Genomic DNA, 72,089 nt, shown 5'->3' with positions numbered 1-72,089 from the left:
AGTAAAATAGTACAGTCACTGTGGACAACAGTTTGGTGGTTCCTCAAAAAGTTAAGTGTAGAATTGCCATGTAATTGAGCAGTAGTTTCACTCCAAAGGGAACTGAAAACGTGTTCAAACAGAAACTTGTACATAAATATTTATAGCTGCTTTTTTCAAAATAGTCAAAGACTAGAAACAATCCAAATGTTCATTAAGTGATGAATGAATAAATAAAATGTAGTGTAGCCATATGAAGGAATATTATTCAAACATGAAAGTAAATGAAGTACTGATACTTGCTACATCATAGAGAAACATGAAAATGTTATGCTACATAAAAAAACCAAGACACAAAACTGGCACATGATGTATGATGATTTCACTCATACGAAATGTCCAAAATAGGCAAATCCATAGGGACAGAACACAGATTGGTGGTTTCCACAGACTGGAAGAGAAGAAGATGGGGAGGATTGCTCAAGGGTACAGGGTTTATCTTGGCAGTGATGAAAACGTTCTGAAATTAGGTAGTGGTGATGGTTATACAACACTGGAAATGTGCCAAAAGCACTGAATTGTAGAATTCAAAATGGTTAACATGGTAAAATTTATGTGAATTTTACCTTAATTTAAAAATTAATACATTGATTGAAATGTACTCACTAGAAGAAATGAAAATTTGGAATTTACAAATAAGACTACTTGACTTAGCAAATATAAAGGTTTGTTTATATGCCATATTAAATTTGTTAACTATATAAAGTATATTAATTAAGACAATATGAAAATGTTGTAGAAATAGACAAATATATCAATAGGACAGAAATAGACCCATGAAAGAATGAGTCCTTGGTACACGAAAGGCATTACAAATCATGTAAACAGAGGAATTTATTTATTAAATAGTATTTGGAATAATTGGCTTTTCATAAAAGAAACAATAAAATTACAGCAATGACACCATACTTCAAAATCAGTTCCAGGTGTGTTATAAAAAATTAAATTTCTTTCTTTTTATTTGAAAATATTAGTGGGGTACAAATGTTTTTGGTTACATGAGTCACTTTTGTAATGCTTGAGTCATGGCTATAAGTGTATCCATCACTCAAAAAGTGTTCATTGTGCCTGTTAGGTAGATTTTCACCCATCGTCTCCACCCCACCACCCTCTGCTTGATTTCCCCTCTGTGTACATGGGTGCTCATCGGTTAGTTCCAATGTAATAGGGAGTACATGTGGTGTTTGTTTTTCCATTCTTTAGATACTTCACTTAGGATAATGGTCTCCAGTTCCATCCAAATTGTTGCAAAAGGCATTCATTTATCCTTTTTTATGACTGAGTAGAATTCCATGGTATACATATAGCACATTTCATTAATCCACTCATGAATTGATGGGCACTTGGGTTGATTCCACATCTTTGCAATGGTGAATTGTGCTGCAATAAGCATTTGAGTGCAGGTGTCGTTTCGATAAAATGATTTCTTTTCCTTTGAGTAGATACCCAGTAGTGGGATTGCTGAATCAAATGATAGGTTTATATTTCATTCTTTGAGGAACTCTATACTGTTTTTCATAGAGTTGTACTAATTTGCAGTCCCACCAGCAGTGTACAAGCATTCCTTTCTCTCTGCATCCATGCCAGCATCTACTGTTTTTGGACTTTTTAATAAAAGCCATTCTAACAGGGGTAAGGTGATATCTCATTGTGGTTTTGATTTACATTTCCCTGATGGTTAGTGACAGTGAGCATTTTTTTTCATGTTTATTGGCCATTTGTCTATCTAACTAAATTTCAAAAGAAAAATCTTTTAAATATTTAGAAGAATATCTTTATAAATTAAAGTAAGAATGACATTTCTTAAGTGAGACACAAAAGCAATAAAAAGGAAAAAACTCATTAAAATATTAAATAGCACAACAAATTATACCATAAATAGTTTAAAACAAAGCTATAGACTTGTAGACTTAAAAAAGAACTTTACAACCCATGTAACAGAAAACTATTAGAGTCATTCCTTAGTATAGTTGGGGGATTGGTTCCAGGACCCCTGTGTATACCAAAATCCTTGCATACTCAAGCCCTGCAGTTGGCTCTGCAGAACCCACCTATTTGAAAAGTCAGCCCTCAATATATGTGGGTTTCCTATCCTGTGAATACTATATTTTCCATCCAAGTTTGGTTAAAAAATATATGCATATAAGTGAACCCATGTAGTTCAAACCCATGTTATTCAAGGGTCAACTGAATAAGCCAGGATACATATGTATATATGTACACACACATCAATAAGAATCCATAACATAGATACACTCTCAAATAGGAAAACTGTCAGCATAAAACAAAAACAACAAAAAATTCACCAAAGACAGAACAAAAATGAGCAATTGACAAATGTGAAGATTCCAGTCTTACTAATTTAGCAGAGAAATATTGACTAAATTATAGGAAGTTTAATTTCATAACTGTGAAGTTGAAAATATTAACAAGTTTGATTATGAAGTCAGAATTCTTTCAACTATAATTAAGAGAAAATTCGAATAAAACTGATTTAACAATTGGAAGGAAATGTATTAGTTTATAGAACTGGAAATTTCAAGTTAGTCCAAACTTCAGCTTGTTAATCTGTTGGTTATGGCCCTTTTTCTCTCTAATTTCCTCCTTTCTAGGTTGCTTTCATCTTAAGGCTGCCTCACCTTCATTACCCTAAAATATGCACTGACTTTGTTTTCTTTAAATCATTTTTTCTACTAATGTATTCATCTGGCAACACCACAAGATAATTCCCATTACTGTACTTATTTTGCAGATGAGGCGTCCAGTGCCCAAAGAAGTTAACCTTGTCTAAGAGTGCTCAGCTAGCAAGAGGCAGTTGTCTTGCAGATTTCACAGCCTTAAACCTCAGGGTGCGTTGCATTTACAATTGATTAAAATATAATAGAGCATGTTCCACGTGACAAACACTGCCAGGCATTTGAGAGTCAAGGCTTACTTAACCACAAGCCCTGCCCTTGTGGAACTTATAAAATGGGGAGGATGCCAAGAAGTGAATTTGTAATTACAATACACTGTGATGTGTACTACAGTCATAGAAGAACAGAACATATAGCAGCTTCCTGGAAGGGAAACTAACCCAATCTTAGGTGACTGGTAGTGCTTCCTGAATGAAAGAATATCTGGTTGACCTCCTCATGGTCCCCCTTTCTATAGGGCAAGCTTGAGCAGATACCTTTGACAATGGGTGTATTAAGGCTTTCCTTGGTGCCATGCAGTCTGCATTTGGGGTGTCATCCAGCCACAGGACTTGTCTGGAAAAAAACTCCCCACATCTAGGAACTTTGAGACTCATGATAAATGCCATTTCTCCCATAATAAGAGGAAAAAAGTCCTGGTTCCAGGTAAGCTGAGCTTTATTGCAGCCCCCCAAGTAAGACACACAACCCTGCTCAAACAGCTTCTCCTCCTAGCTGCCTAATTATCCAGGAAACTAAAAGTGAGTCTACTCAATCACTTTTTTTTTATTTCAGTTTATTATGGGGGTACAAAAGTTCAGGTTATATATATATATGTTGCCCATGCCCCCCCATCCCCCCAAGTCTGAACTTCAAGTGTGTCCATTCCCCAGACAGTGCACATCGCACTCATCAAGTAGGTATACACCCATCCCCTCCCCCCACCTCCCACCTCTGTCCAATACCCAATTGGTGTTATTCCTAAATGTGCACTTAGATGATGATCAGGGAAACCAATTTGCTGGTGAGTACATGTGGTGCTTATTTTTCCATTCTTGGGATACTTCACTTAATAGAATGGGTTCCAACTCTCTCCAGGAGAACAAAAGAGATGCCATATCACCATTATTTCTTATAGCTGAGTAATACTCCATGGTATACATATACCACATTTTACTAATCCATTCATGAACTGATGGGCATTTGGGTTGTTTCCACATCTTTGCAATTGTGAGTTGTGCTGCTATAAACATTCGGGTGCAGGTGTCTTTTTTATAGAATGACTTTTGTTCTTCTGGGTAGATGGCAATAATGGTATTGCTGGATCGAATGGTAGGTCTACTTGAATCTGTTTAAGGTATTTCCACATTGCTTTCCACAGGGGTTGCACTAGTTTACAGTCCCACTAGCAGTGTATGAGTGTTCCTGTCTCTCTGCATCCACGCCAACATGTATTGTTTTGGGACTTTTTGATAAAGGCCATTCTCACTGGAGTTAAGTGCTATCTCATTGTGGTTTTGATTTGCATTTCCCTGATGATTAGAGATGTTGAACATTTTTTCATATGTTTGTTAGCCATTCTTATATCTTCTTTTGAAAAATTTCTATTCATGTCCTTTGCCCACTTTTTGATAGGGTTGTTTGATTTTTTTCTTACTTATTTTCCTGAGTTCTAAATAGATTCTTGTTGTCAGTCCTTTATCTGATGCGTAGTATGCAAAAATTTTTTCCCATTCTGTAGACTGTCTATTTATTCTCGTGACTATTTCTGGATTCAACCAAGAGACTCCTGGAATTGATCAATGAATTCAGTAAAGTCTCAGGATACAAAATCCATACACACAAATCAGAGGCATTCATATATGCCAATAACAGAGAAATATGTCAAATGGAGAAACAAATTAAGGACTCAATACCCTTCAAAATAGCAACAAAGAAAATAAAATACCTAGGAATACATTTAACTAAGGAGGTAAAGGACCTCTATAGGGAGAACTACGAAACACTGAGGAAGGAAATTGCAGAGCATGTAAATAGGTGGAAAACCATACCATGCCCGTGGATCGGAAGAATCAACATTGTTAAAATGTCTGTACTGCCCAAAGTGATCTACAGATTCAATGCAATCCCTATTAAATTACTCAATCACTTTTAAGCAATTCTGCTTGATGTATCACAGTGGATGGCTGGTATTTTGTGAGGCCTCACTTCAAACTTCACTTATTGTTTATAAGAACTAAATCAAGAGAGTAACAAATTTTAATCTACAAAACTGGGAAGATAGTCTTTAATATGGCAAGTCTACTACATCTATCCAATAGCACTCATAAGAAATTGCTCTTCTGGATGGTTCCCGAGGTCCTGCTGGGGAATGCCCTGTGTTCTGCCTACTTTCTGGTCCCCCTGATATTTATTATTTGCTCATTGTTTTCCAGGATGTGCTGAGGGAGTTTAACTCCCATGAATATTCAGATAGAAATCACTGCATATTTATTCAACCAGCAAGCTGAGAAATCAAGATTTTCAGTAAGGAAAAAAGAGGACATCCTAACAAGTTCCAGAAAATTACCAGAAATCATCCATCAGAAGCAGTACAATCTTTACAAGGATGGGGTATAAAATTTCTCAAAGAGAAGCGATGGCTGTTTTTCATCTTTGTGATCTCAGAAGTTGACCAGGTGCCTGCAGTAAAATGGGTTTCTAATAAGTCTGGGATGAATTAATTAATCAAAAAATTTCTTTATTTCAGCTGCCAATTCAGAATTGGTGACCTTTGCATGATATTTTAGATCATGTAAACTAGGAATCACTGTCTTCATTAATCTTATAAACTAATATCATAAACATGATTGCTGAAATATTACACTTTAGGGGCAAGAGAAGTGAGCAGAAGGGCACAGATGTGAAACTGTGTGGCACCTGGGTCCACTCCTTATTCTTACATTCAAACCCAGGAGAGGGAGGACCAGCCGCTGATGAAGGACGGTAACCTACAGAGCCACCCAAACCAGGTTCTCCAGGCGGCCAGTCCAGGCGGCCAGTCCAGATAAGGTCATAGCTTGTGACTCAAAGCCAAAAGCAATGCTAGGCCACAAAGCTGGAGCCAGGAAAACTCTAGGTGAGTTTGAAGTGAAGAAAAAATATTTTATATTTTAGAGCAACGGTCCTATGATAGGATCAAATGAACATGATTTTAGTATTAAGTTGAACTGAAAAAGGCTCACACTGCTTATTATCATGTCATGCTGTGTCTATTTTGGAATCACAGAAATAATGGGCAATGTTTGAGTATACGTGACCTTGGTGGAGTTGTCCTATCTCCTCAGTTTGTAGCATGTGCAAAGTTGGGCTATTAACAGCCGTTCTTATATAAGTGGTTGGAAAGATTAAGTACATTGAGATGCTTGACATATATGAAAAATCCTTGGCTGACCATAAATTATTGTAAAATATAATTCATTAATTCAGGCCTGTGGCATTTCAGAACACTTTCTGCTACTATCTGCAGGTATGATTTACCTCTTTGTCAGAGAGGTTTTAAGTATGAGTTCACTTTCATTTCCAAATCCCACATACTATAATTACGAGATATTTATGTTTTTACTAGTGTGGATACCTGTTGCCATTTGTTGTAATGAAATTTTGCTGGTCTAGTTATGCAATGACATCTGTTTGATATTTTCCATTCCCCAATCTTGTTATAAGTAAGTTTGGGAAAATTTTATACCCTGAGGTTTACACCATGTTACATTAGGAAGCTTGAAGTTATATTAATATCACCTACAATCATTTATGATTAGTAAGGAAAGGAAGGAGATTTGGCAGTTGCGGGGAGAGTGTTGAGGGCATTGATGATGAAGATTTTCCACTCTGCCCAGACGAAGAGGCTGACTCAGTGTCCCTGGCCCTTTCCCACCGTAGATTTTTCTCTGTTTGTTTGACAAAGTAGGTCATCTTAGTACAGTCTTCATCAAGACCTACAGGTGCAGCAGGCACTGCTATTAACTACCATTTCTACTTCTTTACCAATAGGACCAGAATTTCACTCCTCAGTCGGCCTACAATAAGGAGGAAAAAAACTCCTATATTCTTAACCTGGGAATGTCTGAGCACAGCATGTGAGAGAGAGCCAGCCTCTGAGATCTAGTCATTCCACAACTATTTCTGAGCTTTTGCCATGTGCTAGGTACTCTTCTACATGCTAAATCAGACGTTAGCAAAAGTAAACCTGATAGGAATAATTGGAAAATGACTGCTTTCTTCCTACAGTCTCCCCTCCTCCTCTGTTGCTCCTTGCCTGCATTGGGAGGGTGGGCATGAATGGCTGGAGGTGTGGCCACCGCCACCGTGAAGGAAACGGTAAGGGACCCACAGAGACTCTGCCTTCTGATTCAGCTCTGGGCGAGCTGGCTCCACATTGTTTATCACACAAGAGAAAAACAACCGGCACCTTGGTTGCAAGCCACAACTGCATAGGTGATTTTTAATACGCAGCACAACAAATTCTGAAACTGATTTCTGTTTCTTTCACGTTATTTTAGGAGTCTTTCATTTATATTTAATAAACATTGTCCATTGTCTTAGGATATTTATTGGGATGCAGGAAAATTTGAGAAGTCCCATGTCTTTGAAAAGCAGGCTAGAACATACATTATAGAATAGCAAAACATCAGAGATTTAAAAAAAAAAAAATCCCAGAGTCTTTATTTTATAATTTGCTTGTTTTATAAATGAGTAAATTAGAGACTTAAAGAAATTAAATAACTTACTTAACATCAAACTACTTCTTAGCAGCAGAATATAATTATAATTTAGTGTTGGTGACGTCTACTTCAATGTTATTTTCAAAAAAGCCACACAAACAACCTGAATCACAAAAAAAAAGGCAAAAAATTTAAATTTCTAAGCCCATGCACTTTAGAATAAGTTTCAAGAATACTATTTCTGCAGGATATTATAATAATTACTACGATATTATTAGGTGTTCCATTATCCAAAGAGTTTGGAAAACACTATAATAAAGTTAAACAAGTTTATTTCTCTAAGAGTCCTCAGAGCCGTTAATACTCGAAGGTACACAATGAATCCTGAAAAGATATAATAGAAATAATGTAGAGAATTTTCTCACCATATTGAAGCTGTGAAAACTGGTTTTCTTCAAGCAGTTTAGGGGACTGGTGCTTTTTTATTCTTTAGAATAAACTTTAAAAAATATAATTCATTAATTTAACTCAAACTCTTTGTGAAATAATTTAAGATATAAGTAGAATATAAAACTACAAGTTATCACCATAGTTAAGCATTCTGAAAATTGTTAACAGAGCTCTTTCTGATATTTGCGAAAAGGACTAAAAATTTTTTTAAATCTAGATATTCTAGATACTCGAACAAAGAAAAGTTACAATCATGCTAACTTGACATTCTCAGTAGAGGAAGTAAGAATATTTCCTTTTATGTATTTTACTTTACTACTTATCATATACTATGGCCAAATATATGAAAATATTTAACCCACAGTTAATGTAAAATGTATCAGTTTATATTACATTAACTACTAAAATAAAAAACTCACTGAGTTAAAAATAAATCAAATTGTTACTAATACATTAATAATTTGATTTAAGAACAAAGCAAAGTACTCCCAAAAGCAAAATTGAATTACACTGATTTTTGTTTTACACTGTACAACAAATTTTAATTTACTATGCAGTGGCCAGTCTTTGCTGGTATTAGTTCTCCACTTCTCAGTGATATTGGAAGAATGAGTCTTGCTTTAAGAACATGTAACATGGTGGCAAGGTACTTTATGACTTTGCCGCCATCATGTGGATTTTAGGTTTATTAAATGTCAGAGAAGCAAGAGGCTTTTAAAAAGGTGTGTTGAGTGTCCAGGTTTAAGGGCTTCTTATCCTGGGGTCCATGAACTCCCTGACAGGTCTCCACATGACCCAGGAGGCTTCTGAAAGTGCGTTTAAGGTTTTCTGTGGGTACAGACACGTTCCTAGGGAGCCTTTGTCATAGCCTAAAGGGGCAGAGAGCATGCCAGTGTGAGGAACTATTTGCATGCGTTACGGAATCAAAAATGTAAAGTCTAAACACATAAATGAAATTTCTTTTTGGTGCTTTATTCTCAACAGAGAATATCACAAAATAAGAAAAATCTACAGGTGTGTGTATATATATTTATATGTATTTAATAAAAGTAACTTCCTTGATATGGTCTAGCATTGATATTGAGGCCAACACACTTATCCATATTGTTGCTTCCACAATCTTCACCAATATTTTTCTCTTTTAGTCACTGGTGTTTTGTCTTTTAAGAGTTGTAAAGTTTTCCCAAGATGTTGTGTATGAGAAAGAGACCTGCAGACTTTAAGTTGCAAAGCGAATGCCCAGCTGGCAGTAAGACTTCGTCTTCGAAAGACAGACCTCTGGGCATTAGAGAAAAAAGAAAAACCATCATGGCTAATATTCACTAAAATCAAAGCGAACACTTTTTCAGTGTTCTGCAACAGCTGAAATCAACATGCTTTCTTTCACTTAAAAATGCAAAGAACTAGTGAACTACTTTCTTTCAATAAAATTCTAACACATTATGCCAGATAGGAAAGATTGTCTACAAACTAACAGGAAGGTTTTGGAATTTTCCCAACAGCTGGCATAGTTTTCCACTTACTGTCTTTAAGCTGAAATCCAGATATTGGATCTGCAAGATACATTTAATCCAACCGTGGTGATTATTTGAGAAGGCCCGGCTGTCGTCCCCAAGTGACTGCTCATGCCACTGTGTGACAAAATGCGCACAGCATCTGGTGTGCCGATGACCATCACAGACACGACACTCGGGAGGAACACTGGACGCAGATCGTGTCTCCTGAAGAACAAAGGAAACTCTAGAATGCCCTGCCCTTCAGCAGTGTTCCCGGGGTTGTTGCCGTTTGTCAGGTTTCCACTGACGATACACTGTCAGAAGCAGATTCAGAAAATATTATTCACGCAACTCTCTATTCGTGAGATTCTAAGGAACTCAGTTGAGAAAGTATATCAAGTTTTAAGTAAAAAATGTTAGAATAAGTCTGCAAATAAAACATATATTTTTAATTATCAATGACAAAATTCTTCTTCCTATATCTACACAACTCTAGAGAGCATGGTCCGAGAGAACTTTCTAGAATAACCAAAAGGCTCCACCTCTGTCCTGTCCAATCCTGGCCACATGGAGCTACTGACCACTTGAATTGTCATTAGAGTGACTGAGGAACTGAATTTTTAGTTTGATTTACTTTGAATTGAAATAGCAGTGTGTGGCCAGTGGTTACTGTATTGAACACCTGAGACCCATGTAAGATATTAATAAATTTTATATCTAACCATCAATCTTATTCTATTTTTTCCAAAACGTTGATAAATATTCAGTTCCTGAAAATGCTCATTAAACCAGCTTCTCAATTAGTGGTTTCTTTATTGATTAGCGAATGAAGTTTTGTTACCTTTTTACTCTTTATGACAACCATATTTTTTAAATTCTGAAAATTATAGTTTGATGCAATGTTTGATCGTACTTTAATATATAAATCATATGTGAACTAAATGAGAATAAGGAACTAAAATCTTACTAGACTAAAGACAATCTTCTTGAATGTAAACCACTATGTATTCTCTCCTTTCCCCCAGAGACCTAGTAGGTACCAGGATTTCTATATTAAGATCTTATAAAAATGCCACCCAGTACCTTCCTCAGTTTTGAGTTTAAAAGACTGTGTTTTCTTATCACTAAGAACTTAATGATTCAAGAATTTAGTTCACTGCTGAAAGTACTTCCAAGCAGTAAAGTTGCTAGGATTTGCATACGGTTTTTGTAGAGTTATAAGTCCGTTGCTGCATCTTGCAGTCAATCCTCACCAGAGGCCACTTCCACCTGCACCAACTAATCCATCTTCCAACTACAGCACAAATATAAGCTCCTTCACTAAGTTACCCACACACCTTTAAAGTCAGAATCAGTCTCTGTTTTCTGTATCCCAGTACCGTGTCCCATTTACACTATAACATTCTCAAGTAAAAACACCATATCTTCAAACACTTTCATTAGTTCCTGGTGCTACCACAGTGCCTTACTGGCTATCTGAAAACAGTCCATGTGGTGGAGCCGAAAGAGTCAAGAGTTAGAAATCTAACTCGAAGCCAGACTCCTAACTCTGTTACTGAATGTGTTAGACCACACACTCAATCTATCATCTGCAAAGTACGGACGATTCATGAGCCTTGTCATCAAGGTCTCAGTGAGACGGGATGTAAAGAAAATGAGGTTTGGAGTTAGACCTAAACTGCAATCCTGGCACTTCCACTTAAAAACTGTTTCCTGTTTATAAAACAGAAATAAAAACAATCAACCTTTTATATTATGAGAATTAAATTAGACTACTCAATTAAAGCAACTGTTTTTAGTGGCTGGTCCCAACTAGCAGGGGGATAATCATTATATGCTCACAAAACATCTTCCAGGCCCTCTGGCCATGGTCAAAAAGACCAGAGCAAATCCAAAATCAAAGAGAGCAAGTGAGTCCTGAAAACCGTACCTCACAGATTGTATGCAGTAAGATTGGAAATGGAAATCAACATAGAGTCGTCTGTGTTCACTGATCCCAGGACTTCATCTCCAGTTTGCATCTCCCAGGCTGGTTTCTGCTCCTGTTCCTCTCGCGAGCCTGCAGCCACTGAGGCCACAGATAACCCTCCGACCCCCTCGCTGACAGGCACGATGAGCAGTCACCCAACCACATCTCACGGCTCTCTGCTTTGCAGCTCCTCTTCTGGCAGCACCTTCCTTGTTGCAGCTATTAACCGCAGCTCTTGATTCTGTATGGTACTTTTCTTCCTTCCTCTGCCGTTTAAATATTGCTGCCTCTTGGCCGATTGCTTTTCCTGTTCTTTACATTTTCTTAGATGGTTTTGTCAACCAATGACTTCGTACGACAGGGATCTTCCTCTCTATGAATAATAAATCCCTAATGCACAACCTTTTATGGACTTCTCTTCTGACTTTTAGAGCCCTGTGAACAAAGTGCTGCTGCTTAACTACAATTAAGTTTCCTGAAGTTCCCTGAAATTCAACATGTTGAAAGAGAAACTTTTCATTTAATCTTCAACCTAAATTTTCCTCAGATATTCTCTGTCTCAGTTGCTGCAACCAACATTCCTCTACTCTCCAAAGACAGAAACCCCGTTGCCAAAGATTCAAATGAGGAGAGTTTACTAAAGGAGCTGCTCGTGGAGATGTGGGCAAGGGTAAGATCTGATGAAACTCTCGGAGACTAGCAGAAGTGGAAAGTCCCTTTACCAGGGCTGGGGCTGAGGAGAGGAAACAGGTATCACCGGGGGCCCAGTGAGAACTACACCTGGACACGTCCCACAAGGAATGCGGATCAAAGGCTTTAACGATGTGGCAGTTAATTTTCTGAGCAAATGTATGGTACATGACTTCATACTACAGGGATCTTCCTCTGGAATTTGATCTACTATTCGGAAGGAATTGTTCCATTATGAGAAGAATTCCTCCTGCATCTGCCTGGCATCAATCATGCTCTCCAGATGACACGTCGTCTCTCATCTTCACAGCTGTGCACGCCCAGCCCAAAACGTCAGGCAGTGAAAGCTCGTTCCCTCACCCTGACAGACTCAGAAGGAGCCACGGTTTTCTCACCCTGTAGGTCCACGCAGGGGAACACGGTTCTGAGGCTTTTCGTGTTGTCTGAACTGAGTCCATAGTGCACTGATAGAATTGGACATCCACTTTCTGCAGGCTGTTCCAAAGGCAGGGCTACTGGACGACCACCTCTTCACAGGCAGTGTTGGGTTTGCTTGTTTTCGTAATGTCAGAAAATATGTCCTTAAAATGAAACCTGTTGAAGTTTGGCAATATGTCCTTAAAAATAGTTCTGACTGGAGTCACCAAAACAAATGGTTCTGTCAAAAGTTTTTAATTTGTCTTGTGTGAAGGAGGAAATGTCATTGAATTTCCTCCTAAAACTTAAAGAGATTTTGGAAATAGAAACAGTAACATGCTGAAGGTGGCATTTCAGCGGCAGCACCACCCTTGTCCTCGGTAGATGTTTGTCTTGGATGCTGAGAGCGGAAACTCGAGGTTGTTAGGCACACATAAACCCCCGGATCATTCTCAAAGGGCCCTTAAGAACACAATAAAGTCTCTTTATGAATGATCCTCGATCTCTAAATGAGTGCATTTGGGTGAGTGACCGTGTCCCAAAGCTAAGGTGGGGCCATGGGCCAGAATATGGCGCGTGGAATAGGCAGCTCCTCTCAAGGTCTGAGAAGAGAGCACAGGAGGGCAGAAAGTGTGTTCTGTTCCCCTTTCCTTTGGAAACTCAGGGAAGGGCGAATACTGTCTGCTGCTACGTAAATGTAACCTGTTGAATGCAATATTTCTCACATAATCTGTCTGCTACATTATTAATTTTGATTTGTAAGCCTTCTAACTCCAGCTTTGAAATTATTTGTCTTTCTTTTTTATAACTTTAGTCTTCTTGTCTTTCACACATAATAAAGTTTGAAGAGCTCTCAGTATTATGTGCAACTCCTGCTAGATTTTTAACTACTTACCTGATGAACAATATTATAGTATTAAGCATGAGATTGCTTTATCTCTGATATACGATCTCTACAATTACTTCCAAAGTTCTAACTTATAGTAAACTGAATTTGAGATTATAGCAGGATTCTTTATAAAATTGTTTGTATATTTTTCTATCAAGTTCTAGACTAAATTTTTAAGGAACAAAAAGTGTTGAATGTGAAATTCATCCAGCTATTTCTGGATTCATTTATATTTATAGAAGCCATTGGTAACTTTAAAAGGACATGAAAAAGTATGAATTGTTTCAAAAGCTTGAAAGGCAAATTAATAGCATTCCTGTACTGTTATTCAATAATTGAACTTTAAAATTGTTTATTTAGGATTAAAATGTCACTTCAATACCACACAGAAATTAGGTTGTTCATTTTGGAGTCTTTTAATAGTGAGCTGAGTGCTCCTCAGGAAGCAGCCACGCACCAGGAGTGTAACAGGGAGCAGCTAAGTGGGACCACGACAAGGACTAGGGCTGCGGGCTGGGGCTTCAGCAGCTCAGCATGGGGCCAAGACAGAACTCCCAGCGAGGCTCCACCTCAGGTCTGGCCGCGAAGCCAACATTTCTCTGCATCTGTATTTTCACGTTTACTTTTCCAGAGTGGCAATATGGGAATGTTTTCCTAAAAGAAGAGAAAGCAATGCTTTCATCGAAAGAAAAAGTGAAATATTGCTTGTGCCCAACCAATCGTAGGAAGAGGAAAAGGACTAATTATCTTGAAAACATAATTTGATCTTGCTCAGGCCATGGAGGGGTCAGAAGGATGGAAAATAGTTGTTTACTAAAAGTGGGCTCTGCTCTTGCAGTTCAATGTGAGCCACAGCCCAGGTGTGGGACTTTGGACACCATCTGACCCAGACCAAGGAACTGCTTAGAAAGCTTTTTATAAAGTCTCTGGTAACAGCAACCTAGGAGTGGAATGTACCAAGGAAGAGGAAATGTTCAACTCAGCCTAATCAAACATTTTTCTAATCCAAAATTGAATATAATTTGGTTTTACAGGACCCAAGAGAACCATTGAGTGGATAGATTACTTACCATATCCACAGTCAACTAAGCAGAGTATTTGTAAGTCATAAGATGAAAAATTAGGTACTGTCAAGGATCATTAATGCCACTTATTTCATACAAAACAGCTTAAGAAATCAGTTTACATAATCCACTTCTAATGTGCACAGTTATATTTATAACTGTGGTGCAGGGGAGAGAGCTCTTACAGCCCATGGCCCGGGTTCACATCCTTCCTTTCCACCTGCTACTGTGCATCCTTGGACAAACTGCGTCTCTAGGACTCTTCCTTATCACATGGACAAAGAAGGGGTAATAACAATAAAGATAGTCATAAACACAGGATTTTTTTGGTGATTACAGATATACTTGGAAGTACCTAGAAATCTGTGCTCAGAACATAGATTCTCCATCTAATAGTCCTTTAAACTAGTTTTTTTGGCTGTAAACAATGGAATGGTGATGCACAGATTCTATATGGGCTTTTGGGAGCATTGTATGGGGTCACCTATGTGAAGTGCCTGATCCACAGTAAGCTCTCAACACACGCTAGTCACACAGTGAAGACAGTAATCAGGAAGACGAAGAGAAAAATTAGAAAGAGAAAAGACTCTCTCCCCAATAAAGTTTTATAGAATTTCCACCAAAATTTTACTTTGATTCATGACACATCATATTGTAGTTTTGAAGTGTATCTAAACTCACTAAACATCAAAAGAGAATTATGCTTACTTAAAAATATTGGCGCACAGAACATACAAAACCACTTATGTAAAATATTTTTCTTGCTACATTACACAAGAATAGCCCATAATAACTAGTAGCTGGTATTATTATTTTCATGACTATTAATAGTGTTACCTTATTAAAGCATATCAATGAAGAAATTTTAAAATGCAAATAAGCAAAAATGATAATCAGATAGAATCCATCCCATAAATAATCATGCTAACAATTTCCTGCATGTCCCTTCAGACTTGTGAGAAAAAGAGGGAAGATGTGCCTGTTGCTAATCCAGTGGTGAAGGAGCAAAGACATTACAGTCACGCAGAAGAAAAGAAAATCTCCAAATTAAAGGGGACTCTCCACCCATCCCGCCATCAGAACAAAGAAAACTCCCTAAAGTACCTGTATTTTTCTACATCCGCAATATGCTACATGCACTAGTTACAGCAAAATATACAATATTCTAAAAAAGAACAAAAGGAAAGTAAAGTCCATAGAGAGAGTTGTACAGAAAATCAGAAAATAAAATTTCACATAAATCAACTAAGGTAAGTTTCCCCTGGAGACACAACCATGAAGCAAGGGAAGAATGTCCGTCTGCGTTTGTATTAGATTTCCACTGTGCGTAGCGGACTACCACAAACTTCATGGCTTCAAGCTGTATCTGGAGGTCGGTGGTCTGTGTAAGGGTTATCTGGGTTCCATTACAGCATCAGCTCAAAGCCAAAATCAACTAATCTATAGCCCATCATCCCAGCTCAAAGTCCAAATTCGTATCATCTTTATCATGTAAATCAAATTTGAATGAGACTCCTGGTGTGATCCATTAAGCACAGCTCCTGTGCCTTCCATCTGTGGACCTATAAAGCCAAAGAGGCTGGTAATGTGCCCTGAAAAATTCCCAAAATACACTGGCATAGAATAAAAACTGAAGACATTCTGTTTAATAAAATGAATGATAAAAAGGAGTCCCTTGTCCATGGGAGTTCTAAAATCCAGCTGGAAAAGCGGGAGTTCTTGACTAAGTTCCAGAGCCTGAGGATAGTGCCCTCTGAACCCTCAGCTCTGCCCTCTGGGCTCTTGGTCCCCGTCTCTGAGCCGTCCTTCCTTTCTCATGAGGGGTAGCATCTGCTCTCTGCTGGCCAGTGTGGTCACCCTACTTCCTGCCAGTAGAATTTTAGAGGCCCAACAGCATCCCTGCCTTTTGTTCTCCTTCTGTCCTTCTCCTGTCTGGATGTATTTCTGATGAAACAACTTTCTAAAGAACTTTGTGATTCTTCCATGGATTGTGCTCCATTACATAAAGGCCACATCCACAAATCTTTTCTAGATGATCCTGACTCTACCTGTGGGGCCAGCGGAGGTAATTGAGAGACAAGGCCCTCAAACTTCCTGAGAGGATCACACCCTGAATCTCTTAAAAGGGTCCCCTGTGTGAGTGAACACAATCATTTCTTGATCCTTCTAATGTTTTAGCAAAAGGCTATGCACTCACATACACTCAGACTTCAGCAGCTTTCTCAGTTTTAGGATCCTTTGCCATCTGCAGAAGCTAAGAATTATCAATATCATCTGGTTTGGGGTCCTTTTTGTTTAACAGTGCTTTCTTAAATTTATTTCTCTCCTCTTGCCTCTTACCATAAGTAGCAAGAAGAAATCAGGTGCACCTTTCACACTTCACTTAGAAATCTCCTTAGATATATGTCTAAATTCATTGCTCATGTGTCCTGCTTTCCACATAGCTTCAGAAGGCAATTTTGCTAAGCTTTCTACTTCTGCAAAACAAGGATACTCCTTCTTCCAGTTTCCAATGGCGTGTACCCAACTTCCTTAGGAGCCATCTCTGCCAGTGCTTCAGACTCCTACTGATAGTCTGTGCACAGCACTCTGGGCTTTCTCTACCATGCTGTGCAAAATCCAGCCACCCTCTGCCCACTGTCCAGTTCCAAAACTGCTCAAATAATTTTAGTACTCCATTTCCAGGTACCAAAATATGTATTAGTTTTCTATTGCTGCATGACAAATCACCATAAACTTACTGTCTTAAAACAGCACCCATTTATTGTGTCTCAGTTTCTGTAAGTCAGACGTTCAGACATGGCGTCATGGGGCTTTTGGCTCAGCATCTCAAATAATTGTGATTGAGGTGTTGGATAGGGCTGTGTTCTCATCCAGAGTGTGGGGTCTTCCTACAAACCCTTTCACACTGCTGGCAGAATTCAGTTTCTTATAGTTGTAGGCCTGATGCCCCTGCTTTCCTGTTGGCTGTTTTCTAGGAGTCACCCTGAGTTCCTGGAGACCTCTCTCTTCTCCTAGCTCCTTGGTTTTTCCATGGACAGATCATGACATAGCTCCTCGTTTTCTTCTGGGCCAGCGGCGGAGCGTTTGCTGATCGTCTTGTCTACTTTAAGGGCTCGTTAGCTCTGGCTCACCCAGGATAAGCTCAAGTTTGATCAACTTACAGTCAACTAATTGGGGACCTTAATTACATCTCTACAATCCTTTTTATCAAGGAACATAACACAGAGTAGAGCAGAATGAGAGAAGAATGCCATCATAGTCACAGGTTCTGCCAGCCGTAAGGGAGGCATATACCTCAGGAGCTGGGAATCTTGGGTGCTGTCTTGGAGGAATGCCTCGCACAGCACTCCAGACATAATCACACACACTACAGCACTCAAGGTATGAAAAACCACCCTGAATCAGAAATTCAAGTTTTTTTTTTTAAATGGACAAAAACAGATAATTAAAAAAAAAAAAAGTTGATTGAAGTCAGAAATTTAAAAGAAACACAACTGACCTCAGAAATAAACAATAAATTACAGGCTGCCTAAAAGAAAATAGATTCAGATGACTTTTAATAAAGGGCATTGAAGAAAGGCAGGAAAAAAAAACGAGAGAATGAAAATGGCACAAGGAAAAAAGTACAAAGTGTCAGAGAAAAAGCAGTACCAATGGAAGGAAGGCAAAGAAAAAATACCGTTCATATTGTTAGAATCCCTAAAGAAGAAAAATAAAACAAGGAACAGAAATAATATTTAAAATTATAGTCCACAAAATGTTTATAGGTATCTGGGAAAATTAATCCAGAATGATAAAAAAGACCTATCCAATAAAACTGATGGGCTTCAAAGATAAACATAAAACCCTCAAGTCATCCATGCAAAAAGAACCAACAATTTACATAAGAAAAAACTATAAACTAGCACCAGAATTTTCAAAACCACATACAAAGCAAGGCATCAATTAAGCAGCATTTTAAAAATAATTTTAAAAATAATTTAAAAAAACGTAAAAAACTTGTGTGAACCAATAATTTTATAGCCAGCCCATCTGACCTTCAAAAGTCAAGAGTATATAAAATAGCTTTCAACATACAAGATCTTAGGGGTTTCTGCACCATCAGCTCACCTTGCGGAATGTACGAGAGGGTACACTTCACCCAACCAAATGAGAACCAGAAGCCTCGGTGAAACGTAAGCCGATGGTGAGGCTTCAAAATATTCAAATGTGCATGTATGACTGAAACAAAGATGGGTGTGAGGGTGGGAGATCAACATACAAATACTGTGTATTGTAACAAAGTAGAAATTATGCACCTAAAACAGGAAGAAAAAGTAGAGTAAAACAGAAAAAGCTCACTGTTGTATAGTCAATAGGTAGGTGTTAAGAGTATAATGACAAAAAACTTTATAAACCAGTTAATAAAATGTAAAAAACAAAAACAAAACCGTGATAAACCAGTTAATAAAATGTAAAAGGAAAACAGAGAACTGAGAATATTAAAAAGTACAAAGGTAACAACTAGAACAAAAATATAAACCTTCTATATATTCCAAAAAAATTAAAGAGCCAGAAATATGAATTTACCAAAGAAAGAAACAAAGCAAATAACAAAATATACATAATTATAAAGTGTAGTAAACTTGAGAACAAACAAATAAGTCAAACAAGTCACAAAAATAAATGTGAAGGGGCTTAACTTACCTATTAAAATAAAAACAAGTACTACTTAATTCATGAACAAACCTAACTACCTATTGTATGTAAGAGACACCCCCACCGCAAAGTGACTGAGAGAGGTTAAACAACGGGATGGGCGAGCGGATGGACAAAGTATACCAAGAAAATGGAAAAAAGAGCAGGACAACAATCCTGACATCAGACAAAGATTTTAAAATTCAAAGCCCCAAATGTGACCAGGAAGGGCACTTTATAATGCTCATTGTCACAATCCATAAAGGACACAAAGCATTTAACCACTCACAGAAATTGATTATATATTACAGTGACAAAGAAAACATCAATAACTTTCATAAAAGAGAAATTTTACAAACATATTCTGTGATCACAAAGTCATAGAACTAGAATTTACTAACAAAAAAACAAAAACATAAAGACCCTTTCACCTGAAACTTAAGAAACTTCCTATTAAACAACTCTTGGGTAAAGAGGGAAATACAAAATTTAAGAAAAATGAAAATACAAGTTATCAGAATACACAGGATGCATTTAAAGCATGACCAGAGGAAATAAAAAACACTTTTATCAATAAAAATGACAGAATAAAAATAAATGAATTAAAATCCACTTAAAAAAAACAGAAAAAGAATAACCAAGTAAGCCAAAAGAAAGCTTACAAAAAGCAGAAATTAATTAGGAAGAGTACCAAAAAAAAAAAACAGAATTAATAGATCAAAATCATTTTTTTTAATTAACAAAATAGACACACAACTAACTAACTTAAGGGAAAAAACGGAAAATCACAAACTCAAATAAAGATGAAATGTGGAAAATAACCTCTGAAAGAAAAGAACTTATATAATAACAGCAACAGCCAGCAACCAAGAGACTGCTTTGCAAATCCTCACACAAATAAATTTGAAAATCCAAATGAAATAGGAGATTCCTTAGGAAAATATAAATTACCAAAATGATCTCATTAGAGTTAGGAAGCTTAAACAGAATGATTTCCATAGAGAAAATTGAGAAAGATATTCACAAACTCCCAGTGAAAAAGCACAGGGCCCAGATGGCTCCATGTGGGAATTCTGATAACCTTCAAAGGCCAGATAGTCCCAGTGCTCTTTAAGCTATAGCACTGAAAGAAAGGAAGACTTCCTAAATCCTTTTATGAAGGAAGTATAACACTGACAGCTAACCAGAAAAAGACAATGAAAAGAAGGAAAGATATAGACAAACTTGGAGAAAACATTTGTAACATATATGACTGATAAAACGCTAATATCCCTTTAAAGAACTTTTTAAAAATTGCAGACAAAGTACAAAAACTCTTCTAAAAAAACTAAAAAGAGATATAAACAGACAATTCACAATTAAGATACAAAAGTGGCTCTTAATATATAAAAAAAAAAGTTCAAACTCATGATTAGATAAATTCAGATTAAAACAACACTGAGATAAAATTTCTCACCTGTTAGACTGGTAAAGGTTAACAAAGAGAGTATGATAATACACTCTGTTGGTGAGGCCGGGGGCAAACACCAACTCTCCTGCATTACTAGTAGGAATAACAATTGGCACAACCCTTCTAAGGTAAACTGGGCAATATCTAACAAAAACAACGTAGGCATTTACTTTTCAACTTTACTATTTCCCTTTTAGGACTTTACCCCCCAAAAATGTCTTCAATGATATAAAAATACATACACAGAAGTTTATTTATTCAGTATCATTTGTAATTGCAAGATTATAAAACAACCCAAATGCTCATACATGGAAGAAGAGTTGAATAAACTCTGGTATATCCACACAAGGGAGTATTATGCAGCTGTAAAAATGAATGGAAAAAGTCATTGTGAACTAATATGGAGTGACTTCTAGGAGATACTGTTTAATGAGGACAGTAAAGCCCAAAAGTTCATCTCCAGTATGCCACCCTTCATGTAAGAAAGAAGAGGATATAAGAAAATGTACCTGCATCTGTTTCTTTCTACAAACAAACAAACAAACAACAACAACAACAACAAAACCCCACAGAACTAATAATTCAGGAACTAAAGAGATTAGTTACCTATAGGGGGTGAAAGAGATGAGAAGGGAAAGAAAGGGGGAGTTGAAATGGGGTAGCAGGATGAGGAATGACTGAGTCTTTTTTGAATGTACCTTTTGGTATCTCTGACTCTTTACAATTATAGGAATGTCTCATATGTCCTTCACATACCCAAAAAGTAAAAACCAAAGAAAACCAACCAGGATGTGGGGTAACCCCCAGTGGAATACCAACAGTAACAAATGAACCTACCTTACATAAATAAATAACTTCATAACACTCATGGGAGTGGAGAAGGAGAGAACTAACCTAAATAACTTTGAAAAACAGTATGTTGACTGGATATAGTAAGGGTAAAGACAAAATAAAACAAAAATGCTGTAATCTTAGTTAATGTCTTCCCACAGGGACACAGGGTTACTTATGGATTAGCAATTCTGAAACCCCTTTATATATGTACTAAAATTGAAGAAATATGTCAATATGGTATAGATGTTTCTCACATTTGGAGGAATTATCAAAAAGGAAAAAGTTAAAATATACTTTTCAGAATTAAATTACAATCTAAGGATTTAATATTAATATTTATACATATACAGAAAGATGAATACCAAAATATAGATGTGTATGTATTATGGGGTTAATACATATACATGTATTTCCCAGCTTTGTCTGCTGACAGAGACACTAGAAGCAATGACACCTCAGAACCATGGCATCTAATGCCTAAGTTGCAGTTTCTAAATATTAATAGTATGTACCAGTAAAAGGAAACAGAGATCTTTATAGAAGTTTTTTGTTCTAGAGCTAGGGCTGAATAAAATACAATATGAGTCTAGAACACATTGTAGTACCAGAAAGTAAAGAAGTACCCCAAAATAATGGGGCTTGTTTAAAGAATACAGCCGCAAGTATGAAAGAACTTCTAATGATCAAAACTAGAACAATTGAAAAAACAAAATAATAACAGAATAGAGTTTTAATCCATAGAATAAAATAGATATCCACAAATTCATACTTAAGTAAATAATAAAATGAAAAAATAAGAGGGAAGGACAGCTCTTTCTTCTACTAGATTTCCAGTTGAAAGAAGTGAAAGGAAAGAGGGAAATGATAAATCACCATTAAGCACACAGCATAGTGATAAATAGCATAGGCGGATGGATGTTAAAATTAGTAGGTAAAAATTTGAAGAGAAACAAGATTTGCCTAGTCTCAACATATCCACTCTGCAAGATGTGTATTAACGACAGAAAGTCAGATAGTAACTTCACTGGAAAAACCACCTAACACCACCTGAACCACATGGTCAAAGTGAACTTCACCAGTTTTGGGCATACCAGCATCAGGTACCTACCGATACGATGCACTGGGCAGGGCACAGAAATCCTGTGGTATTCCTGCCAAAAATGCATAACCTCACATCATGTGTGTAAACCCTGAATTAAGGTACACCATACAAAATAACTGATGGGACATATGAAAGCGTCGCTCTGTCTGCTGTGCGGAGGACAGGCTGCAGGAGAACCAGTGGGGAAACAGAGGCACAAAAGTGGACGCTTTTGCAACAGCCTGGATGAGAGGTAGCCATAGCTTGCAAGACGGTAGTGGGGGAAGGGTGGGATGTGGCCAAATTGAGAAAGTTATTGGTAGAGGGACACACAGGATTTTCTATTGGATAATATGTGGGTTTCAGAGAATGGGAGGAGTCATAAGAATGCTTTCAAATTTGGGTGTAAGAAACTGCAAGAAATGAAGCTTCTGTTTATAGACACAGAAATGACAAAATAAGAACACCATGTGTTGGGAGAAAAATAAAGATTTGTCTTTAGGCATATTAAGTTTACTTTGTCAAACAAGTAGCCAAGTAGAGACACCAAAAAAGAGAAATCATTCCAGACATATGGTCTGGAATTCAAAGGAGATTGTAAGGCTGGAGAGACTTATTTGGGTATTTGAAGCCATGGAAGCGGAAGCCATCACCTGGGAAGTGAGTGTGGAGACAGGGGAAAGGTATAAGAACTGGGCCTGAGAAATTAAAGATTTGAAGGTCAGTATGATAAATAGAACCAGAATAAAGGACTGTAGAGAGGGAGAGTGGATCCAGGTTAACACACAGCGTTTCAAGAATGAGTCTGTCCTTCACTTAGCACAGTGACCGGTGAGCTTCCCTTAGCATAACATCACTTAGCGTGGATACATGCAGGGCTCATCCATGTTGTCACATAGGGCAGGGCTTCTTCCTTGCCCTATGTGACACTACACTAGAATGATATTCTAGTGTGTATATGCCACATTTCTTTATCCATTCGTTTGCTGATGGACATTTCAGGTTGTTTCTACTCTTGGCTATTGGGGATAATGCTACAATGAGCATGAGTGTGCAGATATCTTTTAGAGACCTTGATGTCAATACTTCTGGATAAATACTCAGGGGTGGGATTGCCTGTGCTGTGGTTTGAATGTGCCTCTCCAAAATTCAGGTGTGGGCAATGTGACAGTATTAAGAGGTGGGGTCTTTCAGAGGTGACTAGGCAATAAGGGCCCCTCCTTCGTGGATGGGATTGGGTGGCCGTATAAAGGTGCCCTTGACAGAGGGAGTTGGTTTTCTCTTGCCCTTCTTCCTTCCTCCATGTGAAGAACATCAAAAGACCTTCACCAGATGCCAGTACCTTGGGCTTGGACTTGTCAGCCTCCAGAACTCTGAGAAATAAATTTCTGTGCTTTATAAATCACCCAGGCTCAAGTATTCTGTTATAGCTGCACAAAATGGACAAAGCCAGTTACATGAAGAATCTAAAATCACCAAACTCATAGAAGCAGAGAATAGAACAGAGGTTATCGGGTTATCAGGGAGGGGAAAGAGGGGTCGATGTTTGGTAGGGATAAAGTTTCAGTTACGCAAGACGAATGTATCAGCTGCACAACACTGTGCCTGTGGTTAACAATACCATGTTGTACTCATAACAATTTGGTAGGCAGGTAGATCTCATGCAAGTGTTCTCAACACAATAAAATATTATAATAATAAAAGAATAAGGCAGATCAAGCATGACAAATGCAGCTTGCAGGGCTGAGCTAAGAGGATGAAGAATGCACGTGGGATCCATGGCACAGGGATCACAGCTGACATCAAGAGCTGCAGCTCCAGTGGAAAGTGAAGCATGATGGGATGGGGCTTTGAGAAGGATGGAGGAGAGAATGATGGGAGGCAAGCAGGGGACATCCCTTTGAGAAGTTGGGCTCTAGAGGATAAACAGGTAAGTGGGATGGCTGATGGAAGTGTTGTAGGATAAATAAAGGCTTTCCTTCCTTTTCCTTTATGAGAAAAAGAAAATTATGGCATGCTTGTAGCTTGATGTCAATGATCCAGGGAAGGAAGTGTACAGAAGAGCAACGTCTGTGAGTGGGACGCAAGAGAGGAGGTGACAGCTCTAAAGGGACTTTGGCATTGGAAGGATTTAAAAAATTAAAACCATCAAAAGATGTCGCTGGAATCATGTTGGAGAACAAAGACTTCTTACACAAAAGCAGTTACCATAGAAAATACAGATGGAACATATCCCGTTGCTAATTGCAAAACAGAGAGGCACACACACACACACACACACACACAGAGACAGAGACAAAAAATAGAGGCAGACAGAGACAGAGGGAGAGACAAGAGGCAGAGAGGAGAAATTGTATACATGTAGATGTATATAGCAGTATATGAATACTTGAATAAGTATGCACATTTGTATGTAGATATACAGATATAACCAGGTATATGTATATACTTGTGTATGTATACTTGCATAATTACATATATATGCATATATAGATATGCAAGTATAACCATAAGAAATTTGTGAAGAATCTATATAAAGGAAAACATAAAATATTTTGAGAGATACAAAAGTCTTGAGTTCCGGCTGAGAGAGGGGTGAGACAGGGAGCTGCTAGTTCCCGCGGGATCCGCTGGGCCCTCTGGGCCTGTCAGGCCCTCCAGCTCCGGGTGAGCTGGGGGGGCCCCCGGGATGGGCCGCGGCCTCCGCCCTGCAGACACCCGGAGCCCTCGCTGTGGATGCCCCCGCCCAGGCCCAGGCCTAGAAGCAGCGGCGAACGTCTCTACCAACCCCACCTTGGTGACCTGATGATGGCGGCGGCTTCTCCGAGGCCGGAGTCCGCCGGCCGCCTGGTCTCCTGGCCCAGCCCTGCCCGGCCTAAGTGAAGCCCCCTCCAAGCCTCCAGAACGCGGCGCCTTTGGGCGGCGGCGGGTGTGGCGGGGCGAGAACAATGGCGGCCGCCCAAACGCCGCGGAGGGCCGTTAGGGTTTGGAGGGCCCGGGCAGGCCGGTCTGTGGACGCAAGCTTGGTCACCATTGTGGGCCGTGGAGCGGCGCAGATCCTGGTCTTGCTGTGGCCGCGCTGCCCCAACTGGGCGAGCCCTACTTGGTCCTGACAACGACAGACAAAGGCCTTAAGGGGCCTGGAAGGTGAGCGGAGCCCGGGATGACGACGGGTGGAACGGTTAGCCGGCCATCGGGCGGTTGGTCTTCGTTCTGCCACCAGACAGAAGAAAAAAACAATACCACATTTGGAAATGCCCACCACCCTTTGGCAAGATTTACTGGCCGATTATAGAAGAAGGCCTGTGTATATAATATGAAAAAGCTGCTCTCAACTTTTCCCCCAACCTTTTAAAAGAAAACATTTACTACATCTAATCCTTCTAGATGTAAAGAGGTTGCCGACGTATGATAAAGTAGAGTTAGAAGATAACACATCTTGTAAATGCCCATTTGTTAAAAAAAAAAAAAAAATCATAGGAAAAAAATGTCTTCTGGAAATGACTTTTTGAAATGGAATTGTTAGACCACTTCTGGAAGCGACACATGGAGCGGAAGACCTTGAGAAGGAAGAGAAGATTCTGTGCCAGACTGGTCATATTTAGAAGACATTTTCATATTATAAGCATTGTTTTGTGTGTGCATTTTATTCCTCATTACTGTATATATAGTTGACAAAATTAAGTACTTTTTTGAAATATCTAGTCTTTCTAGATGTTCTGAAGTGCCTGATATATGTTAAAAGTAGAAGTAGTAATACCGTTTGTGAATACCTTTTTGTTAAAGTTCATATGAGATTTTTTGGGGGAATGGCCAAACCACCTCTTGAGTAGTACACATTGTGTTTGTGCAGGCCTTCAGGGGAGGAGGGAGGAGAAGGAAGAGCTCTAGGCCAGTGTGCTTATAGTGAGGCAAGATGGCAAGGTTAACTATAGTTCCTATGTCTGTGTATTTTGTCTTACCTGTGTATATGGTGTATATAAAGGACAAACAAGTCCTAATTTACATCTAGTCTTTCTAGATGTTAAAAGAGGTTGACAGTGTATGACAAAAGTAGAATTAGTAAACTAATATATTTTGTACATTTTTGTTTTTAAATTCGTAGGAAAGATCATCTTCTGAAAATTTGAGCATTATAGCCCACTGTGTTGGTGGAGGAGGGAAGGGTTCTAGGCCAGAATGTTCATATTTCTAAGACACTTTCAAATTATAACTGTTACATGTGTGCAGTTTATTCAAAATTGCTGTGTATGTAGTGGACAAATTAAATCCTTACCTGAAACATCTAGTCTGCCTAGATGTTTAGAAGTGCCTGACGTATGTTAAATGTAGAGGTAGTAAAATATCACTTTGTAAATATCTTTTTGCTAAAATCACAGGAAATGCTGTCTTTTGGAAATAGAATTGTTAAACCATCTCTGTGAGCAGTATAGTACCATCTATACTCTTTCAATGGTTTGGAGGAGGTAGGAGGGAAGGAATTGGCAAAAGGTAATATGCTAGTGTGCTCATACTTGGACATTATCAGATATCAGTTTTCTTATGTTTTGTGCATTTTGTTTTGGTGTATATAATGTATATAATGGACAAATGAGTTCTAATTTTGCAATATCTAGATGTTAAGAGGTGGCCAGTGTATGACAAAGTACTTAGTAGAATTAGCATGTTTTGTACACTTTGTGTTGAAATTCATAGGAAAGCTTGTCCTCTGTAAATTACTTTTGGACATGAATTTGTTCAACCATTTCTAAGCATTACACATGCCTGTACTTGTCCACTGGATATAAGGCAGAGAGAAGGAAATGAGGACGGAATAGTTCAAGACCAAAATGGTCATATTTAGACGATACTTCCGATTATAACCATTGCTATGTGTGTGCAATTTTATTTAACAGTGCTGTGTACATAGTGGACAAGTTCTTATATGAAATATCTAGTCTTTCTAGATATTTAGAAGTGCTTGATGTATTTAAAAATAGAAGTAGTAGAATAACACTTTGTACATAGCTTTTAAAAACTGATGGGAAATACTGTGTTTGGAAGTGGAATTGTTAAACCACCTTTGTGAACAGTACACTCGCTGCACTTGTTCACTAGGTTGAGGGAGGTTGGGGGGGGAAGAAATTGCAAAAAGTGTTTTGCTTGTGCATACTAGAGAATTTTAGCTTATCCATTGCCCTATATGTTATGTGCATTTCGTTTAACTTTGCTGTATTGTATATATTGTATATATGTCGGACAAATGAGTCCCAATTTTATAATATCTAGTCACTAGATATTAAAGAGGTTGCCAATGTATGACAAAAGTAGAGTTAGTAAGGTAACATTTTGTACACTTTGTGTTAAAATTCATAGAAAGGCTGTTTTCTGAAAAGGACTTCTGAAAGTGAAATGATAACATCACATCTGAGTGACACATGTGCCTGTATCCACTGGGTTGTTGGTGAAGAGGAGTTGGAAGAAATCAAGGATTCTAGACCAGAATGTTCTTTTTTAGAAGACACTTTCAGCTATAACCATTGTTACATGTGTGTATTCAACACTACTGTGTATATAGAGGACAAACTTAAGTCCTTATTTGAAACATCTAGTCTTTCTAGATGTTTAGAAGTGCACAAAGTATGTTAAAAGTAGAGGTAGTAAATAACACATTTTGTAGATATCCTTTTGTAAAATTCATGAAATACTGTCTTTTGGAAATTGATCAAACCACTTGTCTGAGCAGTACAGGGTATTTGAGCTGTTCAGGGAGGAAGAAAAGCATGCAAAAGGGCTTTATAACAATGTGGTTATGGTGAGGCGAGACTATTGTCCCTTATGTCTGTGCATTTTATTTTACTTTGCTGTGTATATAGTGTATATAAAGGACGAATGAGTCCTAATTTACAACATCTAGTCTTTGTAGGTAAAGAGGTTGCCAGTGTATGACAAAAGTAGAGTTTAATAAACTAATACATTGAGTAGACTTTGAGTTAAAATTCATAGAAAAGACTGTCCTTAAAAATACTGAAGTGAAATTGGTAAAATCCCCTCTAAGCATTACAGATGCTTAGACCTGTCCACTGGGTTGGTAGAGGGTAAGAAGGGGAAGAGTTCTAGGTTAGAATGTTCCTACTTAGAGGACATTTTGAAATTATAGCTTTTGTTATGAGTGTGCATTCAATGCTACTGTGTATAGTGGGAAAAAACTTAGTCCTATTTGAAACATCTAGTCTTTCTAGATGTTTAAAAGTGCAAAACATATGTTAAAAGTAGAGGGCTAAAGTAACACCCTTTGAGTGTTTTTTGTTATTTCATAGGAGTGGTTGCATTTGAGGAATGGAATTGTTAAACTTGATGTCTTAGAGAGTATGCTGTCACTGGGTGGTGGGGGGAGGGGAGGAGGAAGTATGCAGAGAAGGGTTCTGTGCCAGTGAGTTAGATTAGTTAACCATTGTTCTATATGTGCATTTTAGTTAATATTGCTGTGTATTAAAGGATAAACAAAGCCTAATGCTCAAGGTATGTTAAAAATAGAGGTAGTTAAATAATCCCTTTATATATATGTCCTTTTGTTAGTTTTTAGGAAGGACTGTCTTCTGGGAGTGACCTTTGTTAATCCACCTCTTAGAGCTAGACTTAGTCCTGTACCTAGTCACTGGAGTGGGGGAACAGGAAGAAGAGGAAGGGTGAAGGGAAGGGCTCTTTGCTAGTATCTCCATATCTAGAAGTTGGCTTTAGATGTTGGTCTATATGTGCATTTTTAGTAAATTATCTGTTCATTGTGAACAAAGTTCATTATTTTGCAACATCTAAGCTTTGGAGATGTCTTGAAATGACAATGTATGATAAAAAGTAGAACTAGTGAATAGCCATTTTGTGAGTATCTTTGTTATAATTGATAGAAAAGGTGCATCTTGGACATGGAATTGTTAAACCACCTCTGAGCAGTGCATATCAGGACTTGTTCATTAGCTTGGCAGCAGAGGGGCAGAAAGAGGTATGAAAGGAGAGAAGTATGCAGATGTGTTCATCTTTACATTTTGATGATAGCCATTGGTGTACGTGCATCCCTTTTGGCAATACTATAAGAATATATTAAGTAATTAAATAGAAACATATCTTCTTGCTAATACTTTAATGGTATAGATCTGATAATGAATTGGCTTAGAAACATTACACTTAGTGTGCTCTGTTGCTTTGTGTTTGACTTTAAATTGCGCATTAAGGGAATGCAGTATTTTAATCGGAACTCTGCCAGTGCTTTTATCTAGAGGCCTGTTGCCATTTTTATCTTCTATGAAATTTTTGTCCCAAGAAAGGCAGGATTACATTTTCTCCTAACAGATTGAGTTGGTGTAGTGTATTCTTGGTTATCAAAATACTCACATAGCTTTGGGATTTTCGATTGGTAAATATTCATGATGTGTGAAAAAGCATGATGCATACTGTTCTATCTCGATCCCATAAAATTGGATGTTGTGTTATGTGTCAGGATCTAGAAGGACACATCCAACTGTAAACTGCCTGTGATTGTGGATGACTTTGTTCTTTGCTTCTTGTGTTTTTCAGTTTCCTATATTGCATATATTAACTTTAAAAAAAATAAAGGTTATTTTAAAAAGTTGAAAAAAAAGAGAAAGATACAAAAGTCTTAATTATTGATGGTTATGATTTGCTCCTACATGGTAATACCAAATATTTTAAATATTTAAATTTCTTCCCAATTAATCTGTACAAAAGTTTATTCATTCACTTATTGTACAAACATTTACTGAGTCTGTGCTAAATCCTGGCTAAACAGTGATGACCAAATCAAGCACAGATCTTCCTCCAGTGGAGCTCCCAGTCCAGTAGGGGAGATAAACAATAAACAAGTAGACAAACACATGTATGGGTAGTTATAATAAGTGCCAAACAGGGAGTGACCAGGAGAGAATGACAGAGAACCATGTAGTAGGTAGGAAAGGCTGCTCTTTGCCTAAATGCCTGCAATGTTCATCTGGGAGACTACATGGGCCAGGTCACACAGCAACTATGGAGGGACCCTCTGAAGGAAGTTTGGAAGAGAAGATAAAAGAGAAAAGGGCCCTACCATATTAATAAATTATAATTTGCCATAAAGCTATTCTAATTAAATCAATTTTGTCCTGGAAAAGAACAGAGAAAGTATAATATGGGATCCAACAAATATATATACTGTATATACACACATAAAAATAGATGGTGGATATCTACCAATCATCCTCTATACAAACACATAAACATGCATACACATCTATGCACACACAAATATCCACAGCAGAAAGAAGGAGGGAGCCAAAGAAACCATGCACACCTAAGCCACAAGCTATGGGACTTGGGCAAGTTATTTACCTTTGATGAAATTCAGTTTCTTCAGTTGTGTGTTGTGAAAATGAAATGGCATGACAGTGCACATAAAATGTTTACCAGATGTACCTGAAACTCATGTCTTGCTTACCTGAAGTTGATATATTGTCTTTCTGTCATTGTCATCACTGTCGTCACTGACATCCTCCTTCTCTATCCTGTCCAGCTGAATATGACGATCCCGGGCATATTTGACAATTAGCGTGTGATGGGACTAGCAGAAATCTATGGTTCTGAGAGACTGAGAGGCTTTTTAATGTAAAATAAGGTTTAAAAGATAAGTTGACCTAGTGAAATAACTTCGGTCACCAGAGGGAAGCAAGTATTCTGGGTTCCAATGGGGTGGTTACTACACGGTACAACCACAGCTTGGATCCCCTCACCAAAAGGTTTCTGCTTGGATGCAGGGAGAAGGAGGGTGTGAGAATAAACTCGAAGAACTGTAGTTACTTTCTTGACCTTTCTGGGACAGGGGGGTGCCCGTGAGAGGTGCTCTGCAATCCAGAATGCGGGCATGACGTAAGAGGGGAGGGAGGATGCCTCCTTGGCTCTGCTCACAGATGCAGCTTTGGCACCTGGAAGGTTCCAGCACACAAGAAAATAGCAGGGAGAGGTGGCCCAATCTAGAGGACCCCAGAGCAGGCCACTCCCATGCATGGAGCCTGTCCCCTCCTCTGTAACATGGCTGTTGGGGGTTTCACAAAGCCAGGTATTTCATTCACATAACACTGTGATTTCTGTGCAGTTTGGTAAGGGCCACTCATTTTTCAGGCTCAGAGAAATCCTGAATCATTGTTTCCATGAGCTGCAGCCTCTCTTTTTATGTATTCATCTCTCTTTGGGTACAAGTACTTCCAGTCACGTTTGAACTGGCTGTTCAGCTGGTCAGTTTCCAAGCCTGGGCTGAGCCCAAATTGAACATGGTGCCAAAGATCTCTTTCTGTGCAGGATAAACGGGGCTCCTTAGCTGGAAGCACATTCAAAATTCCATATGCAGAAAAGCATATGCAGCACAACAAGACTGAAACAGTTCTGGAAACTTCATCCCTCAGACTTCCAGGCTCGGGGGAGAACATGAATGTTGGCCTCTCTGTGCAGATCTGACTTCCTGCTGGAACAGCCAGTTAGAACACAATGCAGAAGCTACTCCTCCACCATGTGACCCTCAGCAAAGTCCCTTAACCTAACCAGGGTTAGAAGACTGAGAATAATGATTGTACCTGTGAACAGCTGTGTTGCACTTAACCTAGGGGCCAGGAACACCTCTGAGGGCTTTCTATACATGTCAGCCCATCCGACCTTCTAAAACATTCTCTGAGATTGATAGTTTAATTATTATAGATTCTAATATTATTTCCATAATAATATAACAGCAATAACAATTATTGGAATATAATGACACTTACAGAATTGTGAGGAAAAATTTAAAATGCAAACAGCTTACCTGGCATAAAATAAATGTTTATTCCAATAAGCAGTTACTACATTTGTTATTTTTCAGAAGTGTTCAAGCTCTTCTTGCTGTTGACCCATCCCTGACTACCCCCACCCACCTAGCCCAGTGGAAGTTGGAGACACGAAGCCTTGAGGACTCAGCTGCCTCACACCCAGGGCCATGAAGCCTATGTATTGAGACTTCCCAGTTGGGTCTGAAAGCCCCCTGGAGTGGAGGGTCTACACTCTCTCAACCTCCTCTCTATCCCAAGTCTTTGCTAGAAAAATAGCTCTTCCCATCACCAGTTCATCTTATTTATAAAACATTACCAACACAAGCAACATTGTCATGAGACTAAAGTTCTCACATTTGATAAAACACTTTGCCAATGTCTTTTATTGTACAAAGAGTGCATAGAGAAAGGGAGACCATGCACACTGTTGGCAGGAATGTAAATTGGTACAGCCATGATGGAAAACAGTATGGAGGTGCCTCAAAAAATAAAAAAATAGAACTACCATATGATGCAGAAATTTTCTGGGTATGTATCCAATCCAAATGAAATATGGATCTCGAAGATATATCTGTACTCACATGTGTGATGCTGAATGGAAAAAGAAAATACTGTACACTTACAAGTGGAATATTATCCAGCTTTATAAAGAAGGCAATCCTGAAATGATGGTGACATGGACAAACTTGAAGGGCATTACACTAAGTGTCAGAGACAGAAAGACAAACACTGCATGATCTCACTTATATGTGGAGTCTAAAAAAATTGAACTGGAAGAAACAGGGAGTAGAATGGTGATTGCCAAAGGTTGGTGGGGGAGGATTGGGGAGATTTGGGTCAAAGGGTACGAACTTTCAGTATATTGATAAGATGAATAAGTTCTGGTAACCTAATGGACAGCATAGTGACTATAGTTAGGAATAATGTAACTATAGTCAATGTTCATTTGAAATTTGCTGAGAGTAGATCTTAAGTAGTCTCACCACACACACACACAAAAGTCAGTATGTGCGATGATGGATGTGTTAATTAGCTTGATTGATTAGCTTCACAATGTATACATATATATAGATTTCACATTGTACACCTTAAATATATATAATTTTTATTTGTCAGTTATATCTCAATAAAGCTGGGGGAAAAAATAAAGGCAGTTACTAGAGAAACACTTAAAAAATGCCTGAGAGGAATTCTTTTTTTCTTTTTTGTTTTTCTTTTTTTAAATTTCAGAATATTAGGGGGATACAAATGCTTTGGCTGCACATATTGCCTTTGCACCACCCAAGTTGGAGCTACAAGCATGCCCAACCCCCAGGCATCACACACTATACCCATTAGTTGTGCATTTACCCATTCCCTCCTCCTCCCTCCCACCTGCCCAACACCCTATGAATGTTACTTCCATATGGGTGCATAAGTGTTGACCAGTCAGTACCAATTTAATGGTGAGTACATGTGGTGCTTGTTTTTCCATTCTTGTGATACCTCACTTCAAAAAATGGCCTCCAGCTCCATCCAGGATAGTAACTCAAAGTAGAAATACCATTTGATTCAGCAATTCCACTACTGGGTATTTACCGAAAACAAAAAAAAGACATTCTATAAAAAAGATATCCACACTCAGATGTTCATAGCAGCACAATTCACAATTGCAAAGAGGTGGAAACAGCCCAAGTGTTTCCATCAATCCATGAGTGGATTAATAAAATGTGGTGTATGTATACCACGGAGTTCTACTCAGCCTGAGAGGAATTCTTGCATGCAGAAATCTCTGATCAGAGATGAAGAAAGAGTAAGAAGCTCTGCCACCACAGGTGCCCAAGGTTCTGTCCTTTATTCAGAGACTTGGTGGAGCATACCTGCCTTCCTGCAGAGACCTCTGCACCCAGGAAACCACTGACGCCTGGAGCTGTAGTTCCAGCTGGAACCCAAACTTTAGATCTTGGAAACCCTGATGAAGAGGCCTACGTTTCTAAGATGGTTCCCTACTTAAGATATGTCCTTTGAAAAATACAGAGATAAAATCCTAGCTCTGGTCTAGGCTTCCCCTTCATTCTGAAAAATGTCACCCAAATGGATCACAGTTGTGTAATATAGAAATATCAGGCCACTATGTTCCATTCACAAATCTGACCCCTATGCTGAGATAATGTCCTTTCTTCTTTGGGGACTAAAAGAGTCCTTCTTTTATTATCTTTTTGAATACTTTGTTCATAAGATTATCCTTCAGTGGAGGCAGATGCCATGTAATTGGGTAGGTGCCTGGAATATGAAGGGAGAATGACAAGCACTTGGAGATGAGAGTGAAAAATTACTCTTGGGAGTTCAACTATTATATCTACACATGTGACTTGAGGCAGAGCACCTCCATAGGAACTGGTCTAAATAAAACAATTGTGTAACTAGAAATAATCGTACAATCAGCATGAGTTGTGATGGCCACTCTGTTAGGCTTCATCTCATTTAGTCCTCACATTAACTTTAGGAAGAAAGAAATACCAGTGAATCTATTTTCAACACGGGGAATGGAGCCACTGGGAGGTTAAGAATCTAAAGAAAATGTGTGACCAAGCAGAGGTCGCTGTCAGCAAGAACACATAAAAAGGGCTAATAAAGAGGGCAACATGGGCATCTCCATGTCTCCCTTCACTGTTTAGGAGAAACAAAACTTCTATATAGAAGATGAGGGCACCTTGGCCATGGGATAGTTGTTCTCTGCTCTAAGACAGGAGTCTCTATGGTCTCACCATGGAAGAGACATCAGTCAACTCCTAGCTCACTTCCTTCTATAACCTCATTATTCCAAGGAGCTTCTAGGCCCAGTAGTCTGAATGGATGAGGGCAGGCAAGCCAGGAAGCTGGAGTGAAACCAGGGGACCAACCTGGAGACCATCACCAAAATCCAGATGAGAGGCAGCAGATGTGAGGCTAGTTTGAAGAGCTTGCTTATGGGGAAAGACCAAAGGTGGGCCCCAATGACTGGGTGGCTTATGTTACACTAACGAATAAAGTTTGAACTTGCTAAATGTGGATGTCTGTTGGAGAGCCACATGGAAGTTTTGAGTGAGAACACTGGCCTTCAAGGGAGAAGTTTGAGCTTCAGATGTAAATTTGAGAAGTAAGGTGGACTGCTGGTATTTACAGCCTCAGAGTAGAGGAGCTGATCTAGAGAGAGTGCTGATTAAAAAATAAAAAGAAATAGGAAAAATAGAAGAACATTGTGGCCCAGAAGCCAAGTGAAGAACAAAAAATGTTTTTAAAAGAAAGGAATGGGCCATCTCTATTGCTAAGAGTTGTAATAGAATTGACAAAGGACTTTGATAGGTCATATAATTTGCCATGACTTTGGGCAAATTATGCTAATTGGCAGAAAGAACCAGGATCATTTTTCATCTTTCCTAGTGCTTCTCATAATGTTCAAATATTTTGACTTGGCATTGGTGACTTTTCCTGTTTTGACTTTATAGCCCCATTTAATTTTCAGAACATTTTCTAAATCTCAAAATATGCTAACCATTGAAGGATAACATTGAGCAATGAGAAAATGAAGTTTGAATTACATATTCTCAGTCTTATGAATGTTTTATTACTGTGAGATTCTGTGTATCTTTAATTATATAGTATATAACTTGGGTTAAAAATAATTTTGGCTGAGAATCTGTATTTTAGGTTTAATAATTAAAATTTGGTTTCTTAATATGTTCTGGAATCCCATTGCCATTCTATTTTTATTGTATGTATCATTCTTTATCCTGCCTCATTTGAGAAATGACGTTGAACTGCTTATTTTTCCATTTTCTAAGCTGCCAGAGTGCCATTGAATTAGTTCTTCTTTGGCATTACTGGGTGCTATGGACTGAATTGTGCCCTCCAAAATTCATATGTTGAAGCCCAAACCCCCAAAGTGACTGTATTTGGTGATAGAACCTGTAAAAAAGTAGTTCAGGATAAGTGAGGCTGTAAAAGTGGAGCCCTGATATGATAGGATTTGTGTTCTTGATGGAGACAGCAGAGTTCTTCCTGAAAGCCAGGAGAAGAGCCTTTACCAGAAACCACATTCTGCAGGAATCTCAGTCTTGGACTTCCCAGTCTCCCAAACCGTGAGAAATAAACTTCTGTTGTTTAAGCCATCTAATCTATGGTATTTTGTCATGGTAGCCCAAGCAGTCTAAAATATATGGGAATAAAATAATAATCTTCTAAATCCACCATTCCCGAGCCCCACATTTGTTGTATTTGGCAAATGTTTTTTACTTTGGAAATCTTGTGCTATTTTATCCGATAATTCAACAAATATGTTAACAGATATTTATTGTGCACTTATTATGTGCCAGGCACTTTTCTAGGTATTAGAGGTACAGAAGTGAACAAAGCCCAGGTGGAGCTGGAGCTCATCTTGCAGCACACATAGAAAACAAATAAGGAAACAAATGCAGTGATTTGATTCAGTGATTTGATTCTGATACCTACAGAACTAGAATTCAAATGAGGGTTTTGACCAGTGTTCTTTCAATCTCACCAATCTTTACTCCGTGCCTAGGGAAGACTTTCCATAAATAGTTGTTCAAACTTTGCAGTAAACTCAATGACCAAAACTTCTAACACCAGGACTATGCTTATACAAGTTCTTTTTACTATATCTTATAACCTTAGTCACAGCCCAATATTAAAAAAACACAATTTTTTTTAGAAATTTTATTTAGAAAATAAAAGGATATATTTTTGTCTCTCTTGATGAGTTGGCATATTTACTTATTGCAAATAATTATAAGCATATATGTTGGTAGTCATGCCTTTTTTTTTTTTTTTGATTACCATAAAGCTTGAAGTCAAGTTTTAAAATCACTTATAGCAAATACACTCCCCTGAGGTAATATGTGTGATTTCATTATTCTCATTGTGACTTGATTTTCTTATTGTGCTTGAATTTCCTCTGGTCCAGTTTATCTATTTCCATGTGTTAAGGGCAGCTTCATTTAGAATCTTGGAGCTGGTAATGTAACCCTGTTTGAAACAATGGTGGTAAAAGTAAAACCGTCTCCAAAGTAATGGAATGTTATAGTCGTCATGTTTACAAAGTTGACATGTGTACCTATGAAATTTTTATATTGTCTAATCTATTGCTGCTGGACATGAGGTAGAGGGATCAAGCAATGCTATTGCAGTCAAGATGATGAGTAAAGACAGCATTCTTCATGCTTGCACACAGAGAGCAGACTAAAACAATGCCAAAAGCTTCCAAGGAAGAGGTAAGAGGAGATGATCTCTGAGGACAATCGTCTAGCCTTTATGAAATTTGGAAAATCAAACTGATCTGTCCCATGTCTCCCAAGAACACTATTCCCAAATTCAGCCATTTGATATGGATTTCTAGGTATCAGGAGACAGGGAGTGGGGTGAACTATTGAAGAGATTGCAAAATTTTGCACTAGGGGAAAGGGTTTTCCTTCTTGTCCCAAACTCTACTTTGGAATTGAAATGGAGAGAGCCTTGCCCTGGTTCCACAGACTCCAGCCAAACGTCACAGCAGCAATGATGCTTCCAAGACTTCTGCAAGTCAGTGCAATCTTGATTTTATTAAAGTTGTCTCAGGATTGACTGTGCCATGGCAACCAAAAAGAGGGTCCTAGCATGATTACATGGTTTTCTTGGTTATATTAATATGCTGAGTTGTCGAGTAATCCTACACAGGGCTGCTAAGGGACAGTCCTCTATCCTTCAGAATTAGCCCTTGCTCTTTTCACAGTCCTTTCATTTGCTTTGCCTGGGCATCCTCTCCTGCCAGAAGAGATATTCAATCAGTTAAGAGCAATCCCTAAGAGTTCACTTGTTAATAACACCTTTAAAAGAGGCAGGATAGTATTTATCCCCTTGAATTACAGTAAGGATAAAGATGGAAAGTAAAGTCGGTCAGTGTCTGGCAGATAATAGGTATTTGATAAATGGCTATGAATTATGAATTCAATACCCCTTTCCATTTGGAAAACAAACCCACTTGCAGACCAGAGTTCGAAAAGTGACTTCTGAACAGGAACTGGGGAGAAACTGGAGAATAGCAGCTGTGGAGAGCTGCACAGACTTCCCCACTTCACATACGCTCCTCCTTTGGACCAGGAATTCTCTCTTGGTATGTGAACCTCATGGCAAGCACAGACACAGACACAGACACAAGCATATCCAATTAGTGACTGAGGCACTAATGCAGCCCAACATAAAAAGGCATTTATTATGTCCAATTTTTATGAAGAGAAATGGTGGTTTTCATTATTTTACTTAATGAAGAGAGAAAAAATTCTTTAACTCTTGAAACTTCTCTACAACTCACTGGGGACTCTGGGATATGGGTGTGGCAGTTGCTTGCAGAAGACATCTACATTTCGCAAGGTATGCCGGAAGGGAAGAAGAAATTAGCAAAAATATTAAGAGCCTTTATGTGGTTTTAGGCCTCACATTTTGTACTTGGCTTTTCTCATTGAGTTTAGGTATTATAACAATTACAAACATTGGGGAGAATGACCAATATAATTAAAATTGTGAAACAGTTTCCACTATAAGCTTTAATTTGAGGACATTTGAATTTTATGAATAATTCCCCTTTGGATTGAAATTTTCCATCTTCAGTTTTTACCCAGAGGGGATTTGTTTGTTTTCATCTGTTTGTTTTGGAAAAAGTAGTTAAACGGCAGCACATGAAAATATTCATTTTCTGATTAATTTAGTTAAATACTTTTATAAGTATCTTCCAAATGATTTAAATTGGCTACATTTAAAATTATTTTACAAACTTAGAAAATGAAATGAGCTTTAGTGAGAAATTTTAGAAACTGGAGTAACTGTAATAAATGATTAAGATCTTAGGGCACGAAATATATAGGAAGCATTTAGGGCAAATTAATTCCAACTCACATTCTCTTTTGCATATACAAAATTTAAAAAAAACTTGCTTTCCTGGGTTACATCAAACTTCAGTATGTGAAAGACAAAATCAATTCCATCCCATTACCAATTTTTCTACCTGCTTATATTCAGGTAGGAAATAAATCTGTCCTAATGAAATATTAGTTCTTGATTTTCCAAACAAAAACAAAAAGACCTCCCTCTCTCATTCTATCAGTGTAAATTCCAAAGAAACTGGTGATATAAACATTTTTTTAATGAACCTCTAGAAGACTTCCAGTTTCAGTTCATATATATAAAGAGGCTTGGGTTTAATCACCTCCATCCTCACAATAAAAAAATCAGAACAGCTTTTCTTGGGTTCATTAGAAAAACAAGGTTCCAGGGCAAACTGCTACCCCCAAATCTGAAGAAAAAGGGAATCCAATGAGTCATGGCTGAGGTCTGTTGGCCAAGATCCAGAGCCAAAGCCTTTAGAACTATATCTTCTAGGAACATCTCAATAGCAACTTTGATAAACTGCTAGAGGCCGAGTGTGGCCTAGCTGGACAGAGATTAAACTCCTGAGAGCTGCAGCCTGAGGGTGTCCCCGAACTTTTTTGGATTTTACCTTCAAGCACCCTATTAGGTTCTTATGGCATAGATCCAAGGAAAATTCCCTCATGGCTTTGACAGCAGAAAGTGATTAAAAAATATATATATTGTGAAATATCCCAGAGTGTTCTACATAACTACAGCTTGATCCCAAAAGCAGAAAGAAAAAAAAAAAATCACTTTCCTAAAGCATCACATCATCCCAGATGGAGGAAAAAGCATTCCTCCCAATCTAGCCTCCTCTAGCCTTTCCTTTCTGTCTTACCTCAGAGGACAAAAAAGATTGTGAAGGTCACAGCCAGGGGCGTGGACACACTAAAAAAGGCCAAGATAGGAGTATGGATTATAATTCTTCTCCACCTTTACTCTTTACTACCACACCAACGGGGCTCCAATATAACAACAGTGGACTGCAGAGTAAACAGCTGAAATGTGCAAACTGCTCGAGAGCCCAAAGTCAAGAGGGGAGACAAAGATAGGAAGAAAGAAGAAATTTAAAGACCCTGGCCTCTACAGCTAGAAGAAATGTTAAATATAGTCCAAGGCCAAGGCCGATGAACACAAATCCTCACACTAATGCCTTATATACTTCAATACCTATTACTCAACACATGTCCAGCATTTAATGAAAAAGTACAAGTCATGCCAAAAGGCAAGAAAAAAAATACAATCTGAAAAGAAGAAGCAAGTATCAGAATCAGATTCATATATATCAAGGGCACTAATGGAAAAAGTAGACAGCCTAGAGAAACAGATGAGTAAGGTAAACTATAAGTAATAATCAAAAATATTTTAAATAATTTAAGAAATACCATTAATTACAAATGCCTTTGAGGCCTCATCACTAGAATAGATATGACAGAGAAAAGAATCAGGGATTTTGAAGATACATCAATAGAAATCTCCTACACTGAAATTCAAAGAGAAAAATTAATAAAAAAATAAAGAACAGAAACAAACCAAATGATCCAAGAGTATGGAATAATTTCAAAATATGTGGGATAGGCAAAATTGAAATACCAGATGGAGAAAAAATAGAGAGCAGAACAAAAAAATATATTAAATGATATTGAGCATGAATGTTTCAAAATTAATGACAGACACTACACCACAGACCCAGATAACTCAGAAAGCATCAAACCAATTAAATTAAAAAAAAAATCCTTCACTTAGGAATGTCATACTTAAACTACAGAAAATCAAAGAAAAAAGGAAAAATTTTAAAAGAAGCCAGAGAAAAGAAACACCCTACCTATAGAGGAAAGAGGACAAGAATCATAGAAGACTTCCTGTCAAAACCCATGCAAGCAGGAAGATAGCAGAGTTACATATTTAAAATGTTGAAAGAAAAAAACCAACCTAGAATTTAATATCTATGTGTACTAGAATTGAACAAAAACTCTCCACTGTGCATAGAGACTTACTTCCAAAAATTAAATTATGAAAATAGAGAAAAAAGAATAATTGCATGTTGGAGAAACCTTATGTACCCCTGATATGATATGATGAAAATGATACTTTATATCTGAGGTCTTCCTGCTAAAAAGCCATAATCTTAGTGTAAACATGAGGAAAATATCAGACAAATACCAACTGCAGAGCATTTTTACAAAATACCTGATCCATGCTCCTCAAAATTATCAAAGCCATCAAAAACAAAGAAATTCTAAGAAACTGGCACAGCAAAGAGGAGATTAAGGTGACAACTAAATATAATATGGTACCCTGAATAGGAGCCCAGAACAGAAAAAGGACATTAGGTAAAAACCAAGGAAATTTAAATAAAGTATGGGCTTTAGTTAATGATAATGTATCCATATTAGTTTAGTAATTATAACAAATGTACCATGCTAATGTCAAATGTTAATAACAGGGGAGACTGGGGTGGGCTATTTGAAAATTCTGTTTGCTACCTTTGCAATTTTTCTATTGATCTAAAACTGTTCTAAAAGTAAAAACTTATTTTAACATGAAACTATAAAAACTAGAAGAGGCACAGGTGATAACAATAAATCCAGACATTAACAGTAATCTACCTAACAGACTATGGTAATTATATGGGGTGTTTATAATTCTATTCTTGATGAAGTAATTGTATTGGACTTAACTGCCTGCCATGATCAATTGATGAAGTGAGAAAAATACACAAAGAACAATATTGTATATTGTCCATACCTTGAACAACAAGAGAGTGCTAGGCTGGGATTCTTGAAAAAGAGAAATGCAAGAAGTAAACGCTATTTTCACCCCAGCTTTCTATGTGGGAGCAGTTTCCAAAACCCAGCACAGGGAATTGGAGGCAGAACCAAGAGCAGCAGCCTTTTTAAATGGAGGAAACACTGATGAGACTCTGGGTCTGCTGGTGTGGCTGGATTATGTTAAAGGGCCATTGCAGAAGAGAGAGCTGCCCAAAGAGGGAACTCCAGAAATCCTAAATCCCTTAAGTTCCTGCATAAATACTGAGCTACAAAGGTATAGGGTGAGACTTCATGAGGCCTGGAAGAGAACGGCTACTTAAAAGCTATGAAAAAAACAGACCCCAGAGATTCTGCAGTACAGAAAAATGTTGGTGTCTGACCATCTATCTACTGTGGAGAGATCTTGTGTATAAAAGTCTTGGTAAGACGCCATTTCTTAGGAGTAGAGCTACTTAAGCTCTACAATGAGGACTCCTACATTTCAGCACTAACAATGCCTAAAACCTTGCCTTAACTGAAACGATTTGCCTGTAGCATCCACAATGTCCATCAAACCCCCAAAATTACTAGACATAGGAAAAAGGAGGAAAATGTGACCTGTAATCAGAAGGAAAATAAAGTCAATAAAAACTAACTCAGAGCTCAAGACCATCCTGAGCAAGAGCGAGACCCTGTCTTTACAAAAAATAGAAAAATTAGCTGGGTGTCGTGGTGCTCACCTGTAGTCGCAGCTACTCAGGAGGCTGAGGCAGGAGGATCCCTTGACCCCAGGAGTTTAAGGTTGCTGCAAGTTATGATGATGCCACTGCACTCTAGCTTGGGTGACATCGCAAGACTCTGTCTCAGAAAAAAAGAAAAAAAAAACTCAGAAATTGAAAAAAACAGTGCATTCGCATGCTAAATATTCATATGGATAAGGACATAACAGTATCCCCCCATTCATGGGGAATAAGTTCCAGCACACCCAGTTTATGCCTGAAACCACAGATAGTACCAAACCCTATACATAATATGTTTTTCCTATACATACCTTCCTATAATAAAGTTTAATTTATAAATCAGGCATAGTAATATATTAACAGCACTAATAATAAAATAGCATAATTACAACAATATTTTATTATAAAAGTTATGTGAATAATTTATTTCTTCAAAATATCTTATAGTACTATACTCACTCACTTTTGGACCATGGTTCACCACAGGTAACTGAAACCATGGATAAGAACAGACTACTGTACAATGAAAATAAGTCTATTTCACCTCAAATCCCAAGATATTCTAATATCTCCAGAACCAACTATATGTTTTATATGTAAGCATCCTCCACGCCTACACTATAAAAATAATAAGATACTAAACCTACTCTTCTGAATCTTGCTCTTGAATTTTTGGTATTAATTCTTGACATCGTACCATATTAGCACATATACCACTAATGTATTGTTTTGACATATTAGCAGAGGATAATGATGATGGTGATGATGATGATAGCTAACATGGCAAGCACTGGTTTAAGTGCTTCTCATGAATTAAATTAATCTTTATAATTTTATTAGGTGGGCTTTATCTCAATTTTATAGAGGAGGAATCTTTTACCCAGATATGATAAGAATTTTGTTTTGAATACTTGGCTAGTAAATGGAGAGGCCAAGGAGCCTTATTTCAGATAACCAATGTGTCTCCTACATTTTGATTGTATATGTACAAACATATGCAGTTTTTATTTCACCCTTCTGCAGTTAATAAAACTTCCTCTTCATACGTTGTGGCCCATATGGGCAGTTAGTGCTGTACGGTTTCTGAGAGAACCTGTGATACTCAAGAGCCCAAAGGTAGAGGAGTTTGAGAGTCAGGCATGAGTCAGGTTCTTCTATATACAGCATAGCTGAGTGGAAAGTACAGAATTCCAATATATTCCCTGGTCCCACACATGGAGAGCTTCCCTTACTAATCAATATGCCTTACCTGAGGGGTATATTTGGTTCCAGTGAACTTACCCTGACACATCATTATCACTCAAAGTCTATAGTTTACATTATAGTTCACTCTTGGTGTCGTATAGCCTGTGGATTTGGACAGATGTGTAATGACATGTATCCACCATTATAGTATCACATAGAATAGTGTCACTGTCCTGATAATCCTCTGTGTTCTATCTACTCAACCCTCCTTCCTCCCTAACCCCTGGCAACCACTGATCTTTTTACTGTCTCCAAAGTTTTGCTTTTTATGTAATGTCATATAGTTAGAATTATACAGTGTGTGGATTTCCACACTGGCTTCTTTCACTTAGTAATATGAATCAAGATTCTTCCATGTCTTTTCATGGCTTGATAGCTTATTTCTTTTTCGTACAGACTAATACTCCTTTGGATATACTACAGTTTATTTATCCATTCACATACTGAAGAACATCTTGGTTGCTTCTTTTTATTTTATTTCAGTATATTATGGGGATACAAATGTTTACTTTACCTGACTCTAGTCAGGGTAAATAAGGAAAAAAAAAGAGAAGTCACAAATTACTAATATCAGAAATGAGAGAGAGGCCATCTTATTCCATAGATATTGAAAGGATAGTAAGAGAATATTACAAACAATTCTATGCCCACAAATTTGAAAAACTAGATGAAATTGGACAATTTTTTGAAAGACATAATCTGCCAAAACTCACACAAGAAGAAATACATAATCTGAACAGGACTATATATATATATATATTAAAGAAATTGAAACTTAAGTGTTCATCAACTGATTGGTAGATAAAGAAATATGTGTGTATACGTATATATACACAAACATATATATATATAATACACACACACCTCACAGAGTACTCCTCAGCCATAAAAAAAATAAAATAAAATAATGTCTTTTGCAGTAACTTGGATGGAACTGGAGACCATTATCCTAAGTGAAGTATCTTAGGAATGGAAAATGAACACCACATGTCCTCACATATAAGGGAAGCTAAATAAAGGATATACACAGTTATAAAGAGCAGTAATAGACATTCAAAACTAAGAAAGGTGGAGTGTGGGAAGGGAATGAGGGGTAAAAATCTACCTGTCGGGTATAACATACACTGTTCTTGTGACAGGTACACTGAAAGCCCTGACTGCAGCATGATACAATTCATCCTTGTAACAAAGAACATTTTTTCCCCTACATTTCTTGAAATAAAAAACAAAATAAAATAATGAAAACAAGAAATTGAATGCATTTTAGCAAAGAATAATTGGATTTTTAAATTACAAACAAAATAGTATTTACATTAATACCAAAAAAAATGAAATACTTGGTTTAAATTTAACAAAATATTTATAAGATCTATATGAGAAAAACAATGAAACTCTGACAAAAGAAATCAAAGAACTAAATAAATGTACATATGATCAATTCCTGGATAGAAAAATTCCATATTGTCAAGATGCTAGCTTTTCCCAACTTGACCTATATAGATTCAATGCAATCAATCCCAAATGAAATCCCAGAAATTCTTCTGAGGATATTGGCAAACAGATTCTAAAGTTAATATGGAAAGGCCAAAGACCCAGAATAGCCAACAAAATACTGAAAGAGAAAACAAAGTCAGAGGACTGAAACTGCTGAAATTCAAGACTTACAATAAAGCTACACTAATCAAGGCAGTGTGGTGTTGGAAAATGAATAGATAAATAGATCAATGGAACAAAATAAGAGAGCCCAAAAGTAGACCCACACAGAGTCAAGTGATACTTAACAAAGGAGCAAAGACGATATCGTGAGAAAGGATAATCTTTACAACAAATAGTGCTGGAACAACTAGACATCCATACGTACAAAAGTGAACCTAGACAATGGCATTATATCCTTCAAAAATTAATCTAAAAGCAAAATTATGAAACTCCTAGAAGATAACAGAAAATAATTAGATGGCCTTGGTTTTGGTGATGATTTTTTAAATATACTCCAAATACATGATCCATGAAATAATTAATAAACTAGACTTCATTAAAATTACAAAATTCTCTTCTGTGAAAGACAATGTTAAGAGGATGGAAAGAAAAGCCACAGACTGGGAGAATATATTTGCAAATACATGATCTCATAAAAGACTGCTATTCAAAGAGTATGCATGTGCGTATATACATTATATATATTTAATATATATATACCTACAGACTCTTAAAACTCAGCAATAAGAAAAGGAACAACATAAGTTTAAAAAATGGAAATAGATTTGAACAGACATCAAAGAAAATGTACAAATGACATATAAGCATATGAATAGGTGCTCAACATTATAGGTCATTAGAGAGTTCAATAGGAGAATGGATGAATAAACTGGAACATTCAGACAATAAATACTATGTATTGCTTAAAAGCAATGAGTTATCAAATCATGGAAAGACATAGAGGATACTGAAATGTATATGTGAAGGAAGCCAATCTGAAAACATTATATACTGCATGATCCCAACTATATGACATTCTGTAGAAGGCAAAACCATGGAAGACTAGTGGTTGCCAGGGGCTTGGGGATGGGGGAGGGATAAATAGGTTGAGCATAGGGGATTTTTAGGGCTGTGAAACTATTATGTATGATATTGCAATGTCTGGTGGATACCACATGTTATGTATTTGTCAAAACACAAGGGATTGTAGAATGCAAAGTGTGAACTCTAACATAAACTAGGTAAACTATGGATTTTAGTTAATAATGTTATATCAGTGTTGTTTCATCAAATATAACAAATGCTCCCCACTAATGCAAGAGGAAAACTGTGCAGTGCAGAGAGGAGGTGTATGAGAAGTCTTTCTACTTTTTGTTCAATGTTGCTGTGAACCTAAAACTGCTCTAAAAAGCAAGGTCTATCTTTTTTATTTTTTTTCTTTGTAAAAATTATTTATTGGTCTTCAATATCTTTAGATAAAGCTGGTAGGCCAAGTTACTGTTGTGGTAACAACAGACTTATCTCTAGTGGTAAAGCTTTCTGGAGTCTAGAGGGGAAGAGCGATGATGTCTATCTGTTCAGATTACTGTTCATGAGTGTTTTCCAGAAGAAATATTCCACTGTTGAAATATCTCATACTGAAGAGTATTGCCTAAGGGAAGTGCTAGAATTGTTTATTTCTTTTTATTTTTTTATTTTTTTTTATTTCAGCATATTATGGGGGTACAAATCAAACAGTTCATTACAAATTTGATAGATTAGATTATTTTTTGGAAAAATTTTATTTTCTTATATTTCTTATTTTTTATTGTAACTATTTCTATTATAATTATGTTGGCTTGGAGCAATTAGTTTTACTTTTTCTTTCACTATCTTTTTCTTCTATTTTTTTTTTTTTTTTTTTTTTTTGCCTTATTGTGCTAGCTACTGTAAAATGAACTCCTGTACATGTTGGCTGTAAGAGGATGAAAAGAAAAGACCAGAATCCTGGATATAAGTTGTAAGAGCAACAAGAAGAGATTGAGACTGTAAAGTGACATTCTCAAGATTATACAACTCAAAATTCACATCTAAGTCTCACTAGCTTTAAGCTAACGCTTTTTCTATTTGTCTATGTCTTTTTAAAGTTCAATTTTACTTCACAGTACATTTTCCATAAATTCCTCTGCCATGCAAATTGTTCTGAGGCTCATTGAAGTGAACAGCTATGTGAACTTCAAATACAAACTTTTCTTTTGGAAATTACCAATTATAACATTAGAAAAAACAAGATCCCAAAGAAAGCAGTGGGAGTAATGAAAAAATGCACTTCTAGCCAATTTCTGAGGACCTTTCCCTATGCTAGATTTTTTTTGCCAAATCTATGGATAAATCATGAAGACTGACATTAAAAAAGAGATATTCTTTCCCTAAAAATGCTAAACTATATAGGACACATAAAATTTCCACTTCACTGTGCTATTGTTCAAAATTGCATGATAATGGAAAACTCAAACTATGGAAAATCTGTACATTTAAAAGAGCAACAACCATCTGGAGTTGAGCTCATTTATAATCTCTTGCCAAGTTTAATTCTTTTAACCTCAGTATTGCTATTGTGCTAATATAAGTTAAACTTTCAAAAGAAGTTTCAAAATTTTCCAATGTGCATTTAGTATAATATATATGCAGTGTAGATAAGTGACCAACATCGCTGAAATATTTTTAATTTTAGATAATTTTTCATAAATTTGATACATTGAATATATAACCATATATTTTATAATTTTCATTATAGATCAATAAATATCTTAGAAAAAAATTCTTTTCTAGACCAGAATCCTGGTTATTTGAGAAAACACAAATACTATGTTACAGAATAATTTTTCAACTATTTTTTATTATTAAAATCATGTTAAAGTCTGGAGCTTCTATACAGGGCAAGATGGCATAGATCTGTTATTCTCTGTTCCTCCCCACTAAGCACAACTATAAACCCTGCAAATAATGCAAAAAGCAATCAAAAGAGGACTCTGAGAGGAGGTAAGATGAAGGCAAACTGGTTTAGGTCAACAGGACCAAAGATATAACACAATGACAGAAAAAACTGACCCAGAGCTGGTATTTCCCAAACCCTAACCTAGCAACAGAAGGCAGCCAAAATATGCTCCTCCCTCCTCCTCCAGATGGACAGGAGTCCCTCTGATGTCATCACGCCCAACACCACGGACAAGGGGATCAATTAGGAGGCCTGGTGAAATAAGTGGTCAGAGGAATCACTTTCCTTTTCTGCTGTGCCTGAGACTCCTCTCTACTCCCAAGAGATACCGAAGAGGGTGGTAGAGCAGCAAGAGAAACCCAACCACAGGCAGGGTGGGTCTGGGAAGCCTCCTTGTCTCTATTGGACAAGACCCTCCTTGCCTGCCCAGAGATGCCAAGGTGGCTGAGCAGAAACAGCAAAAGGGGCACAGCCACAGTGAATGGTTTGGTCTAAGAAGCTTGTTTCTGCAAAGCCAAGACTCTCCTGGCTGGAACACTAGGGAGGTAAAGTGACTGGGCACCAACCTTGTTTTTGTGGTGGCCCAGGCAGGAGAGTTCAAAAAGCCTCTTTAATCCTGTAGGCTGAGATTTTTTCTCTTTTTGGCTTTCCAGGGATGGGCAGGCAGAACTAGAAAGAGGTACTTGTCTCGGAGAGTGGCTTGTCAGGTGAGTCTCTTTGCCTATGCATGCCTGAGCCACTCCTTCCCCACCCAAAGATACTGAAGCACTTATGGGCCGAGGAAAGGGGATCCCACCACACTCCTCCCCACAGAAGGACACTCGGGGCCCAGCTAAGCCAGGGGAATCCCGTTCTACAGTCTCAGGCTCAATAGCATTGCATAAACCAAGCTGACTGAAATCACACTGGAAAGGCTCTGAAATTTAAACCACAATGGAAAAACAGCCCATAAAATAGGTCCTGACCCATGTGCTATAAGCCTAAATAGGATGATGACTTCTGCTAAAATTAAAAAAAAATTAACTAGGAACTACAATCTTAATAGATAAAATAATAGATAAAATGCTCAGGATATAATTGAAAATCACCTACTATTAATATATCAAGAACAAAAAAAGTCATAACTTGAATGAGAAAAAAAAGCCATCAAATGACACCAAAACTAAAAAGAAACAGCTGTTGAAATTATCTGACAAGAATTTTTAAAAAGCATCACAAAAATGCTACAACAATCAATTATAAGTTCTCTTGAAATACATGGAAAGATAGAAAAACTCAGCAAATAAATAAAATTATTTTTATAAAGAACCAAATAGAAATCATTGAAGTGAAAAATACAGTAAGAAGTTTTTTAAATTCACACCAGGGTCATAGTAGTAAGAGGACAGAACAATATAATTCACCCAATCTCAGCAACAGAGGAGAAATAGACTGGAACAATAAAAAAGAATGAACAGAGCCTCAGAAACCTCTGGGATAATAAAAAAAAGATCCAACATCTATAGAGTAGAAGTGTCAGAAGGAAAAGAGAAAGTAAGGCTTTTAAGCACATAAAATGATTTTGGTGAAAACTTCCCAAATTTGGTAAAATCACAAACCTACACATATTCTGGAAGCAGGACAAAACTTTAACAGAATAAACTCAAATAAATCCATTCCAAGATACATGATTATTGAGCTTTTGAAAACCAGAGTTAAAGGGAAAGCTTCAAACCAGCCAGAGAGAATGACCAGCCAGACACCAGAGTGAAAGTCAGCGGATCACTAGTTTGAACAGAGGCTAGAAGGAAGGGGCACAATATTTTTTACATTCTGAAAGAAAAGGACTCTCAACTGCAAATTCTATATTGTCAAAATAGTCTTAAGTAATGAAGAAAAAAATAAAAACACTCTCAGATGAATAGAAACTAAGAAAATTTGTCACTAGCAGACCTATCTTTAAGAGTTGGCTAAAGGAGATTCTTCAAATAGAAAGGAAATGATAAAAAAGAAGGAATTGAGTGTGTCGGGACAAAGGAACAAGAAATAGAACAGCACTATGGGCACATACAATAGACTATCCTTTTCTTCATGAATTTTATAGATCATATTTAACGATTAAAACAAAAATTGTAAGTTGGCTGGGAATAATTATAGTTTTATTTCTTCCATTTGATAGTATGGTGTTTGAAAGGGAGGAAGGTAAAGGGACCTGAGTGGAAGTGAGTCACGTGGGTATGTTACAATGTCCAGCACAAATATGCATGTTGTAATGCTACTACTACAACTATACAAAGAGGTATATTCAAAAATACTAAAATAAAACAAGACAGAATTCTGAAAAATGTTCTAGGAACTCAAAGGAAGGGAAAAGAGAGAGAAAGAGAAAGATATAGAAACAAGAACCAGAAGAAACAACTAGAAAACAAGTAATAAAATGTCTAACTTAAGAGCTAACATATCAGTAATTATCTTAAATACACCAATTAAAAGACAAAAATCAGCAGGGTGCTAAAAAACAAATAAACAACAAGCAAACAAAAACAGCCCTCCTATATGCTACTTACAAGAAATGCACTTTGAATTTCACAACATAGGTAGATTGAAAGTAAAGAATGGAAAAAGATATGTCCCCTAAACATTAACCAAAAACACAGTGAGTCATTATATTAATAGCTGATATAGTAGATGTCAGAAGCAAAGAAATTCACTAGACAAAAGGAGAGAGAGAGACATTACATAATGATAAAAGGATCAATCTACCAGGAACACATATAGGTCCTAAATTGGTATGCACGAAACAGCACAGGCTGAAAATACACAAAACAAAAACCTATAGAGCTCAAAGAAGTAATGTGCAAATCCACAACTATACTTGGGAGCTTCAACACACACATTTCAACTACGGATAGAACTACGAGACCAAATAATAAGCAAGGATATAGAATATCTGAACGGCAAAATTAACCAACAGGCCATAATTGAGTAATACTGTATAGTCCACTTAACAATAGCACAATGCACACTTTTTTTCAAGCAACCATGGAACATTCATCTAGATAAACTATATCCCAGGCTGTAAGACAAACCTCAACACTTTTAGAATAATTGAAATCATACAGAATATGTTCTCTGACCATAATGGAATCAAACTTGAAATCAAATAGAAAGCAACAGGAACACCTCTAAATGTGGAAATTATTTTTTTGTTTTGTTTTGTTTGTTTTTTTTGTTTGTTTTGTTTTATTTTTTTCAGCATATTATGGGGGTACAAATGTTAAAGGTACATATATTGCCTTTACCCCACACGAGTCAGATCTTCAAGCATGTCCATCCACCAGACGGTGTGCACCACACCCATTAGGTGAGTATATACCCATCCCTCCTCCCCCACACCTGCCTGACACTCAGTGAAGGTCACTATTATATGTGCACTTAAGTGTTGATCGGTTAATACCAATTTGATGGTGAGTATATGTAGTGCTTGTGTTTCCATTCTTGTGATACTTCACTTAGAATGGGCTCCAGCCCCACCTAGGATAATACAAGAGGTGCTATATCACCATTGTTATTGGGAAAAGAAATAAATTCCCAGCTGGGGCCACTGTGGAGTTTGCACAATCTCCCCAAGTATCTGCTGTCTTCAGGAAACACATCTAACCCACATATTTTATCATTTGTGTAGGTTCATGTACTCACAATAGTCAACGTCCAAATAGTTCCAACACCAAAAGGATCCCTGTATCACCCTGGTGACCACACACACTCCTCCTTCTGTCCACCCAGCCCCAGTCCTGGCAATCACTAGCAAGTTCTCTATTTCTAAAATCTAGTCAACTTGAAAATGTTATTTAAATGAAATCATATAATGTACAACCCTTTGGTTAAATTTCCATTTGTACATGTTTATTGTTAGTAGATGGAGATGTAATTGCTGATTCTGTATCCCGTGACCTTGTTGAACTCACTTATTAGTACTGGGAGGTTTTTATTTGGTTTAAATTTTTTTCCTATACTACCCAAAGTGATCTACAGATTCAACGCAATCTCTATTAAAATACCAACATCATTTTTTGAAGATCTAGAAAAAATAATTCTATGTTTCATATGGAGCCAGAGAAGAACCCATATAGCAAAAGCAACCTTAAGCAAAAAGAACAAATTGGGAGGCATCAATTTACCAAACTTCAAGCTATACTACAAGGCTGTAGTAACCAAAATAGCATGGTACTGACACAAGAACAGCGACATAGACCAATGGAACTGAACTGAGAACCCAGATATAAAACCATCCTCATATAGCCATCTAATCTTTGACAAAGCAGACAAAAACATACTCTGGGGAAAAGAATGTTTATTCAATAAATGGTGCATGAGTACAAGTAAAACTAGGGAAATCTTTAAGATTTTATCAATATCCTGGCTGTGATAATAAACTCTAGATTTGCAAAATGCTACCATTGGGAGAAATAGGACAATGAGTACAACAGTTCTCTCTGTATTCTTTTTTTTATTTATTATTTTTTATTTTAATTTTTTTAAACTGACAGATAAAATTGGAGGCATTTACCATTTACAATATGATGTTTTGAAGTATATATACCTTGTGGAATGACTAAATCTAGCTTATTAGCATACACATTGCCTATACACATAGTGATCATTTTTGTGGTGAGAATACTTTACATCCACTCTGTTAGCATTTTTCAAGAATGTGGTTTATTATTAACTATAGTCACCATGTTGTAAAATAGATCTCTCTGTATTAAGTCTTAAAATTGCATGTAAATCTACAATTATCCCAATTAAAAAATAAATCATGTTACACTTCCATATTTCTTATTCACAATTCTGGAATCTGGAAATTTTAAAAAACAAAATATATTTATATAAATAATTTATTCAAGATTAAGATCTGACATGACTTGAATTTATTCAGCTGGAAAACCTGAACTGAACTAAAGAGAAGGTATTTATAGTCTGTCTTTATGCAGAATAGTATGTATGTATTAAATAGACTTTGTAAACTTCTGAAAAGAGAATTCTGAAGTACAGCTTTTCTCAAAATTTTCAGTGAAGGGCTGTAGACATGTATGGTCTTTGTTGACTATTAAGCTATAATCAACCCAAATTAAAAGCCTATTTGGTATGGAAGGGTTTGGCCTATTTGGTATGGGAGAGTTGGAAGCTCATAAGGTCGATTCAAACCTTTTCATGTCCAAGATATGTAAAGATTAAAAGTATCAAAGTGCTAAAAATCTTTATTCATTCTTCTATATTTATTCACGCACTCATTCATTCATTCAACAAACATTCTTTGAATGATGACTATGTTGGGTGATGAGCTATGCTTTGATGAACATTAAATTATTATGATTATTTTGTTAAAAATGGATCTTCAACTCGAGTTAACTTTTAGAGTAGCCAGTTTATTCCAGCCCCTGAAATAAGTATCACTTGGTTAAATGAGCCCTATATGTCTAAATAGAAACAACGCTTTGAGAAGTTCTAATAGTCAGTTTATAGGAAATGGTCAGGAAAGAGATGTTTGCAGTCAGTGACGGTGTGCACAAGAATATCAATTAGCAGGATGTCAGGAATTTGCGTCTAGCATAAAAGCTTCCAGGCCCACATTTTTCCTCTCACTCCCTCTCTTAAGCTGTCACCAACATACATATAGTTCCCTTTAGAAAGATTTGGTATCCTAAAGTGAGATGTTGCTTTTAAAAATCAAGTAAAAATGTATTAAAACAGAATGAGAAGGACTCCATAATAAGTCATGCTGGCAGGTACATACAGACTAAGCATGAAAGGATAACATCTATAATTTCATGAAGGACGTGACTCTTTTCTTCCCTTACTTTGCAGCATAAGAGAAATGCCACCAAATGGTGGGGACATGCTCTTATTCTGAGGGAGCCTGACTTTCCCTTCACAAAGCAGAACATGAACGCAACATGGGGGTGAGCTACTCCCACACAACCACGGGTATCTCCCAATATCACAACGATAAGCAGGCAACATCCTAGAGAGTATTTAATGCAAGGGCGATGGAAAAGGAAGCTTAATCATGCAGAAAATCAGCTGTGTGTCTTGTGAAATGTAAGGTACATTCTAGTGATTCTGAAATAGTATTTGAATCAAAAGATTTAACCAAGATAGAAAAAATAGATAAAGCTCAGTGTCATGGAGCAACCTGTGGGTCCCACCTAGAGCTCTCACTGTCTCCCCTTCTCTATCCACGTTAACTACACATATGGGCTTGACGGTGCACCAGGCAGCAGCATTCACAAGCTGAGTTTCCCTCCTTTTGCAAGCACTCAGCCTTCTCACACTCTTCTCACACCTAGGAGATGCCCTCAGTTAAACCACTTATGCCTAAAAGCAGATATTAGTCTAAGGGCCTTAGAAATGTCTAAACAGGCAATAATCAATGAGATGACAATGCAAGTAAAGCATATATCTTGCACCGAGAGTTGCCTTATTCTTTCAGGCAAGAAAACAAAGACCCAAGAATAACAGAGTGGTGGGTCAAATGACCACCTACATTTAAAAAATATAACTTATGACATTCATGAAAAGACATTCCAGAAGAATTGTAGATATAAATATGGAAGCTAGAATAATAAAAATTGCAGATAATACCGTGGAGACTATCTTCATGACCTTGGTGAAGTGAAACCATTTTAAGCAGGACACAAAGAACAATGTGCAGGAAAAGGGCAATAAATATGACCACATTAAGTTAAGAACTTTCGTTCATCAAAGGCACCAAGTAGAGAAAGAAAAAGCAGGCCACAAAGGGGCATGATAGTGTCTTGTTCAAACATATTACCAGCAAAGACAACAGTGTGTGACACATAAAACAAATTCTTATGAATCCATAATGAAAGAATACAAAGGAAAAATGGGCAGAAGACCTGAACTAACATATCAAATGAAGGAGATATTCAGCTAAAAAGTGAACTTCCTAACACATAACTCAAACTCACTAGTAATTAGGAAGTGCAAATTAAAATCTTATGAGATACAGCTACATCCACAGGAATGTCTAAATCTAAAGACTCAAATCTAAATGTTGACAAGGACTTGGCACAATGGGAGTTTTTCATAATCTTTAAGAGTAGGTTGGTGTAACCACCTTGAAAAGTCTTCAGTGTTATCTGCTCTCATGAAAGAAACACTTTATTGTCTGGGCTAGGGCGTCTGGGTTAGGGCCTCCAACAAAATGTTGGGTAGAAGAGATAATTTTAGGTGTCATTTTTGGTTTCCTAATCCTAGGAAAAACTTTATACATTTATATATATTCTGTTAAAAATGGATCAAGTATGATGTTTGCTGTAGAATTTTTATGGATAATCTTTTTAGGTTACAGAAAGTTTTGTGTGTTTTCTTTTTAATTCTTAGGTTGCTACAATTTTTTTATTCTTAACACAAAATACATGTTGATTTCTATCAAATACTTTTTCATCCCTTTTCAATAAGAACATATTTTTTCTCTTTTTTCTCTCAATGTGTGAATTATATTGATTCATTTGTGAATGTTAATTCAACCTTTAATTTTTAGAATGACTTCAATTTGGCTATGTTTTGCTTATTGTGTATATTTGCTTTGCTAATATTTTTTCATATTTTTTATATTTTTCTTGTATTATCTTTGCCATTCAATAAATGTTATTATGTTCTCAAAATACAAGTTGGTTATATTTTAATTGATACAAAAGTTTTGATTTTTATACAAAAGCTTAAATGGCTATGACATTCATGGTTTGTACTTTTTTTTTATTTCAGCTTATTATGGGGGTACAAAAGTTCAGGTTATATATATTGCCCATGCCCCCCCATCTCCCCAAGTCTGAGCTTCAAGCATGTCCATTCCCCAGACAGTGCACATCGCACTCATCATGTAGGTATACACCCATCCCCTCCCCACTCCCCCCACCTCTGTCCAATACCCAATTGGTGTTATTCCCAAATGTGCACTTAGGTGATGATCAGGGAAACCAATTTGCTGGTGAGTACATGTGGTGCTTATTTTTCCATTCTCAGGATACTTCACTTAATAGAATGGGTTCTAACTCTCTCCAGGAGAACAAAAGAGATGCCATATCACCGTTATTTCTTATAGCTGAGTAATACTCTTTTTAAAAAGTACTCAAAAATACTGATGTCTGAAAAATACATAAATGTGTTGTGGGCATATATATGTGAAGGATAAAAAAACAATGAGATATGATTAGTGCTTGGGTGAGATGTTAACATTTTCAAAATGTAAATTTTAGCAAAAATGTTTTGAACAAAAAACGGATTTAGTAAAATTCAAGTTAAATGGGATACATCAGTAAAAACTCAGGATATTTGAAAAATGTATATTTTCTGCATCTGTCTCTAAATCCTGGCTGGGATTTCATCTGGGCCCCCAGTGACACTACAAATCCCCCCATCAGGTTTATGCCAAAAAAAATCTTATGTGAATTTCAACCATCGCAATGTTGGCCTCTAATACTATTCTCCACTAAAAGAGGTAAGGGCTCCTTGGGACATTACTGTTTCCACATATTAGAGTAGGGAAAAGTCGAAGATGCTCTTGTAACATCTACTAGTTTCCACAAAGCAAAAATATTTTTAACATTCCTGAAGTACTTTTGAAATAATGCAGTACCTATTTTGCAAATTTGACCATTTTACATCAAAAAGGGAATGTTTTTTTAAAAAAAAAAAGCCTTCTGTTTATTATGAAATTTCATATAGTAAACAAAAAAGTGCAATAATGTAATGGACATCCATATATCACCACAAAAATGGTGGAATGTTAATTGAGTCAGCGGCACCCTCACCCCCAGTCTTAGGCTCAGCCATCCTGAAAAGGATTGAGTATTACCTGCTGTATCAGAGTCTGTGGGCCCAGGGAAGATGTAGAGATAGGACAGAAAAGAATGCTAATATCAATTAAACCCATGGAATTAATACTTTTGAGTTGAGTTGATTCACATGTAAATTCCAAATCAACATTATCATTTGTGTGTGTTTTCTTTGTTATTCAAAGTGAGTCAAAAGTTTAGGAGGATATGACAGCCATGCCAGGTCTCACTCCACTTTGTGAGGTTGAACTGCTGCTGGTGTCTACCAAGCCTCACTCTTCCCTCTCCTTGTGCCCCACATGGAGGCAAGATGATAAGGGAGCCTGGGTGTTCCCTCCTTTGGCACTGGAGAGATCAAATCTGTGCACATGCCTGTCAGCTTGTGGGAGCCCTCACCCCAGCCACAGCCCTGGCCACAGTAAAAACTCAGGCCAGTCTCCTTTCTTGGCTCTCTGGAGCTTTTTTGAACCTGCTTGAGTGACCTTCCCTGCATTTCCTGGAGACCTCAATAATGTAAATAATAATCTTTTCATACCCTCTTGGTGTGGCTGTGACATCAACAGCATCAACATCCAAACCAAACTTTGGGTGGGGTCCATCTGCCTCTGAAGGTGACCTTATATTATACAAAATCTGTTATTTAAATACATGGTTATAATTAAAAATGTTCAATCAAAATAGACATCATAGATTGGTACATTAATTAAAAAACATGACTGCAATTATTTAATTAACAGTGTTTAAATGCCAGTCCAATACGGTTTGTTGTAACTGTAAGCTCAGGTGTATCGGGTTGGTAGGTAGCATTGCAACCTGCGGAGCACCTGTTTGTTGGATTGTTAAGGCTTCCTTCCATATTTGGGCTGTGGAGTGGGACGATCAGACATGCTGTTTGTAATTTCAGTTTGATAAAGTTAAAGAAGTAAATATACTTGTGAGTGGAATAAACTTTTTAGGGGAATTTAATAAGTAATTGAGTATTAAACAAGGAATACTCAAAGATAAACATTTTACGTCAACACAAAATCTACTAGATTCATACGTAAGATAAGATTTGCCCTAAAAAATTAAGAAATGCTATGCTTTTAATCCGCAAGCTAAGAAACTGGATTTTACTTTAAACCCAAGTAACTACAAACAGTCTCATCTACAAATAGGCTCCCCACTCTGACCAAAACCCACCTGGTACAGAAGGGAGAACCTGGAGGGGAGAAGAGGGGGAAGAAGAAGCTGGAGAGAGAAGCAGCTTGAGCAAGGAGACAGGAGACGCTTGAGAGGAGAATCTGGAAAGAAGTGTAAGTGAGGAGAAGCTTGAGGGAGGGAAGATCATTGAGACGGTGGAGAGTCACAGGTGTGTGACTAGGGAGAGGGCAGGGGGACGTAGGACAGGAGGAGACTTGTGAACCAAGAAGGTTGCAAACGTGATGGAGAAGACCCCTGCAGCATTTTGGTGGGCGACAGAAAGCACAGTCATGGTGGCAATGCATGTCTGGAAAGAGAGGGAGATAGATCACCCTCTGGGCTTCTCACAGCCTCAGAGGCGCGTACAAAAGCTTCTGAGAAATGTTCTTGTCCTTGACAGAGACACAGACATGGCTGATAGAAGACCACCAGAACTGAGGACCTCTGACACTGGGAGGGATAGCAAGACCCCTGCAAAGACCTGATGACAAGGGATGAACAGCCAGAGACGCCAACCAAGGCCAGATGGATGAGTTCCATCTTAGCTAATGGTGGCAGTAGACAGGAGCCACCCCCAAGAATATCTCTGATACCTTAATGCCCTGCCAGCAGCCCTGATGACACCTTTCAGGGGACACAAGGAGCAATTCTAAATTGTTAGAGAAATTCCTGATGTGTTTGAGATTAGCCTGAATTGCTAAAATCAGATAATTGGCCACTAGGCTGTTTGGGACTCTAAATACAAATTAAGATTGGCCATATTAAAAATAAAGTTTATTTGACCTTTATTTCCATCCGGAAAATCTATGTCTTTGTATAATTCTTGGCAATTAGCTACTATGAATACTCAATAAAAGCTATTTCCGTTATAATGATCATAGGAGCCCATCTCCAATGGTATGTACTAAGTACCGTTAAGTATCAAGTACCATTGTCCGCGGGAGCAGCATTTGGAATTTCTAAGCTCTTGACAATTTGTGGATAGGCACCTTGAAACAATCAGCATTTAGCAGCGACCCTACGAGTTAGGGGAGTTGGACTTAATTCTAACAAAAATCCTCCCTGCCTTAAGGACCACCCACAATGTTTGTCATCAATTAATAAAGGGAAACATAGGATTAAATAAATCCTACATGCAATTATGAGAAAGGACATGAAAGGGAAACAAAATATTTCCTAAGATAAAAGAAAATACAGAAAGCCCGTGTGGAGACCAGCCTTAGGTGGATACGGGGATGCAAAAGCATCTGTATCTAAGAACAGCACAGGAGAGAGGAAGTCCTACCAGAACCACAGTAGCCACTCTGGTCCTTAAGCCCCCAGAACTCATCTGGTCATCTCAGCATATGTCTTTTTAAGCTTCCCCAACAAAGGGGAGGGTCAAGAATATTCTTAAGGCAATAAATCCTGGTTAGGAGCAAGCATTTCAGAAAAAGCTGTGAGGTCTGAAACACAGTGTCAAAAAGCATGAGTCTGTGTCCTGTTTCTATCACTGACAAGCTATGTGAGTTTGTGCAATTCTCATAATTTGTGTGAGACTGAAGTTTTCCAAACTTCAGTTTCCCATCTGTAAAACAGAAAAAGTGGTAATGGTTTCTTCTTGGCAGACATTGTTTATTGGTGCATTCACAGGAGGTGAACTATTTCCTACCATCTTCATTTTGTCACCATCTACTCTAAAGAGAAGCAAAGCAGATATTCACCGGTAGTCAAGGCTGACTACTTCACAGCTAAGAGTGGCCGATGAGACATGGGCAAAGAGTGCATGGGTGCAAAGGGCTTAGACTGACCCTTTTCTCCCTTGTACTGCCTTGCACCCAGTAGTGATGCCCAAATCCAAAGCAATCACATTAGAACCATTAGGCACCAAATGAACACAATTGGTCAACATGATAATGGTTTAGAACATTCTGGGTTCAGGATGGCATGTTGACCAACTGCATCAATACCAGAAAATGCCATTCTTCAGACTGCCTGTTTTGGGTGAAAAATGAATCTTTATTATGTCTAAGTCAGTATGAAGTGAATTTTTAATTATTTGCAGTTGAAAGCATTCCTAATCACCAAGGTAATTAAAAACTGTGTTTAATTAATAAGCATTATAAAAGTATGATTTCTTGTTATTATACTTAAACATACTTAAACAAACATACTACCATACTTTTTGTAAAAAAAATTATTTTTAAAAATACTTGTGTTATTTATTAGTAATGTACACTTTACTTCATTGAAGAAAGAACATTTGTCTGCACTCTATTGATGGAGGGAAAACAGTATGATTCAGCTGACCAGCAATCTCCAGTATTTGCACATAGAATCTCCTGAGAAGAGATTCAGGAACTCTCTTCCATATTTAGAAACAGCTCAAAAATCCAATTGGTCTTTGATGCCCAGTGGCCTCCAGGATAAATAAAAACTTTTGATTCCCCTAGGGAGGGATTGCTGGTTTCCATTTTTATCCCTTAGTGTTTGACTAAATACCACATGAAAATGAAAAACTTATGCCAACTTTCCTAATTGAAACTGTGTCTGATTATGAAGCACTTAAAACATAAAAATGGGTTGCACATGGCTTGCTCCTGGCTCTGAGCTCAGGCACTGACTTCCTGCTGTCAATCCTTGATGGGGCAGAATGACTCCAGTGCTGCTCTGTGAATGGTAAGAATATTAATTCTCAACTGACAATTCTTCACATATTCAGTGTAAGAGCACTTTACTGGCCATTTCACTTTAACCCTGTAAGCAAACACTCCCAGAAATTCCATAGCCTATCTCAGAATTTGAGTTTATATACATATCAAATCTATGCAAGAGAATGAAGAATATGTTCACAGACTTTTTTTTTTTGTTACTTTATTTTTTTTAAAACTGGCCGTGAGCAGTTGGCTTCATCCTGAAACTTTCTTAATAATTAGAACTGCAGGACTAATAGTATCCTAATTCGTATAGTTTTCAAGTACAAAAACCTACAATCCCAAAGAGCAAGGCTAACAGAGCTGGTTCAGACCACACCAATACTTTCTGCTGATACCCAGACCATCAGATACTTCACTTGGAGGGGGACCAGGAGCTGCTGTTGTTATTGTTGATGTTCAACTGGAAATTAAAATCTTGTGGGAATTACAGCTCAAAGTGACTCTGATGAGGTTCATGAAGACAGTTAGAAGATATTCCCTTTAGAACCCCAAATGGCTTGGTTCATTTAAAATTACCTTAGGGGTAATTTAGAGGAAAGGTAAGGCATCTCAGCCCTGACAGGTACCTATGGAACATGCCTTCTATGCACGTCTAGTCTGCTAACGCCATGAAAGTTCTCATGGTCCCGTGGAAACACCTCTGCTACACTCGCATCCACAGGCCTGGGCCAGCCTCTCCCAGGTCTCAGCCTGAGGGGAGCAGGGCCAAAATCAGCACTGCATAAGAAGAAGAATGAGCTCTTTGGACTCATCCGGATAGCTTTCAAATCTCAGCTTTGCCACTTACAAACTAGAATTTTATCTCTCCTTTTCTTTTTCATGTATGAAAGAACTTCCATTATTATTTTATTAAACTATTAATATATAACATATTAGTGAATACACCAGATTACATGTCCTTAAATGGCAAATGACATTCATAACATTTCTATTTGACTCCCAAGAACCTCACTAATCTGTCTTCTGGAGGACCCAGTGTCTTACCAGGTCTGTGGCATTGCCCACAAGGACACCAGTGGTGCTAAGAACATTTTGCTCAGTTGTTCTATTATGGCCCTTGCTTGAAGTGTTCATGTTTTTCTTCTAATCTGGTTTTCAGTACCCGATCGTGTGTTTCTTCGTTATCACGCACAGGAGCTGGTCGGGGGATAGACTTTACGTATTCACATGCAAGTCCACAGAGGGCCACAGCACACTCTTGCCCCACCTGTCAGATGTCAAAGCAAGTGCTACCTTGTCATCTGAAAGAGAAGAATATGTAGATTTATAACAAACACAATGCAAAGCTCCCCAATAATTTATCCATTCTTCTTTTGGTTGACATTTAGGCTTTCTCCCCTTTTCCATTATTGTAAACCCCCTTTGGATTGGAAATAAATCTTTCAAACTAGTTCTCTTTGCTGTCACCCATTTTACCGCTGCTACAGCCATGGGGCATCAATATGCTTGTCACGTAATATGAAAAAGATGTTTTGTAGAGAAATTACTTCGAAAAGCTGCTTCTGGGCACACCAATTTTCACCCTTGACAGCTTCTCACTGCCAGACTGCCAGCCCGTCTCTGGAATGATCTACCTCTTAACTCCAGATAATACATATGTGAAAATGGAGAAAAACATCTAATGCTGAAATTTTTAAAGATGAAAATCCAATGATAAAAGCTTCGTAAAAGTAGATGACACCTTCTAGGAAAAACAAATAAAAGCTACTTCCATTTCCTTTTGCTCCTGAAGACAAAGGCAGAACTAGATCATAATGTTTGAGATCCATTCCAGACATAACACTCCATGGTTGATTTTCTAACCAACGATCTCTTTGAACTTGATCTACCATCCAAATGGGACTAGGGACAGAAAATGGAGCTAAATATACCTAAAGTTTCAGGAACTGGATTTTCCAGCCTCCTTAAATACTTTACTTTCACCCAAAGACATTATAGATGACTCAGTATCTCTATAATAACAAGCCTTATGTAGTGCTTTCCTAATTGCCAGTCACTTTTCTGAGAGCCATCACCTATACTAAATCATTTAATCTAATGATCACTAACACTTACACAGTAGTTAATATGTAATATAATGTTCTGTGTGCTTATGTGTATCACCACTAAATTTTCACATAAGGTAGATAATTTTATTTCCCCCATTTTGCACATGTGGAGATTGAGGCACGGAGAGGTCCACTATCCTGCATAAGGTCTCCGAGCTGGTGACAGTGGCATGGAGTGGGAGCTGTGGCTTCTGCTCTGGAGCCAGGCTTGTAACAGTGGCACCTGCTGCCCCCACCTTGAGCAGGTTGTAGGTTTCTGCCATTGTAGGGTTGTCTGTGTGTTGTGCAGGCCAAGGGCTGTAATAACATCATACACAAGAGCTGCCTGGATATCTTTCCAAGCTTAGGGTCCACACCAAGGCTGAATTTTGTGAGAGAAGGGAACTAGCCTTCCGAGGAGAAGGCAGCTGATTACTCTGGCCTCGTTTGCTAGCCATCCGGTTTGGGAGCATGGGTTTGTTTGAAGAGAAACACCTGGTATTAGAACATTTCCTGTTTCCATAGGAATTTAAAATTTAAAATTATTTATAAAACAATTCTCCAACTGAATAACACCATTTTACAATTTAGTATTTTCTGGGGAGTGTTAGGTGGATGTTGTGGGAACTAAACTTGAAGTGGAAAGAGCCTGTCATTGGGTACGTCGTAGGAATGCCTGGCTGCATCAGGTTAGCGAACAGGACACCTTGAATCCCACCTCTGCCAGTCACTAACCATGTGGCCTGAGATAGGTCACTTCGCACAGCTGGGCTTTGCATATTCATCAGCGAGTAATATAATGTATGTGACGTTAGCACAACAGTCCTGGAGCCGCTGGTTCTGTTATTACTATTACTATCAATACTACAATTGACATTTAAAAAACTATTTAATATGTTGCAAAGTTTTTCTAAACTTTTCTAAATGAAATCAAATTTGGGCCAGGCAGGGGTTTCCAATCTTGAATCTGCCCCTTTGTAGATCCTTTGTTGAGACTGAGACCCTGTAGACGTGGCCTGAGCCCATCTGATATGATCTGATACGCAGCCAGGTGTGGGCGTCACTCGACTATAGCACGAGGATGCTACCCAAATAGCCGCGCTTTTCTCAAAGTCATCACTCTGCCGTGCAGGGCTACGTATTCTTTGGCTGCATTCCCTACTTTTGACCACCTTATTTTCCAACATGCATGACACCAAGGGGCTATGAGGGTTTGTGAACATGCAGGACCCCTGGGAGAAGGTGGCCTTTTGTGCCACCATCAGTGGAAGGACCAGACCTAGTACTGCAGATTCCCAAGCTGGTCACTGCGGAGTCACCATCAGCTCCTTGAGAAGCTGATGGCCAGCCCATCCAGCTCCTCTTGGCCGGGCTGATGGAAAATGCATTTATATTTGGCAAATGCCAATATAATTGGGCTTTTTAAAATTCCAGAAGACTTTAATTGCAGAGAAGTACTTAAGTTTAAATCCTTTATTGTTTTTTTTTTCTTTTGCTCTTGAAATTGAGCTATGAAATGAGACCAAACTAGAGTTTAATAAAAATTAATTCCCACTAGAATTTGGAGCACATCTTTAAACTGTCTTAAATCTTCTGTTCATGAAACTTTGCCCAGCTAACTCCAAGGGTCCACAGCCTGTTTCTAATTTACACTCTTTACTCCCTTCAGGAGATGGAAGAAAAAATAATCAGAAAATATTGTCACAGTACCTAGTTATCCTGCACAACTGCCAGTCTCTATTCAACTTGTGGGAAAGGAGAAATTTCCCTGTGAAAGGAAGGTGTTAGGATCCCCAGGGACCTCTGTGTAGGGAAGAGAGCTGCCCGGTCAAGCACTTCCCATACGCAGAAGCACAAGCTCCCTCTGACCTCAGCACCCTTGTGTTGCTGAGGGGACATTCAAGCATGGCCATCACACACACAACATGCAAATCTAAAACACGGCAATTCAAGCTGGGCCTGCCTATTTCCCAAATCAATTCTTTTGCCTGGTAGGGTTGCCAGATAAAATACCAGATTCTGAGCTATATTTCAGATAACCGAGAGCAGTGTTTTAGTATCAGTATGTCCCAAAGATTGCATGGAACTAAGATATGCTAAAAAAAATTATCCATTATTTATCAAAAATTTTGATTGAACTGGGAATTCCATATTTTAATTTGCTAAATCTGACAACCCTAACACTAGGCGATTTCTCCTAATAAGGACAAAGCATTGAAAATCTTCTTCTCTTATGGGAGTAGATCCCAATTCAGTTTTTCAAAAAACTAGTGTATATTTGGCTGGCTGTATGGGACATTGCTGCTTCACCTTTTATTTGGGGTCCATGAGAAGGAAAAGAACAAGAGTGGAAGAGGATGAGGAAAAGAGAGCAGGAAGGAAGAGTGGGGGTAAAGGCAAAAGAGAAGAAAAGAAGTAATCAAAACTTCTTAGAACACTTTCTATTTTTAAAAAAGAGTACCACTACTACATCAGACTGTTATAAAGTCATTTAACATAGGACTGAAGTGAATAATAATTCCCCACAGGGGACATCCATTTAGGAAAGTAACTTGCAAAATATCACATTGTTATGTTTCATTTTGAATATGCATCTATTTTAGTAATTAAATTATAACTATTAATGCCATGTTTATCAAACAGTATCATAACCAAGGAGACCTAGAATAATTAGATGACAGTTAGCCAACTAGATTATATGCAGATAAATTCAATTTTCATCCACTCAAAACATATCCTGCAAGTCCCAAAACATCTGGATATCTGTAAGCAACTAAAACTTTGGCATTTTTATAGGCAAAATAATTCACTGACTTAATTTTCTAAAATATTTATTCAGAGGTTTTATCCCTATATACACACAGTCCCATTTCTCATTAATTTAAGGAGTCATTCGACCTCCCTCGGCCCTGCCTGTTGACTCCACATAATGAGGTTTGGGCCACAGCACCTGATAGAGCTTCTCACTGTAAGCTTTGATATTAATACTTCTCAGAGTCGGCCTTTAAACAGGTAGCTACAAGTAGGAGATTTAAACATTGCTTTTCTCTGTTGGAAGGAAAGTTACAGAATACAAATATACACTTACTTCTTTCTTATTTAAGCTTCCAGGAAAATAATACGTGTTATTGTATACCCTATATGGTGACTACTAACCCCAAGTAAACACAAGGTGAGGGAGTTTAACTGACACCATAATCTTCTCTATTTACTTAGGACTCATTGTGTTTATTTGAAAATACCAAGATGTATTCCAATGGAAACAGAGACCTGGGAAAATAAAATTTCACTCAAGGCTGACTTTACAATAATTATCTGTAAAATCTTTTTCTTTGTCAACCTTTAATTCTCAATCTATGTGCCTCTATGCTTAAGAGGACGGCTATATGAGGGCGTGCATGGCTTTCCTACATCCTGGGGACGTTAGCTAGTTCCTGGGGTCTCGGGTATGAGAAGACACGTGCCTACCTTCAGTAAGCAGGGAAACCTGAACATACCCAAGCACCACACAATGCAACTGGTTTCATAACAGCCACAGGTGAAAGGGCTCTGGGGGGAGGCAGAAGAGAGAGCCAAAAATCCTGGGAGGAGGCTGGGAAGGATCCTCAGAGAAGCAGGAAGAGTGGGTGGGGAGGGATCCCAAAGGCTCAGGCCCCTCAGAGATGACAGCAAGGCTAAGTGGACAGTACAGGGGTGTTGCTTCAGGGCCCATGGACTGTGGGGCTGTGCTGCTGTGTCGCGGGTGTGTTCTAGAATGTGGTGCATTAACAGAAAATCTGACACACACAGGGTGAGCAGACCAGGAGATGATTGCTGTTGAAAAGACAGTTTATTACTCACAGTCCAAGAGGAGGGGGCACACCACACACAGGGGGCACACAGGGAGGCGAGGGAAGCCTGGGCGAGAGCCGTCAGGCTCTGTCACTGTCACTTCTGCAGAAGGTGTGCTCAAGGCAGGTAGGCAGGCTGAGGATTGGCTAGTTTGAATAACTTCGGGGCCCAGGGGCAGAGGGGCTGTCGCTAGTTGTCTGATACCTGGTCCCAGAGTGATCAGGGCAGGTGGATAGTGGCCCTCAGTGTGAGAGCCCCACAGGGGAGGGATTTGGGGTGTGGGACACAGAGACACACCCAGAAGGAGACCATGTGAGGAGTCACGGGGAGAAGAGGCCATCTACAACCCAAGGAGATAGGCCTCAGAAGGAACCAGCCCAGGAGACACCTTGACCTCAAGCTTCTGGCCTCCAAAACTGTGAAATGATAAATTCCTGTTGTTTAAGCCACCCAGCATCTGGTTGTTTGTCACAGCAGCCCTGGCAAACGGACACAGCCACACATCAACCATACGGGCCACTCTTCTCCCTTCACTCACTGGGTTCTATGATATCTCATTCCAGAGCCGTGGGCAAAGCGCAGTAAACCGTACAGGCAAGAGGGGCCCGGGACACGCATTTGCCCTATGAGAAAAGATGTTTCTAAGTGTATAGTTAGTACACAAACTAGATTTCAGAGCATTCACTTACAGCTTTACAAATATTAATCAAGCGTGACAGTGTTTATGTAGCCACACAAAATAAAAACTCAAGTGATTTTTCATTTACTGCCAAGTATCTAAATATTTGACATTGAATAAGTAAGCTTTACCTAACCAGAATATTCCGTGCTCCATTGCGGTCTCAGACTCGCTCATTAGAGGGGAAGAGGTGTGCTCGTGAAGCACTGGAGAAGTGAGGCAGTTAAGATTCTCGTTGCCTCTTAAAACTTACAGATGTGAGAACTGCCGTCCCTGCAAGTGGGCTGACCTGCGTCCCCTGGGGACCCACCAAGGGTACAGGACTAAGATTATGCATTCGTATTTTTATCCCTCCCCCCATGGAAAGACAAAATAAATAAAAATAATGAAGAGGTATATAAGACTAGAACACTAAAATAAAATACCTCTATTCACTGGCGTTTACTTTAATGTTTTTCATTTGGAGTGAGAAGAAGAACTTTTATAAGATGTTCTCTGGCAGAGGTTCTGCCGCTGGAATCTTTTCAGAATGAAGCATTGGAAAAGAATCTGCCAGACAAACAGCTGTGGGGTTTACACAGTAGAGGGATACGGATATTTTTGGAAGGGAACACATGGGAACCATCTCCAAAGCACTTCTGAAGAGTCATTCACATTAAAACAATAAAATATTGGCCATAAATAGTTAAGAAGGTACAAATCAAGCCTCTTTAGCGGGCCACACACTGAAGGAGAGGGTGTGAGGTATACGGTGAGGCAACTGTATTCCTACTCCGCGAAGTCTAGGACCGTGTTTGGGATGAAAAGGCGCCCGCGTGCTGACTGATGTAGCTCAGCGTGTTAACCGACAGGCACGCGGGTCCCCGCGCTCAGAGCGCAGCGCCCGCCACCGCTGTCGCCGTCAGTTCTCCTACAGAAGGAAGTTGCTGGGACAGTCCCCAAACCAAAAACCGGACAGGGTGAAGGTGCAACAAAGATCATGAAAATAATGATTAGAGCTGCCGCTAGACACAGCTCCCTTCTCCCCCAACAAAGGATAACTGGCTTGTGAAAAGTAATTTTGGTCTATATTTTATTCCAAACTAAGATTGTTTTAAAAAGATTACAAATTGCTATTTTTCCTCTGTCATCTGCTGGGAAGGTTGGGTCAAAGCAGGGCGTAATGAGTGGTTAGCACTGTGACTCCCCTACGTAACAGTTCTCTCACGACTTCCTCCCGACCTTGGGCAAGGTTCAAAGTCTTTAAGCCGGCCACAAGGCCCTTTGAAACCTGACCTTGAAGGCCCAGTGTGTGCAGAAGAAAGAAGGAATTTAAAGAGGACACACACCGGCTGCAGTGCAGATTCTGGACCGTGGAGTTTGTGTCCTAAATCTCAGGAATCAGAGCCAGAAGTCTTGGAAAACGTCTCAGTTGGGTAAATGAAGGGATCGGTGTATGAGTGTACTATTTCAGGCTGTGGAGATGGGGAAAAACCGAAACAGACAGTTAAAAGGATGGAGCCTCTGCCGAGCGGGCCTATGGATGGAAAGACTGAGGCAATAATTTTGCTCTTTATTATTAGACCTTCTTTACCATTTTAAAAATGATAAATATGCATTACTTTGAGATATTTCTAAAATATGGCACAAAAAGTGAACCAAAAACATCCCCCTGGAAAGGTTTCCTGAGCACTTTATAGTTCATGAGACTCTTGAGTGTCTGTGCTGTGTGGAACCTTAAATGGCTGTGAAAGAACCTTCAGGGCAGGGCAGTGGCAGATCCCGCTTCTCAGATCGGGAAACCCACAGACCGGCATAAAGTCCCGGGGTTCAGCCACTGTCCAAGCCCAGAGCTGAGGAGCTCCCCTGGGCCACATGGGATCCTTGAGTGTGACCTTTCCCTGGGACTCTCGCCCTCGTTCCTGCTGCCACAACCACTCCCAGCCCCAGACATTCACTGTGACAGGGATGAATCGCTCACTACTGTATCCTGGGCTGGCAGGAGATGGACACCGCAAAACAGGGACAAAGGAACATCAGTCCCATGTCAAAGAGCCCTAGTTCTCCCTGCACACCTGGCTCCAGGGCACGCCCAGCCAGGCTCCACCCTGACTTTGTGTGCCATTGCTACGAATACTTCGACAGCAGGTTTGAAATGTTTTCTGATTATTTCCAGTAAGTGTGGCTCCTACAAGATAATGCTCACACTTGCACATGAGCACCATTTTCCAGCCCCTGCACATGGATTCCCCTGGTGGGAGTCTCTGCAGTGAAATGTTAGATAGGTGCCCCAAATCAGCATTTGTTCAACACCCTCTGTGTGCAAGGCATTGAACCAGATTTCACCTCCATTAATTCATGGAACTCACAACATTTTTACCACTAGATTATTATCATTTTCCCCAGTTTTACCTGTGAGAAATGACAGCCTCAGAGAAAGTAAGGAAAGTGCCTGGCATCACAGGGCAGCTTAGTTGGAGGATTGAACTTGGATTCCAGACTATTCTGATCTCAAACTTTATTCTACTCCATCATGAAGCATCGAAGAGGTACACTTGGAAAGCTAGGCTCTTCTACATTGCTCTGCAGAATTGAATGCTCTTGGTGCCTGTGCCGGGTTTATGCAACAGAATGGTTTTGTTCTATCGTCTGCACTCCCAGAGAAAAAGAAGGAACAAACTCCTACATCTTCTTTCACCTGCAAACACCATGATAAGCAGCAGTATTGCATCTACCATATGAGACCTTGTCAAGTCATCACAATATACCTATTCTCTAAATGAAATGAAACTGGAAACTTCCTGCTGGAAAACTTTCTACAACCTTGACCCTGACCCTGGATCTCAGAGTTTGCGGAAGGCAAAAACAGGCAGGAGCCATGGAGATGTACCATTTTCCTTTCATTTCTTACAGGCCTTCACTATTTACAACTTCCATACTTCTAACTTTGACTGTTGTGTTATCTTCACATCAGCTCGTATACCAGGAAGCGCTGCTACACACCTGCAGGAGTGTCTTCCTGGGAAACAAACTGGCTCAAGCCATTTCGAGCCTAGAACAAACCAAATCAATTCAAACAAGACAAAACAAAACTCCCGATAACTCCTCCTGGTACAGGGAAGTCTGTCATTCCCAGCCTGCTTCACAGCCCCTCGCCATAATTTCACCTCCTTACAGCCCCCAACTTTCCTACTGGCCTCACAGCTCTTAGTTCTAATTTCTTGTCCTTCACCAAGCACTGTTTTATTTTTCATGTATCTATTTTTCATACACTTTTTTCTCTGCCTGGATTGTGCTTTTTCCCCTTATATTGTGCGAAAGAAATAACAAAATGCATGAAAGCATGAGTCAGGGTATGGGCTCGCTGAGAGGTGTCCCCAGTGGACTGGCATCAGGCTTCACCACGTTCCTGTCGTACCTGTCAGAGGATCACCATGACTCACTCTGCAGCCCACACACGCTCAGGTCCCACTTCCCTTCACTTGCTGTGTCACCAGGCCCTGTTGGGCCCTGAAGTTCAGAAGTGCCACTGATCTTGGATCAAACATGTAGATTAAAATGTGTTCCTCTTTCTGAATGGAATGGCTCTGATTTTGATGCTGGGCTCTGACTCTCGTCAGCTGGATGAGCTTGGACAAGATGCTTCGCAGTATCAGCCTCCATTTTCTCCTCCATAAACAGGAACAATAACACGCTTCGCAAAGGGCTGTAGTGAGAATTAATATTTGTAAACATTTAGCACTGTCTGGTGTAGGAGTGAGGGGAAACTTTCCCTTTCCCCCCTCCCCCCCCCAGCTCGCTGGGAGATCAGCTCAGAATTAGGGCAGGTTAATAAGAGAAAGGTTTGTTTGCCCTGTGCATGGGGAGAGTCACAGAATGATCACCCAATATCCCAGTGAGGTTCAGATGTTTTTACACCTGTCCTTTTGGAGGAGAGGGGCGTGAGGCATACAGGTAATTTTGTTTAGGTTTGACAAATGGTGCTAGGAGGAGAAGGGATGGGGGAACAGATTGACTTGTAAATGACTCTCTTTGCAAATTAAATTAACCTGAGGGACAGGTGTTGTGTTTAAATGATTTGGGCCAGGTCTGGTTGCATTCTTGATCTTCTTTCCTGCAGTATATTAAGATAACAGGGAGAGGAAAGGAAGTCAATTGCCCCCTTTGATCTTTTAATAGAGGGAATGCCCCTTCCAATGCTTTTGGATAGTGAATAGCCTTTAATTCAAAATTTTCTTTATACCAAGGAGACATGTTTTGGGTAAAATTTCCTGAGCTTTATCACTGGCACAAAGAAACTCCTCTGTGAGTGAGTGGCCAAGAGCTGGGGCTCTGGAGACAGAGCCTACGAACTGGGGGCCTGCACCTTAGCGTCTGTGTGCACTTGGCAAGTTATATCATTTTAGCCTCAGTTTTTCCATCTATTAAATGGAAGTGAGATGGTTGCACTTCCCTTGGGATTAGGCAGATTAGATATACTAATATGCTTATAAG

The sequence above is a fragment of the Eulemur rufifrons genome, chromosome 29 (genome assembly GCF_041146395.1).
Source record: "Eulemur rufifrons isolate Redbay chromosome 29, OSU_ERuf_1, whole genome shotgun sequence".
In the NCBI taxonomy this organism is placed as follows: Eukaryota; Metazoa; Chordata; class Mammalia; order Primates; family Lemuridae; genus Eulemur; species Eulemur rufifrons.
Note: the sequence above shows the minus strand (reverse complement) of the source record.